The sequence below is a fragment of the Pteropus vampyrus genome, unplaced genomic scaffold, assembly GCF_000151845.1.
Source record: "Pteropus vampyrus isolate Shadow unplaced genomic scaffold, Pvam_2.0 Scaffold940, whole genome shotgun sequence".
Lineage (NCBI taxonomy): Eukaryota > Metazoa > Chordata > Mammalia > Chiroptera > Pteropodidae > Pteropus > Pteropus vampyrus.
This window is the reverse complement of record NW_011889721.1, coordinates 28,417-100,505: the sequence shown is the minus strand read 5'-3', so window position 1 is coordinate 100,505 and position 72,089 is coordinate 28,417. Positions and strand designations below refer to the sequence as shown.

The following is a 72,089-nucleotide window of genomic DNA, read 5'->3' as shown; positions in this document are numbered from 1 at the left end:
ACTAAAGAAAAAAGAGAAAGGACACAAATAAACAAAATCAGAGAAGAAAGAGGGGAAATTATGACTGATATAGCAGAAATACAAAGGGTCATATAAGAATACTATAAAAAAGTATACAATACCAAATTTAATAACCTAGAAGAAATGAACTAGTACTTAGAAAAACATAACCTTCCTAGACTGAATCAAGAAGATATGGAAAATCTAAATAGACCGATCAGCAGCATGGAAATTGAAACAATCATCAAACACCTACCAAAAAGTAAAAGTCCAGGACCAGATGGCTTCTACCAATGAATTCTACCAAACATTCAAAGATCTAATACCCATTCTCCTCAAACTCTTCCAAGAAATCAAAGAGGAGGCAATACTTGCCAACTCATTTTATGAGGCCAATATTACTCTGATACCAAAACCTGGTAAGGATAACACAAAAAAAGAAAACTACAGACTAATATCTCTCATGAACACAGATGCAAAAATCCTAAATAAGATACTAGCTAACCGAATAAGCAACATATTAAAAAGATTATACACCACGATCAAGTGGGCTTCATCCCAGGAGTACAGGGGTGGTTCAACATACGCAAATAGATTAATGTGATACACTACATAAACAAATTATAAATAAGAATCATATGATTATATCAATAGATGCAGAAAAATCGTTTGACAAGATACAGCATTCATTTATGATCAAAACACTTAACAAAATCAGTATAGAAGGAAAATACCTTAACATAATAAAGGCCATCTATGACAAACCCTCAGCCAACATTATACTTAATGTTCTCTCTAAGATCAGGAACAAGGCAAGGCTGTCACCACTGTTATTCAATATAACATTGGAGAGCCTAGTCGTGCAATCAGGCAAGAAAAAGATATAAAAGACATCCCAGTAGTCAAACTGTCACTATTTGTATTTGACATGATTCTCCATATAAAAACCCCTAAATACTCCACAAGAACACTACTAGAAACAGTACACAAATACAGTAAAGTCTCTGGATACAAAATCAACATTCAAAAATTCATAGCATTTCTATACTCTAACAACAAAGTGTCAGAAAAAGAAGTTGAAAAAATAATTTTTTTTTTGCAATAGCAACAAAAAGAATAAAATACTTAGGAATAAATTTAATGAAACATATGAAGGACCTATATAATGAAAAGTACAAGACCCTATTAAAAGAAATCAAAGAAAATACAAAGAAATGGAAAGATATTCTGTGTTCTTGGATTGGAAGAATCAACATAGTTAAAATGACCATATTACCTAAGGCATTATACAGATTTAATGCAATCCCCATGAAAATCCCATCAGCAGTTTTTTAAAGAAATAGAACAAAAAATCAACAGGTTTGTATGGAAGCACAAAACACCCAAATTGCCAAAGCTATTCTGAGAAAAAAGAACAAGGCTGGAAGCATCACTCTGCCTGACTTCAAATTATACTACAAAGCGACAGTAATCAAAACGGCATGGTATATGCAGGAAAACAGACACACAGACCTGTGGAACAGAATCGAGAGTCCAGAAGCAAACACATATTTATATGGGCAAACGATTTTCAACAAAAAAGCCAAAAACATACAGTGGAGAAAGGAAAGACTCTTCAATAAATGGTGCTGGGAAAACCGGAAAGCCACCTGCAAAAGAATGAAACTAGACTGTTGTCTATAATCACACACCAAAATTAACTCAAGATGGATTAAGGACCTGAATATAAGCTCTGAAACAATAAATGCCTAGAAGAAAACATAGGAATGAAACTCAAGGACCTTGGACTTAAAGAGGATTTTACGAATTTGACCTCAAAGGCAAGGAAAGTAAAAGCAAAAATAAATAAATGGGAATACATCAAACTAAAAAGCTTCTGCTCAGCAAAAGAAATCATCAACAAGGTAAAGAGACAACCATCTGAATGGGAAAATACATTTGCAAGCAATGCCTCCAATAAGGGCCTAATATCCAAAATATACAAAGAACTCATAACTCAATAACAACAACAAAAAAATGATCTAATCAAAAATGGTCAGGAATGTGAACAAATACTTCTCCATAGAGGACATACAAATGGCCAACAAATGTATGAAAAGATACTCAACATCGCTAGCTGTTAGGGAAATGCAAATCAAAACCACAATGAAATACCATCTTGCACCTGTTAGAATGGCTGTAATCAACAGGACAAGCAATAACAAATGTTGGAGAGGATGTGGAGATATAGGAACCCTCATACACTGCCGGTGGGACTGCAAATTGATACAGCCACTATGGAAAGTGGTATGGAGGTTCCCAAAAAAACTAAGAATTGATCTACCATATAATCCAGGAATCCTTCTACTGAGTATTTATCCCAAAGACTTGAAAACTCATATCTATAAAGATATTTGCATACCAATGTTCATAGCAGCATTATTCACAGTAGGCATAATATGGAAGCAACTGAAGTGCCCTACAATAGATGATTGGCTAAAGAAGCTGTGGTATATATATACAATGAAACATTACTCAGTCATAAGAAATGATGAAATACTGCCATTTGCAACAACATGGATGGACTTTGAGATAATCATGCTAAGCAAAATAAGCGAGATAGAAAAAGTTGAAAAACACATGATATCACTTATATGTGGGATATAAATCTAAAAGCAACAAATGAGCAGGACAAACAGAGACTCATGGACATGGACTATAGACTAGTGGTTACCAGAGGACTATTAGTGGTTACTAGTGAGGTAGGGGAGGAGGAGGGATGTAGACGGGGTAAAAAGGGTCAAATATATGGGGGGAGGGGGAGAAGGAAGTGGGTAAAGAGGATCAAATATATGGTAGCTGAAGGAAACTGAATTTTGGGTGGTGAACACACAATAGAATATACAAATGTCAAATGATAATGTACACCTGAAAATTATATGATTGTATTAACCAGTGTTACCCCAATAAACTTAATTAAAAAAAAAAGAAAACTAGACCCCTACATATACTGCCTACAAGAAACTCACTTCAAAGACACACACAGACTAAAAGGAACGAAATGGAAAAAGACACACACAGACTAAAAGGAACGGAGTGGAAAAAGAAATTGCCTTGATGGACCTAGAGAGTATTGTGCTGAATGAAGTAAGTCAGATAGAGAAAGACAAATACTGCATGATTTCACGTACAAGTGGAAATTAAAGAAGAAAATAAACAATAATAACAACAAAAATGGAAACAAACTCATAGGTATAGAAAATATTTTGAGGGCTACTAGATAGGAGAGGGGGTTGGGGGAATGGTGAAAAAGGGCAAAAGGATTAAGAAGTACAAATGGATAGATACAAAATAGTCATGGAGATATAAAGTGTAACATAAGGAAAATAGTTAACAATATTATAATAAATATGTAAGGAGGAAGAGGAGTACTAGATCTTAGTGGGGTGATCATTTTGTGAGTTATCTAGATCTCTAAACAAAACTATTATTGTATGCCAACTATAATTGAAAAAAACTCATTGAATTGTACAATGTAAATATGAGCAACTGACTATTATATTTTAATAAAGCTGTAAAAATAAGTCACTAAATCTCTTTGAGCCCAAATTTGGTAATTAAAAAAATGAAGCTATCCTGAAATCATAAAATTTATAGAAGAAAACAGTGGAGTTAGCTCCTTGACATCTGTCTTGGCAATAATTTTTTGGATTTGACATCAAAAACAAAGACAATAAAAACAAAAACAGTCAAGTGGGACTACATCAAACTAAAAATACTTTGTACAGCAAAGAAAACTATCACCACAATGAAAGAGCAACCTCTAATTTGGAGAAAATATTTGCAAATCATGTATCTGATAAGAGGTTAGCATCTAAAACATATAAAACACTCATACAACTTAATAAAAAAACAACCCAAATGATCAGATTAAAAAATGGGTGGAGGACCTGAATAAACATTTCTCCAAAGAAGGTATACAGATGGCCAATAGGCACATGAAAAGATGCTCAACATCACTAATCATCAGCGAAATACAAATCAAAACCACAACGAGATATATCACCTCACACCTGTTAGAATGGCTATTATCAAAAAGACAAGGGATAACAAGTGCTGGCACAGATGTGGAGAAAAAGAACCTTGGGCACTGTTGTTGGGAATTTGAATTGGAGCAGCTCCTATGAAAAACAGTATGGAGCTTCCTCAAAAGATTAAAAATAGAACCATATGATCCATCAATGCTACTTTTGGGTATTCTTCAAGAAGGACATAAAATTACAATCTTGAGGAGATGTCTGCATCCCCATGTTCATTGCAGCATTATTTACATTAGCCAAGATACAAAAACAATGTATAAGTCCATGGATATATGAATGTATAAAAGTGGTATACACATACAGTGGAATATTATTTATCCATAAAAGAAGGAACTTCTGCCCTTTGTGACAACATGGTTGGACCTTCAGGGCATCACACTAAGTGAAATGAGTCAGACAGAAAAAGACAAATACAGCATGATCTCACTTATATGTGGAATTAAAAAAAAAACACAAATACATGGACACAGAGAATTGGTGAAGGTGAGAAAAAATTCCTAGCCCTGTTTGCTTCATGGCTCTGCTGTAAGGATGAGGTGGGAAACCACAATCATGAGTGGGCAGTAATTCCTAGTGAGCTTGAACTAGTAGGAAAGCCTGATGTTCCAGACCCTGGGTCATTCCTGCCTCCTGTCACTTTCATTATTTCTTTCCTTTCTTTCTGCTATGAAAATAACCATTACAATAACAGCAGTAACAATGATAAAAAGCTAGCATTTGTTGACAATTTGCTCTGTATTCATCTTTAATTTTTTTTCATTCAAGTAACTATTAAACCTTACACCATCCATGTAGGGTAGGTAACTAGTTATCCCCAATTTATAGACTAGCAAACTGTGGCAAGGAGAGGAGAAATAATTTCATGAATGTTAGAGAGATAGTCAGTGAGTCAGTGGCAGAGCTAGACTTCAAATCCACATAGCCCAGCTCCTCTGTGTAAGCTCTCAACACCCTACCATTGATCATGAAAACCTGACTGCCCACTTCCCTTACGCCTTCCTGCGTTGTCCCCTCTCACTGATCCTTGGCAAAGTGCTTCTGTGCTGCTTTCAGGATTGAGGGCTCTGGATGCCCTTCAACCACCCCCCACAATCTCTGAATGACCCTCCATCACCCCCAAGCCTCTGTACCATCACAACTCTCCAAGTGGCCGGTGAAGCTCTCTCTAGATGCAGAACTGAGTCCTGGAGCGCAGAGACAGGCTTCGGCATTGACACATGGAGGGTTTGGAGGGCACCAGTGAATACAGGCTGCTGAGGAAGAAGCAGTGGAGATGGAAACCGAGGTCAGAAGGCCTGAGTAATGGATGAAGCCATGGCCAACTGTGAGTTCAAGACTAGAGGAGGGAAAGGAAGGGAGGATGGCTGCTACTGCAAGAGGAAAAAACAAAAAACTCTAGGCATTTAGGGAGGTAAAAACAACTTATCTTATCTCCAGAAGACAATCTCTGAGCTTCCATTGCAGAATAAGCTTCCTTTCCTCCCAATTTGTGAGGGACCCAGACCGCAGCATGCACTCCCTAGCTTATATTACTAATGTGGCTCTGTCTGGGTTGACTAACCTCTGTTGTTCCAGGCTGTAGCAACCAATGGCAACAGCAGCAGCACTGACAGTCCTGGGGCAGAAAAAACAGAGAGATGACAAAGAAAAGAGAGTCAGCCTCCAATTTCAACCTCTGTAAGCGTGACCATTGCTTCCTGTGGAGGCTGTTCTTGTCCTGCAGCCACAGCCTTCTAGCAACTTCTTGTGCTTTACTTAGAATTGAGGACTAAGTCTCTCCCACATCTCATCTTCCAGGACTCCCTGAGGAATTAGTCACTAACAGACACAGTCCTCAGAGAACCTTAGGTGCTACAGGTAAGGGGACAGAATATTCTCACAGCAGATGATGGAGCATGTCTTAGAAACCTCAACCTCTCCCAATGGAGGGGATAAATCTTAATGGAGAAAGTCCTCGGATTGGCGTGCCTTTGCCTAGATCCAGGTTCTTTGGTCTTTGGCAATAACAGAAATATGCTTTGAGAATTTCTCTTCCAGGATCATTTCTTTTGTTTAATGTACATTTTCAGGGCATACAAGAAGGCCGTGGGTATTGGAGTCAGACATTCCAAAGTTTGAGCTCTGGCTCACAATGATATCAGCAGGGATCGGAGCCCTGAAATTGAGAGAGGGGAGTTGATGACCAGTGAGGAGTGAGAACTAAGGCACCTACAGGTGGAGCCACTATCTCCTGGTCAAGTGTCCTCTCCAGGTACAGCACCCACGGCTTCTATGGCTCCTCCGAAATGATCGCCTGGCCCTCTTAGAGTGCACTGAGGACACAGCCTTTCCCCTTTATCTGCCAATTCAATCCTGAATGGGCTTTGTAGTATGAAAACCATTCCATGTACAAAAGAATGAAATCTACCCTAGGCAATAAATAGACTACCTATTAGAGTCTGTCTTCCCATTTATGTGAGCCAACGAACCCTATAAAAACCTTTTCAGGTCTGTGTGTCTCTGTAGAATTTCCCCCAAATGAACCTGGCATTGAAATAACCATGTCCCACAATTCAGCTGATAAGAAATGAAATAGAAATGGCTATTTTCATAAAAATCAGAAAACAAAGTACAAGTAATGAGGATAATAAATAAGGAATATCTAAGCATTGAAGGAAATAAAGACTAATCATAATTCAGCTAAACTTGCTAATACTGGTTTTAGCTAATTCACTGTTATTGTCTTTTAAATCATTCTAGGATGCAAACACAAGGACAATGTATTTCTTAGAATAATATAGTTTTCAGATAGTTTGGTTATTTACTCTTCTCAAAACAATAACAAGAACAACAACATAATTTTATGTATCAATTTGGCTAGGCCATAGTACTCAGACATTGGTCAAACTCTAGTCTAGATGTTACTGTGAAGGTATGTATATATTTTTAAAGATGAGATTAACATTTGAATCAGTAGACTTTGAATAAAGCACATTACCTTCCATAATTTGGATGGTAATGTTGAAGCTTAAGACCTTAAAAGAAAGAAGACTGACTGGCTCTGAGGAAGAGGGAATTCTGCTTCCAGAATGCCTTTGGACTTCTGATGCAACATCAAGTCTTCCTTGGGTTTCCATCCTATTGGCCTATTCTGTGGATTTTAAACTTTCCAACCTGCACTTTTTCATGAGCCCATTTCTTTTGATCTCTCTGTCTCTATCTCTGTCTCTCTCTTTGTTGATTCTGCTTCTCTGGAAAACCTGGACTAATGCAAGTGGCAAAATGAGAAATTGTTAAGTCCTCAAGTGTGTCCTAGGGATAGGTTTCCTGACTTTCTCCTTTGAGATGTAATATAAGTGAGCTAGTATCCTCAAAATTTCTTCCTTTTGTACCTTATAGAGATAGTAGGAAAACAAGCCAGATATGAAGCAAGAACATAAAATATTTTCGAATTAACTAGAGAGTGCCCGGATAGCGTTAGTTGTCTATCACCATCATTATGATTCTACCTACCTGGCAGCAATCTTAGATATCTGTTTCTCATAGTGCAGAAATCAGCAAGCCAAGCCATGTAGGATGTCTGATGTTGGTCTGTGTGTGTTAAAAACACATCCTATTTTAAGTGTGCCCTAGAGAAACTGACTTAATAAATCTCTGGTCTGGACCCTTCCCCCAATCTCAATCTTCCTCATAATTAATTTCTCAGAGACTCCAGTTCTTCTTTTTACACTTGACTTTAGCCAAAAGGCTGAGAAACAATCCAGTTCTTCTTTTTAAGGATTAAAATAACATTACAAGTATTTGTACTGAAAGCTTCTTTGAGAGTGATTTTTAAATGTTTTTGATGTACAAAGATGTGATACTATGTATTAAAAGATGTCCCCAACATGAAGAATCATTCTACTGGCCTTTTTGCCCTTATGAGATCTTTGGTCAATGGAGTTATCTATTTTTTGTTTAAGTGTGTCTCTAGGGCACACTTAAAATAGGATGTGTTTTTATTGAGGTATAATTGACCTACAACATTATATAGCTTCGGATGTGCAACATTATGATTCAATAATTGTATAAATTGTGAAATGATCATCACAATAAATCTAGGTAACATTTGTCACCATACATAGTTACAATATTTTTTTTATGATGGGAAGTTTTAAGATCGACTCTGTTAGCAACTTTCAAATATGCAATACAGTATTATCAACTTATAGTCATCATTCTGTACATTTAATTTTATTACTTATTTATTTACAACTGGGAGTGGGGAATGTGTATGTTTTGACTCCCTTCAACTATTTCACACCCCTCACCCCACACACATCTTGGTTATGGCGATCACCAATCTGTTATCTGTATCAATGAGCTTTTTTTCTTTTTTTTTAGATTTCACATATAAGTGAGATCATGTAGTATTTCACCTATAAGTGAGATCATATGCTCTTAAGGTCCATTGGTATTATAACAAATAGCAAGATTTCATTCTTTTATGTGGCTGAACAATATTCTTATTCAGGAATGGACACTAGATGGATTCCACATCTTGGCTATTATAAATAATACTGCAATTAACATTGGATACATGTATCTTTTTGATTTAGTGTTTTCTTCAGATAAATAGCCAGAAGCTGAACTTCTGTATCACATGGTAAATTTATTTTTAATTTTTTCAGGACTTTAAAACTTATTTTTAAATTGCTATTTTGCAATAAATATCGGCTTGTCTCACAGGAAGTTGCAAAAACAATACCAAGAGGTCTTGTGTACCTCTCACTCAGTTTCCTGCAAAAGTAACATTTTTATGAAATGATAGTCAAATATTTAAACCAAGAAATTGTTACTTGGACAATGTGAGTGTTTAGTTCTGTGACATTTTATCACATGTGTAGAGTCCTGTAAGTGTCATTTCAATCAAGATCCATAAATATTTAATTGCCACAAACCTCTCCCTTATGCTATCCCAACATTCCTAAATCCGATTAGGTCTAAAATGAAGATATTTTTGGGGAAACATGGCGGAATGAGAGATGTCCTCAGATCTCTCTCCTTGAAACAACAGTAAGCCGAACATCTAAAACTGAACAAAAAAAACACCCAAACTGCACACCAGCGCATCTCAGCTTCGATTTGAGCATAAGAACTACCACAGGTCAGAACCCTGGGTATCGGGCGGTGGACTGGGAGAAATAAAGAAGGTGCCTCTTGCAGCCTCTGAAGCTCCTTGCAGGAGAATGGGGAGGGGTGAAGGTGCAGCGACTTCCCTCATCAGCGTGGCCTAGAAGTGCAGGGTCTTCCACGCAGCTAGCAGCACGGCCCAGTCATTAGGGTGGAAAGGAGAGAAGTGGGACAGGGCAACAGAGAAACAACAGTTGATTTTTACTGGCCGCTGTTGCTAAACTGAGGCTGAGCTGTAGTCCCTAACCTCCAACCCAGAGGGTCCCTCCCTCCATACCCTCCAAGATGGAACACCGCGGAGCCCCAAGGGAATCTGAGCAAAAGCTGTTGAGACTGAAGTTACCTCTCACAGCCTCTGGCAGAAAGAAGTGGAGGGGAGAAGGTGCGGCAACTTCCCTGAACAGCCCTGCCTGGAAGAGCCAGGCCTTCTACACAGGCAACAGCAGGGCTAAGTCATCAGGGCAGAAAGCAGAGAAGCAGGATGGGACCTCAGGGAAACAACACTTGATTTTTACCAGCCCTGGTTGCGAAATCGAGGCGGAGCCGCAGCACCCAACTCACCACCCAGAGGGCCTCCGACTGATCACCCAGGAGTCCCAGGGGAATCTGAGCAAATGCTACCAAAACTGTTGCTAACACTAACAGGAACTGAAACTGAGAGTAGCAAGAGTGATTAAATATCTACGAGAAAATAAAAAAGACATTATTTACACTTTATATAATGCAGAGATCCAAGAGGCGTAGATGCCACCTACTGGAAACCAAAAGAATTATGCCTTCTTTGCAGCAGGCTAAAAAGAGACTTTTATATAATAACTGCCCAGGTAGAGAAATAGTCCATTAAACACCATGAACAACCAAGGTTTCAAGGCATCTCAGAAAGAAAGAGAAAAATCTCCAGAAAATAAGCTTACAGACATAGTAATACGTGACTTAAATGACAGAGACTTCAGGATAGTACTTCTGAAAAAACTCAATGAGATCCAAAACGAATCATGTCAACAATTTCAGAAATTAAGAAAACAACTAGATGAGCAGAGCAAGGAGATTGAAACCCTCAAAAAGATGAAAAACACACTGCAAGAGTTAAAAAATGAAATAGCAAGTTTGGGAAATAGAATTGACCAAATGGAGGAAAGGATCAGTGATATCAAAGACAAAAATCTAGAAATAAATCAGAAGGAAGAAGAGAGAAACCTAAGAATGAAAAATAATGAGAGAGAAATACAAGAACTAGCTGCTACCATCAGGAGAGGAAACATAAGAATAATAGGCATTACCAAAGGTGAGGAAAAGGAGCAGGACTAAAAAGCATGTTCAGACAAATAGTGGATGAGCATTTCCCAAATCTAAGGAATGAGCTGGAGCTTGGAATTCAAGAAGTCAAGAGAACACCCAATTATCTCAACCCCAAAAGGCCTTCATCAAAACACATTGTATTAAAGTTATCAAAAATCAATGACAAAGACAGAATTCTCAAGGCAGCCAGGGAAAAGAAGATGGTAACCTATAAAGGAAAACCCATTAGATTATCATCGGACTTCTCAGCGCAGACCGTACAAGCCAGAAAAGAATAGAATCAATTATTTAAACTATTAAGTGAAAGGAACTACCAGCCTAGAACACTGTATCCAGCTAAGCTCTACTTTAAATATAAAGAAGAAATTAAGACCTTTCCAGACATACAAAAATTGAGGGAATTTTCCACTATGAGGCCTTGCACTACAGGAAATACTGAAAGGGGTCAGCTCACCTAAAACAAAATAACATAACAAAATAAAATAAATAATTAAGAATAAACTGAATATCAGGCAAATAGAAGCAGAGGAGTGCAACCCTTAGTAAGAACAGGGCATTAGAAGCTTAAATAATAAGAGAAATGCTATAGCAAGACAGTAATGAACGTTCAGCATACACAGGGACAAAATGAGACAACGATGACTGAAAAGGAAAGGATTCAAAGATCCAAATTCGCAAAGGGGAAAGGAGATACAGAAGCATAATGGTAACAACACACCAAAGATTCAGAACTGAAGTATATAATATAAAATAAGAAGACCTGAGCAAAACCCACAAAAGCCAACCAAAATAAAGAAAACAGAAACATAAGGACAAGGAAGCAATGGAAACATTGAGCTACCAGAAAGCATAAATTAAAATGGCTATAAGAAGACCTCATATTTCAATAATCATCCTAAATGTAAATGTACTGAACTCACCAATAAAAAGGCACAGAGTTGCAGATTGGATCAAAAAACAAAACCCAAGCATATGCTGCCTCCAGGAGACACATCTCAGCTCTAAAGACAAATATAGACTCAAAGTGAAAGGGTGAGAAACGATATTTCAAGCAAATGGCATTCAGAGAAAAGTGGGAGTAGCGGTACTAATATCAGACGAAATAGACTTCAAAATAAAAAAGGTAAAGAAAGATACTGAGGAACACTTCATAATGATAAAGGGAATCATGAACCAAGAAGATATAACACTTCTTAATATCTATGCTCCCAATCAGGGAGCCCCGAAATGCATAAAGCAATTACAAACAGAACTAAAGGGAGAAACAGACCAAAACATCATCATAGTAGGGGACCTAAATAACCCACTGTCAGATATGGACAGATCATCCAAACAGAAAAGCAATAAGGAAATAACAGTTTTAAGTGACACTTTAGTCCAACTGGACATAATTGACATTTACAGAGCCCTCCATCCCCAAACAGCTGCTTATACATTCTTTTCTAGTGCACGTGGAACATTCTCAAGAATCGACCACATACTGGGACACGGAGATAGCCTCAAAAAATACAAGAGGATTGAAATCATACTAACCATATTCTCTGATCATAAATCTTTGAATCTAAAGATGAACTGTAGAAAGAAATCAAGAAGAACCACAGATATATGGAGATTAAACAACATGCTACTGAAGAATAACTGGGCCAGAGAAGAAATAAAAAGAGAGATCAAGAGATACATAGAAACAAATGATAATGATAGTACAACATATCAAAAGTTTTGGGACACGGCAAAAGTGGTCATAAGAGGAAAGTTCATATCATTACAGGCCTATCTTCGAAAACATGAACGAGCCCAAATAAATAACCTAATGCTTCATCTTAAAAACCTAAAAAGGGAAGAAAAAATGAGGCCTAAAGTCAGCAGATGGAAAGAAATCATCAAAATTAGAGGAGAAATAAATCAAATTGAAAACAAAACAAAACAACAATAGAAAATCAATACAATGAAGAGCTGGTTCTTTGAAAGATTAATAAAATTGACAAACCTCTGGCTAGACTCACTAAAGGAAAAAGAGAAAGGACGCCAATAAACAAAATCAGGAATGAAAGAGGGGAAATTACGACTGATATCGCAGCAATACAAAGGATCATGCAAGAATACTATGAAAAAGTATATACTAACAAATTTAATAATCTAGAAGAAATGGACCAGTACTTAGAAAAATACAATCTTCTTGGACTGAATCAAGATCTGGAAAATCTAAATAGACCGATCAGCAGTATGGAAATTGAAAAAATCTTCACAAACCTACCAAAAAGTAAGAGTCCAGGACCAGATGGCTTCACCAGTGAATTCTACCAAACATTCAAAGAAGACTTAATACCTATTTTCATCAAACTCTTCCAAAAAATTGAAGAGAAGTCAATACTTCCCGACTCATTTTATGAGGCTAATATTACTCTGATACCAAAACCTGGTAAGGATAACACACACACACACACACACACACACACACACACACACACACACACACACACATACAAACTACAGACCAATATCTCTCATGAACACAGATGCAAAAATCCTAAATAAGATACTAGCGAACCATATGCGGCAACATATTAAAAGATTATACACCACTATCAAGTAGGCTTCATCCCAGGGGCACAGGGATGGTTCAACATGTGCATATCGATTAATGTGATACAACACAAAAACAAATTATAAATAAGAATCATATGATCATATCAATAGAATCATATGATCATATTAATAGATGCAGAAAAGATACAATAGACAAGATACAGTATCCATTTATGATCAAAACACTGAACAAAATTGGTATAGAAGGAAAGAACCTTAATATAATAAAGTCATCTATGACAAGCCCTCAACCAACATTATACTTAATGGTGAAAAACTAAAAACCTTCCCTCTAAGATCAGGAACAAGGCAAGACTGTCCACTATTGGCAGTCTTATTCAATATAACATTAGAGGTCCTAGTGAGTGCAATCAAGTGAGAGAAAAATATAAAAGGCATTCAAATAGGAAACGAAGAAGTCAAACTGTCACTATTTGTGGATGACATGATTCTCTGTATAGAAAACCCTAAAGACGCCACAAGAACACTACTAGAAACAATAAGCAAACACAGTAAAGTCTCTGGATACAAAATCAAGGGTCACGAATCCATAGTGTTCCTATACTCTAATAATGACATGTCAGAAAAAGAAGTGAAAAAAATAATTCCTTTTGTAATTGCAACAAAAAGAATAAAATACCTAGAAATAAATTTAACGAAACATGTGAAAGACCTATATAATGAAAACTACAAGACCCTATTGAAAGAGTTTGAGGTAAATACAACGAAATGTTAAGATATTCCGTGTTCTTGGATTGGAAGAATCAATATCGTTAAATGACCTTATTATCTAAAGCATTATATAGATTTAATGCAATCCCTATGAAAATCTCATTGGCATTTTTTAAAGAAATAGAACAAAAAATCATCAGATTTGTATGGAAGCACAAAGGACCCCAAATTGCCAAAGCCATCCTGAGGAAAAAAACAAGGCTGGAGGCATCACTCTACCCAACTTCAAATCGTACTACAAAGTGACAGTAATAAAAATGGCATGGTATATACAGGAAAACAGACACACAGACCAGTGGAACAGAATCGAGTGTCCAGAAGTAAACCCATATTTATATGGGTAAATAAATTTTGATAAAAGAGTCAAAACATACAGTGGAGAAAGGAAAGCCCTTACAATAAATGGTGCTTGGAAAACTGGAAAGCCACCTGCAAAAGAAAGAAACTAGACTGTTGTCTATCACCACACACCAAAATCAACTCAAAGTGGATTAAGGACCTGAATATAAGCTCTGAAACAATAAATCACATAGACAAAAACATAGAAACTAAACTCATGGTCCTTGGACTTAAAGAGGATTTTATGAATTTGACCTCAAAGGCAAGAGAAGTAAAAGCAAAAATAAATAAATGGGACCACATCAAACTAAAAATCTTCTGCTCAGCAAAAGAAATCGTCAACAAAGTAAAGAGACAATCATCCACATGGGAAAATATATTTGCAAGTAATGCTTCCAATAAGGGCCTAATATCCAAAATATACAAAGAACTCATCTGATTCAATAACAATAAAAAAACAAAGGATCCAGTCAAAAAGTGGGCAGAGGACCTGAACAGACACTTCTCCCTAGAGGACATACAAATGGCCAACAAATATATGAAAAGATACTCAACATTGCTAGCTGTTAGGGGAATGCAAATCAAAACCACAATGAGATACCATCTCACACCTGTTAGAATGGCTATAATCAACAGGACAAGCAATAACAAATGTTGTAGAGGATGTAGAGAAATATGAACCCTCATACACTGCTGGTAAGACTGCAAATTGGTACAGTCACTATGGGAAGCAGTATAGAGGCTTCTCGAAAAACTAAGAGTTGATCTATCATATGATCCAGCAATCCATCTACTGGGTATTTACCCCAAAGACTTGAAAATCCATATTCGAAAAGATATTTGCACAATGATGTTCATAGCAGTATTATTCACAGTGGCCAGGATGTGGAAGCAACCGGAGTGTTCTATGATAGATGATTGGCTGAAGAAGCTGTGGTACATATACAATGGAATATTACTCAGCCACAAGAAGAGATGAAATACTTGCGAAAACATGGATGGACCTCAAGATAATCATGCTAAGCAAAAAAGCCAGATTGAAAAAGTTGAAAACCACATGATATCACTTATATGTGGGATATAAACCTAAAAGCAACAAATGAACAGGACAAACAGAGACTCAGGGACACGAACAATGGACTAGTGGTTACCAGAGTGTAGTGGGTGGGGGAGGAAGGAAGAGGTAGATAGAGTTAAGGGGGTCAGATATAGGGAGTTTGGGGGAAAGTCAAGTGGGTAAAGGGGATCAAACACTTGGTAGCTGGAGGAAACTGTTCTTTGGGTGGTAATCACACAATAGAATATTTAGATGTCAAATTATAATGTACACCTGAAAATTATATTTGTATTAACCAACATTATTCCAATAAACTTAATAAAAAAATAAAAAAGAAAAGGAAGGTATTATTATTTTTCAACAATACTCAAAACAGTGTTAGATTCATTATTGATAAAAGAAAATATTTCTGATGTATTTTAAAAGATAAGGAGGCCTTGTAAGGGATAGATACCTTGTTACTGTTGGGTTGAGTTGGAAGTTCTCCCTTACAATCAGGCCTCTGCTTGCACCACCATTTCTTGGGATTATAAGGAGGCCTTGTAACTGCTCCCTGCATGGCAGCAAGTGACATGGCTGAGAGGGGCTCTACTAATGGGTGTGATGAAAGTTACAGCTTCTTCTCTGCTACAACCCTATTAGAGTGGGCGGGAGTGCTTCATCATAGCTGGGTTAGGGTAGAGCTCTGGGCTTCTCACCTGACCTTCGTTGATGAATGTAACGATGAATGTAACGATGTGGTGTTTGGTTGAAATAGGGAAGTTACTTTTGAAATATTTTGTTTTGCTAAGCCTGTCCTTTTCTGGTCTTTGTCTAGGGAGAACATATGCAACCCAGCTTCCTCTTCCAAACTGGAATCTGATTATTAATGGACTGGTCTAGGTCAGGGCTGCCCCTAGGGTAAGAATCAATAACTATGTTGGCAGGGACAACAGATACTGAGGATGCCAGTAGCCAAAGAGTGGCATATTATGCACTGGGTTCAGGATGACTTGCACACCCTGTTCACTGCACAGTTTTGGACCACATGGACAAGAGTACCTTGAAACAACAGTATCACTTGATGATGCTATATGTCTATGCTCACATTAATAGTAAACTGGGTAAATGTTCCCATAACAATTGTAATAAAAATAAAATTGAGAGTGGTATCACCATAAACTTTTACTTTTATTTTGGTCCAGTTTTTCAATTATTTATTCCGTGAATTTTGCTTTAGTCTTGCCTATGATATTATCCTTCATTTTCTACTGTTTTAGTAATTTTGGTAGATTTTAGTATAACTGGAATTTGTTCAGTAAACAATATTTCTCAAATGAATAGACCGTTGTCCTGAGAACATTTATTGGAGAGAATATTGTGACTTCCCTGACTTCACATGCCATCTTTCACACATTGATTTGAAATGCCATTTCTATTAAACATTATATTGCTATATATGATGTATTCTTTATTTTGTTTCATTGGTTCATTTCTTTATTCCTGAAACAATACCATATTTTAAAAAATGCCACAGTTTTGTTTCTATCGATGTTTTGAGATAAATCTCTATATTTTATGTCAAATAAATGCAAACTGGACTTAGATAAGGAGAGACTTTTAATTAGAAAGACTGTAACAGTAGGAAGAATGCTGTGATCTCAGAAATCTGTGAGCATCTCAAAACTATACAGAAAAAGATATATCTTTTATAAGGTAAAGGAGTAAGCCAGCAGAAATGGACAGAAACTGTGGAGAGGAAGTAAGGCAAATAAGGGAAAATGATCGGAGAATTGTGACAGTAAATGAGTTTCCCTGTGGTCAGCCAGTTCCCAGATTCTGATTCCAGAGAATCTGATGAGCAGGGTATGTTTCGCTTTTTTGCGCTTGCTCAAGCTTGCGTGTAAGCAGAGTTCAGGGACTTTTAGGAAAGAGAAAAGCCTGATTCAAGTTTGGTCAAGACAAAGCAGAGGGTAAGAATGGGCAATGTGAACACTTGATCACTTATTATTCTTTACAGTTGTGCCATCTGTTTTTTAACATATTTTTTCTATATGAACCTGACAGTTTAGTAAGTTTCATAAAAATGTTTTAGAACTTTGTGATTGCATTGACTGCGTAGATTAATTTGCAGTTAGGAGCTTCCTTATAACATTAAGATTTTCCCACCCCATCAATATAATTCTCTATGTAGGTTATGATTTCTTTCTGGTACACTTTATAGTATTGTCCTTGAGAAATTTATGCATTTCTGGTAGAAATGTTTCTAGATATTGTTTGTTTTATTTTAAATATTCAAATGTACTTCTTATTGTATTTTAAAATTAGTTTCTCCTTTGGTAAAAACTATTTCATTTTGATTTAAATTTTTTTAAATAAGAAATTTGGTTTTACTTTTTTAATCGAGATGATAATATTGGTTAGTATAATCATATAAGTTTCAGGTGTACAACATTACAATTCAATATACGTATACCCTATAGTGTGCTCATCATCAAAATTCTAGTTTACATTTATCACCATATACTTTATTCCCTTTACCCATTTTGTCTTTCCCCATCCCTTAACCTCTGTCAACCACCAATCTGTTGTCTGTATCCATGAATTTGTCTTTGTTCAAAAACCACTGCATTTTGAATGTTGATCTTTCTATAGCCATGCCATTAACCTCTCAGTATTTTCCAATGAACTCTCTGAAGTTTTCTTGGTAGACAATGATGCTATCTGCAACATACTGACTGTTTTGTTTCTTTCTTTCAAGTATTTGTACTTCTTTTTTCTTTTTCATTGAGTTTGGTTGATCTTGGAGGTGGAGTAAAGAATTGTGAGCCAATTCGGGTATCAATGTTGCCCTATAGTAAGTCCTGCTTTGTAAACGAAGGTAAAGGCTCAAATGGTTACCGAATGAGAATCTGAAATTTAACAAAAGATACCAGATATTCTGCAGAAGGAATTTCAAGAAGTGTTGTGGGCAGAGCACAAGTTAAGAATTAAAGTTGGAATATATCATGCCTTAGACTTTGCTTTTCAGTAATTGTATTTTTTTTTTTAATCAAATTTTGCAGTCAGGTATATTATGTATAATTTATATTAAATAAAATTCACCCTTTTTAATTGTATATTTTGATGAGTTTTGAAAAGTGAATATAATCATGATCACGATAAAGCTGTAAAGAATATTCATCACCTTTAAAAATTCCCTTACCACCTTGTAGTCAATTTCCTCTTCCCACCTCTAGTCCTTGGGAACTATTGATTGTTACTATGGTTTTACTTTTTCTAAGAATATATCATAAATGGAAATACAGCATATACAACCTTCGAGTCTGGGATTCTTTAGCTTAGTTTAATGTTTTTGAGATTTAGCTACAATATTGCATTATAGCTATATCTATACCTATATCTTAATTTGTTTCTTTTCATTAATTCGTAGTATTCTGTAATTTATTTGCTTTTCCATTCTCCCAATGATGGGTATTGGGGTTGTTTCTAGCTTTTGGATATTGTAATTAAAATTTCTATGAATATCTTTTCCCCATTTTTATCAAAGATTTTATTTTATTATTAGTTTCAAGTATATAGTAAATTGGTTAGACATTTATATAGTTTATGAAATGACCCCCCTGATCACTCTATTTTCCCTCTGGCTCTACACATAGCCATTACATTACTACTGACGGCATTCCCTATGGCGTGCTTGCCATCCCTGTGACCATCTATCAACTATTAATTTGTATTTCTTTAACAATTCACCCCTTTTTCCCAGTCCCCCAATCTCCCTCCTCTCTGGCCACCACCAGATTGTCCTCTATATTTTTGAGTCTGTTTTTGATTAGTTCATTCTTTTTGTTTCTTAGATTCTGCGAGATCATATGGTATTTATCTTTCTCTGTCTGATGTATTTCACTCAGCATAGTAACCTCTAGGTCCATCTGTGTCGATGCAAATGGTAGGATTTCATTTTTTTCATGGCTGAGTAATATTCCATTGTATTTATGAACCATAACTTCTTTATCCGATCATCTGTTGGCGGGCATTTAGGTCGCTTCCATATCTTGGCTATTGTGAATATTGCTGCCATGAACATAGGGGTTCATAGATCTTTATGCATTGTTTTGGTTTTCTTTGGATTAATACCCAGAAGTGCAATCGCCAGGTCAAACACTCTAACAATAAGCTTTCTGCTTCTGTACCCACTTCCACGTGCACAACCTACCTGTGGGTTGACAGTTAGTAAAAAGAAGAAAAATAGACTTGTGTATTCAAACAGGATGAAGAATAGGGTTTTAGGGCTTAAAAATTCTGTACCTCTACATTTCGGGGCTGCTTAATTTGGGGTCTGCTTGCCCCTGGCAGAGCCAGCTGGCTGAATATAGTGTGTTTCCTATAACTCACTGATTTCTGGTGGTCCGTGTATCTATCGGGGGCTGGCAGCTACAACAGCTATACCAGTAACTGTATTCTTGCCTTTACTCGAATAGAGCACATTATTAAAATAATTTTTAAAATTTATTTTTGATAACAAGTAAAACACGAATATATTCTTGTAAAAATATAATACAAACACAAGATATCTTATTGATCCTTAACTTTCTATAACCTCCCTTTAAATAGGTATTCTCTACCATCACAAAATTATAATTTGCTCTGATAGACAAAGAATCTATATTTTCATTTTGAAAGTTAAATAAAAATATATGCTTGTAAACATTCAAATGTTAATAAATATATACTTTTAGAATTATATACTAAATTATATACTATTATATACTAAAAACACCCAAGAATTTAACTTCACTTTCTGTTGGAGATGTTTCCGGGTTAACATAGAATTAATTCAGTCTTTGTTTCTGTGAGCCAGCATTCCTTAAAATTGAAATAACTTTTCACTTAGGCACTTCTAATTGATCATTCATTTGAGTGTTTTGTGCTTTTTCTCTGTTAAAGTTCTGCAGGGAACGTATTGCGCTCAGTCTTCTTCCTAGCTATCTACTTTAGAGGATTTTAAGAGCAGAAAGGACCTCCTCTTGCCTGGTGGATAAAAAGCACCTTAGCTAGCATTCCGTCCCTTGCCGCTGAGTCCCGGAAGTTGGTATCCACGGAGCCTGGAAACCGGAAGTTTATGACTTGAGAAGCGTGGGAACCAGCCATCGGCTTCCTGTACCAGAAAATTGGAGACAGTGGACCCACAGAGGAAATTGCAGTATCCGACGTCCAGGAATCTAAGTTCAAGATTCAGGAATCCAAAGCTTGGGCGTTGGGGATTCTGAGAACTTTGGAAATATACGTTCCATGTGCGGTAGTTGTGAGAAACTGGAAGAAAGAGTTTGGAAAGGAACTGGAGGAAATGGGGGAGACTGTTGGGGCCCCAAGAGGTGGTGTGGGCCAGAGTGGTAGTCTGTGGTTGAAGAGTCCTGATGAGAGAATGTGAATGATGGTGGGAAGAAGGCGGGGTCCTGTAAGAAGTAGTTGGGTCTAATCTGGAGCGTCACCGGAGAGAGTTCGGGGAGCTAATGAGAGGGCTTAGAAATAGGAAACTAAGACATACCGTTTGAAGTAATTAGTCTAAGGTGAAATAAACAGCAAATAGCGGAGCCAGTATTTAAACTCAAGTCAGTACAAACTGAATTTCCCAGCACTGAAATACCATAAGAGTGTGGTAGATAGTGAATTTGGGACCACTGCTTGGGGCTTTGTTCGGCAGAATTTTGCCGGGGAGGGCCCTGTTTTCAGGATCTTCGCATGTTGAGAAAAGTTCTGTATACCGTCTGTCTCAGGAAGCAGCTGGACATTTTCTAGCAGTGAAGACATAATATTGGGGGTGACTGGTTGTTCTTTGCTCCTCCTCCTTACCCTGATCCAAAGGATATTGTATGCCTTATGGAGAACTAATGGTTTCCGGGGAGTGAGATTCCAGGCAGAGTAACTGGCGTGGAAAATACAAACGCCCCAAGAAAAAAATTGTGAATTGTCCCCATAATCCAGAGGAGAAGCCCCACCTAGATATAAACACTTTAAAGTGAGAAGTGGATAGTTATCCACATATATGAGTTTCTTCCTTTTTCCTTTATAGCAACTTAGAATTTTATTTTTATTTTTTCAAATCACAGAAATACGAACATGCTTTTTAAATAACTTAATGTATATATACAGCAAAATATGAAAAATTTCCCCAACTCCTTTGCAGACTCCTCCCACACACACAGGCACATGTGGATGTGCATTTTTCTTTCTCTTTGACAAAGGTACTCAAGATTTACACTTTGTACACATTAATTTTTCTGAAAATCTACATAAATTTGTTTATATCAAAATCTTGTATCAAACTATGTGTAAGATTCTGTGACTAGTATTTTTAAATGAAAATATTTCTTTTTTCTATCTTCACAGTTCTCTACATTTTTCTATTATAGTTGAACTCTAATCTGTTTAACTGACCCCTATTAGTAAATATTTTAGTTTTGAGAGAAGTATTACAAATATGAAGTATATGCATAGCTGATTATTTGATGGACATATGGATGCAAAACAGTTTAGAGGAAGGTAAAGACCCTATACCTGCTGATGAAATCCTTGAGCTGTTATCTGGATATACAAAAGTAAGGCCCATGGTCAAATACAGAACTCAAGGTTTCAGTACCTAGGAGTTGAATTCTTCCTGGGTAGAGAGAGGGAGTGTCTATGTATAGTCATAGGTTACTTTTAACTGCTCCACCCAGAGAGCGTCATGGCCCCTGCACTGAGGTGAGAACTGTGGCTCTCTACATTAATACATATAAGGCTGGTTTCTCAGAGCTGCCTGTGTTTCCTTGTAAGTTTTAGCATTATCATTTTTTCAGTATTTCTTTTTGATCTTCATGTCAAAATAAAAAGGAGTAGTTACTGAGAAAACTTGAACTATTCTTCCAAGCACCTAGAAGACATCTTTTCTTCTTTACTCTATTTTTGTTAAGTACATAAGTACTATGTGCTTATGTTGTAATTTTCAGTCACTCACCACAAATGAAAGATTGTGGCAAATTTCTTCTGTAACTCTGTCTCAATCACAGTTCCCTCAGCAGAAATCTTATCTGTAATGAATAGGATGTGTATTCTCCTTATAAGCTCCAGGCACTCAACTAATCTTTCACTCATGCAGATATAATGTAAAGAACCTTCTTATAAATATCTTCCTATGAATATGAGAGTGTTTCTCTAAGGCAGATTAAAGGAAGTGGGATTGCTGAGCCCTAACCTGTGTGCATCTTAATTTTTCATAGCTAGTAACTCATGCTGAGTAAAGTGTCTATATCAAGTTAACTTAGTACCTAAGGGGAATATCCATTTCACCCTGGTCTAACCAATACTTGATGTTATCCAACCCTGTAGGTTTTTCCAGTCTAATGCCTGAAATATTAGCTTCTTGTATTAATTTCAATTTCCTTGATTGCTCTATTTATTAGCATTTTGTTTTTCTTTTTCTGTTTATTACTTATAATTTTAAATATTTTTTCCTTTACCATCAAATTTTAGAATTTCTTTGTACAATGAAGATATTAATCTTTTATTAACATTGCAAATATTTTATCTTCTCAAGTTTCTTTTAATTTTTTTTGTCACCTAGAGACTTATTTAAGTAGTAAATCTTGTCCATTTTTTTCTTTGCCTTTGGATTTTGATTAAAAAGATGCTATTAATAAAATTTTAAATTGTAACCTCTACTTTCTTTTGAAAATTCCCAAATGTTCATAATATTGTCCACTTTTTGTAGTAGAACAGGGGTTCTTAACTTTGGGGGTAACAGAAGAGAACATGAAGTTTCCAGTTGAAAGTTACTATTTCTTGACATTCAAAATTATTTTATATTAGTTTCAGCTATATAGATAGTGTCAACTGTAACTGAAATTTTTTTAAAAAGGGTAAAAAAGGTGAAGGGGAATAAGAGGTTCAAATTTCCAGTTATAAAGTAAATAGGTCATGGGAATGTAATGTACAGCATAAGGAATACAGTCAATAATACTGTAATAATGTTGTATGGTGACAGACGGTTACTAGACCTATCATGGGGATCACTTCTTTAGGTATATAAATGTTGAATAACTAAAGTGCATACCTGAAACTAATATAATATTGTAAGCTACATTTTAATAAAAATGTTTTAAAAGAAAAAGGTTACTTTTTTTACATCTTACATGTTGCTATAGAAATTTTACTATTTCTAATATTGTAAAGGGAGATACTTATTTCTAGCATTTGTAAGGGAGTTTAGAACAGCCTTTCTCGAGCTCAGCATAACTGACATTTGGGACATGTAAAATTTTTTGGTTGGGCTGTCCGTGCTTTGAATATTGCAGAATCCCTTGCTTTCCTTCACTACTTTCCAGTAGGTACCGCTCCAGCTGTGAAACCAAAGATGTCTCCAGAAATTGTCTGCAAAATGTTTCCTGGGGCAAAATGTCCCCAGGTGAGAACTGCTGCTCTAAAGCCTTTAACATAGTAATCACAGTTATTTGAAATTCAGTGTCTGTTAATTTACCCCTAAGTCTGGTTTTGTTGATTTTTTCATGGGTTGTTTTTTCTTGCTTTTGTTTGTGTTTTATATTTTTTTATTGAATGCGGGACAATGTGTGTAGTAAAGTAGACACTTAAGTATATATTATTTATTACTGGCAATAGACACACCTATTCTGAAAAGATAATTTTGAGGAGGCTCGAGACTATCCAGTTGGAGTCACCCTGGCTTTCACTTTATTCTAGTGTTACCTTGTTATTTTGTGTTTGCGGTGGGGTCGTTTTGACAGAGGTTTTTTTCTTTTTCTTTTTTTAAAATCATTTCTCTACCTTCAGCTGTAGACCTCTGTGTGACTGCACCTCAGAGAGGATCTTTCTGAATTCTTGACACTCCTTCAGAGACTATACTCTCATGATTGATTTTGCACTTGGCCTTTAGCCATTCATTTAAAAATGTAGGTGAATTTCTCTTTACTATTTGTATGGCATTTAGCAGAGCATGAAAAGATTACTTCTTTTCATCCTCTGCTATAGGTGATTCAGTGTTCCTGATGATCTCTCCTTGGATGAGCCTGTCTTTCCTTAGATTTTAGGCTACTGTCACCTCAGCTCTCTTATGGGTTCAAGAAAATTAATGCTATTTTAGTTAATATGGATTTTTCTTACTGTTAGGTTGAGAGGGATACTCGTTTGAATTTTTTATTTCCTAAGAAGAAATACAAATCTCTATTTCCTAATATTTAATTTACTTTTATTTTTAATTTTTGATTTAAATCTATCACCATATAGTCATGTAAATTCATAGTTGCATAAAATATCTATTAATAAAATATTTCCTACAGAGTAGAAGCATTTGATCTGGACATCTAGGAATTTTATTATGGTATTACTTTAATGAATTAATAATTAATTGATGTATATGTTTATTTTCCTGACTCATCATTTTACCCTCTTTAAATATAGAATTTGGAAGAATGATATAATAAACACTCATATACGCTCCATCTGGGTTCAACAGTAATCTGCATGTTACCACATTAAAAGCTTTCTCAATTTATATACACACATATTCATTTTCTTGCTAAAACATTTGATAGTCATTGGGTGACATCATGACACTTCAATAGTTCTTCAGCAAATATTGAAGCATTTAAAGTATTTCCTACATAACCACAATACTATTATTATATCCAAGAAAATTAAAAAAAATTCATATTAACTTTTAATGCCTAATACATATTCAGATTATACCAGTGGCCTCCAAAATGTCATTTATAACCACATATCTGAACTCGAGTCCCACCTAAATTGACACCAAATTTCATTTTATATCATTTTTTTCTCTTTTAAACTAGTCACTTTTAAAAATGATAATTTTTAGATAAATGATAGCTTTAGAAGAGTCCAGACCAATTAGTTTGTGGAATGCCCCATACTTTAAGTGGCCATACAGGATATTGAAAAAAAACTCCATGATTTTCTCACTCTATCATACCTTCTACATTTATTGGCTGATACTTTAGGTATCACTATTGAATCATGGAATTTTAAAATTTAATATGTTGTAATCATTTAAATAATTTTCCTTGATTTTAAAATTGGTACAGATTTGGTCAGTAGGAGCCCACAGGGAATTTCTTTTAAGTGTAACTGCTCCGGATTTAGATCTTCCTAAATCACATGCTGATGATGAAATAATATGTTTTGTGTAAATACATGCTGCAAAATGTGCAGTAGCAATGTACACCTTTTTCCACAGATCACATTATAAAATGTAAGGATGAGATATTCTATTCATAATGTTCAGACTTTACTCTAACTAAAAAACAAGTTATTTTTTTCATGTAAGCTCTGAAATCAGGAATTAGATTTGTTATGATTTGAATACAGCACATGTGAGTAAGAAAAACATATTTTTTGAGTTAATAAATTAGTAAGTCTTTATAAATGAAGAGTGAAGAAATTGAGACATGAAGGTAGGGAGACCAACTGTCTTGGTTGCTTGTAACCAAGGTGTTTCCTCAGATGTAGGACTTTCAATCCTAAAATGAGGAATGTCTTGGGCAACTAGGATTAGTTGTGTAGATATTTGAATATTATTTTTCTCTCATTATATTTTAAGAAAGTCATTTGTGTTTTCCTTATTAAATATCTGCAACTTGAGGAACATCTTTGTAGAAGAAGCAGTTGAAGTAGAGGGTTTAACCCAAGGCAATTGAGTAATTGGCTGTAGTTTTTCGAATGTGGTGGGAGTGAGCTGAGCATACCTTACTTCATATCAAGAATATGAACCATATTCTTCATCAGCTGAATGTCAGACTTTTCCTGCATACTTTCTCCCACTATGGTGCCCTGAAGAGTTACTTGTAACAAACACAAAGAAATATTTTTTATACTCTTTTCCAAAAAGATGACAACTCAGAATTTTCCACATTTTCCAGGAGAAAAGATCATGTGGTTTAGCTGTTCATTATAATTTTTCCTGAGAGGAAGGTGTAAAAATAATACTGTGTTAAAAAGTTCAAGATTTGTACACTTAAAACAGAAAATATTGTCAAAAGAAGTCAAAGAACCTAAAGAAATAGAAAACAACTCATGTTCATGAATCAGAAATCTTATTATAGTTAAGATGGTAATCCTTCTGAAATTGATCTACAGATTCAACACAACCCCTATCAATATCTCAGCTAAATATTTCTTAGAAATTGATAAGCACATCTTAAAATTTATATGGATATTCGAGGGGCACGGAATAGCTGAAATAATCTTGAAAAAATAAGAACAAATTTGTAGAGTCAATTCCCCAATTTGAAACTTGCTACAAAGCTATAATAATTAATATAGATGAATGGAAAAAGTCAAGAGTTCAGAAGTAAATCTTTATACTTACATGAATTAATTTTGACAAGGATGTCAAGATAATTCATTGGAGAAAATAATTTTTTAATAAATGATGATGGGAGAACTGGATATCCACATGGAAGAGAATGGGTACCTTACTTCATATTAAAAACCTCACACCATTTAAAAAATTTAAATAAATCATATACCTAAACTAAAGAACTAAAACTTAAAAGTCTTGAAAGAAAACATATGTGTAAATCTCTGTGACCTTGGGTTAGGCAAATCTTTTTAAAATATGACTCCCAAAGCAAAAGTGAACAAAAAATAGATAAATTGGACTTTATCAAAATTAACAACTTTTGTGCATTAATGGACACTATGAAGAGAGTAAAAGTCAAAGCACAGAATGGAAGAAAATAATTGCAAATCATATATCTGTCAAGGGAATATTAATGAAACATTATATATCTTGTTATCAGACATATATAGCATCCTTACAACTTACAACTTACAACTTACTATGAAAGACAAATGACTCAATAAAAATTGGCAAAAGATTTGACTATTTTCCAAAAAAATATATGCAGATGGATAATAACCACATGAAAAGATCATCATCATTAGACATTAAGGAAATGCAAATCAAAACCAGAATGAAGAACTGCTTCACACACCCTAAAATATAAGAAAGACAAACAATAACAAGTTTTGTAAGGATGAGTTGGAAACTGGAACCCTCATATATTTTTGTCCTGCTCCTAAGGGCAATGGGAAACCATTTGGAGGATCGTTATGCAAGTGGTACATGATCACATTTTTGTTTTGAGAATATTATTCTGAATTTTATGTGGAAAACTATTGGAGAAGAGAGAAGAGCAAGTGAAGGAGATCAGTTATGAAGATGTTGCAGTCTAGCCAAGGGAATGTCAGCTAAAATTAGGGAGAAGATGATAGAGATGGTGTCAATAAGACAGATTTGTGAGCTGAAGAGGAAATTGTAGCATGATTTAGCAATGGATTGGTTTGGGGGTAAAACAGGATAGGGACAGGATAACATCAAAGATGTTTCAGGTCCCTGATATTCCAGGTGCAAGGAGATAGATGGAGATGCCACTCAAAGAGATGAGAAATCTTGAAGAGGATTAAGTTGGTAAAAAAAAAAAAACAACAAAAACGATAAGTTCAGTTATGGCCATGTTGGGCTGCTTCTGAGATATGTAAGTAGTAGTGTCATGTAGGCACTGAGAAATAGTGGTCTGGGGCTGACAGATAATTCAGGGTTGGAAAAGAATGTTGGGCCATTATTTCTTTCTGCCGTCTCTCTAGATAAGATTGTCTATTTTTTTTTGTAATTACCAATTTGCACTTCTACGAGAGTGTAAATGAGAATAGAAATGTTTCCAGAACCAAACAAGTACAGTAGTTGAAGTATAAAGGAGAGGAAGAAAGCTCAGCTAGAGAGATAGCCTTATATAGAGAGGTAGAGGGTGTTGAGAAATAGAAGCCAGGGACACAAGAAGAGTATTTCAAAAAGGGGGAAGTAACCGCAGCATTCAAACTGCTAAGATGACGAAAAAATATTTGTCAGTGGAAGTCATTGGAGGCTTAAGAGAGAGGTCTTTTGGCGGAATAATGGAGTGAAAATCCAGTTTTGAGTATGTAAAGGAAGACATGGAGGAATCAAATCTTTGACAATTTTTAATAAGAGAGACTTAGCATGTTGCAATTAAAGTAGAATGTATGCTGTTGAGAACCAGAAACTGAATATACTGAAGAGAGATTATAAGAACAATAATATAAATTTATCGAGAAGTCAGGAGGGCTGAGAATAAGTGTAGGTGGAAGGATTAGCCTCAAAAAGTGGGAAGCACATTTGGTCTGTGACAACAAGATGGAATGAGGAGGGAATAAAACATGGCAAATGCTTGGTACTTTGAGAGCACAAAGTGGACCTTGTTTAATCCTGCTGACTTGATTTGCTGTGGAAGAAGCTGGTAGGAATGTCTGCTGGGAAGAGGAGTTAGAAAGATAAGATCTTTGAAGAGTAGAGGGCTTGGGAAGTAGCACTTGTAGAGGGTGAATAATCAGGTGAATGAGAGAAATGCAGAAGACTCGCCAGGCAGGGTGGTGGGCAAATTGAAGCTTGGGGAAAGTTACAGAGGCTGAAGTCATCGCACGATTTACATAAATCCCATGAGTCTCACTTTCTTCATCTGGAAAAAAGAATGTAATACCTCCAAGTGCTGATGTGAAGAGCATGTGAACAAAAAATATGAAAAAGGTTTGTAAACATGAACATACAAATGTTTGCTAGGATCACACTGCCATGATCTCTCCTTTGATCTCTGAAATCACCCTCCCTGATATCCATGTGGGTATGTGCTGATAATACCAGGAATGACTGCAGAATTTCAAGGAAAGTCTCCAACCCAACCTAAGACTTATTTCACTGAAGTATTATGATTATATAGACTATGTATTAATTGTTCTTTGTATAGAGGAGTAGCATTGGAAAACTTGGAAGAAAGGATGATGCTGTGACTCTAAGCAGTTTGAACATCACTGCCTCAGATCATTAGTTCCTGCTTGTTGAGCTTGCTACTGAGGAAGAGTTTTGTATCTTCTCACCAAGTAAAATTAAAAACCACATGCACCATGTCACAAAAAGTGGTGTTTTACATGTGTGAGGAATGAGATGATAGTCATGTGCAAGTGTCAAGGTGAGTGCTGGAACATAGTGAGTGAAAGTAGAGGAAGATGTCCAGTCACAACAGGAAACGTCTTTGAGTGAGTCTAGCATTAAACTAAGTGTAGGTTATCTTATGGCATCCCCTACTATTGACCCAGGTTGTCCAGTGTGATGGGCATGAGAGTTCAATAAGATTAGTTAAAGAAGTGCCCTGGGAGCAATGTGTGATCTTACCACACTGTGTTTAGGGGCATCTGACATGGCCTTGCTGGAGAGGGTGTATTTCTCAGACTCAGCTTTGGTTTTCTTGACTCCTTTCAACCATTTCCTGTATTGTTCACAGACCTGCAGAGGTAAAGCATGCTCTGAGTCAGCTCCATGAGAGGAGGGAAGATGGAAAGAGTTCTGGGTGGGAGTCGGACAGTGGTACCTGCTGGCTGAGGAGGCAGTACACCAGAAAGTTGAAGACACCCTGTAGGCTTTTGATGATGGTGAAGAGGTAGGCCATGGCATGGGCAGCTGGACTCACTTGCAGGATCCCCAGACACCACGTACAGCCCAAGATGAAGAGCTGAGCTGTCGCTTTGAATGTCAGCATTCTGAGTAGGAGGAGAAGGGAGACCCATGGTGTACCCAGAGCAACAGAATCAAGGCCATTTTCATCTCTGCCCATGGATGCCTCTGACTGAGTTATGATCAACTTTAGTCTTTGCTCTCAATTATTCTCTTGAAATAAATGCTATTTGTGTCCAGATTGGCATTTGACTTGGACTGAGGATGGTAGCGACACTTCAAAACATGGGTTTTAAATAGATTGCAATGTTTCATAAATATTCCCAATTTCATTCAACTGATATTTCTGAGTATGTTCTGTATGCCTGACTCTGTGCTGGATCCTGGGCATTGAAAATAATGAAGACAAGATTTCTGTTTCATAGACCTTACAGTGCAGTGGAAAGACTAAATCAAATGGTCATTTATACTATTTGTAAAGTGTGAGGTACTTCTTCCTGGGTGCCATACAGTACTGTTCCATCTTCTCTCCATGAAGTGATCCAGGGCATGCTTTGCCCAAAATAGAGGCTATTCATTGTGTGCAAAGTTGAGGAAATCAAAGGTTATCCCTAGCCTCTTAGAAGATGTGATATGTGGATAAGGAACATGATTTCACCAGGTGGAAGAGTGGAGAGGGTAGAGGGAAGAGCATTCATGAAGCTGTGGGCATGAAAGTACATGCAGGGTTCCAGGAACAGTTATATAATATCCTAAGTAACCCCTGTTTATCAGAACATAGTCAGTTCTCTCATAGCTGAGGTAGTTTTATGCTGGAGTATGAATGGATGAAATGTTTTTGTCTTGTGTGTCAGCAGCAAATCCCAATTATCTGAGCTAGTTTCCAAGGAAGGTGGCTGCATCTCTTTCCTCCAATCCCTCAGCATCCCTGTGAAAGAACACTAGGAGCTAGGAACCATGTGGCTTTGCTCATGGACCATGCTTTGTAGGGAGGGGTGAGGCCCTCTGATCCATCTCACCTTGTGTTCTGGAGGGTGGACACATCGCTGCTGAGTGAGGAGAGCTTGACTTTCAGAATCCAGAAGGTCATCAGAAAGAAAGCCAAATTAATCTGTAAAATCCCCACAAGGCATATTGAATACATTCCATATCTGTAAACATTCCTCCTAGCTCATCCAACCCCTAAGTCGGCAAGTAAGAAGCTTTTTTTATTACACAGCAGTCATAGAAAACCAGACCAAACATCAAGGAACCCAGGCACATTCTTGTCCTGTAACCAGGGTGACCAACTCATCCCAGTTTGCATGGGAATTCCCAAGTTTTAGCACGGAAAGTCTGACATCTCAGGAAACGACTCTGTCCTGGTTTAAACTGACATCATGCCTACTTGGGGACCCTCAGTCTTGGGCAAGTAGAATGACAGCTCTCCTGCCCTGTATCCCTCCTTATACACTTGCTCTTTTTTTGGCCCTCAGCTGGGCAGGAAGGATGGCTGATGTCATCCATTACTCACAGAGAAGATGGTGCAGATGGGGCCAAGGAAGGTCCATATAAATCTTTTGTGTGTGTGGAGCCAGCATCTAAGAGAGAGATGGACAGTGATCAAAGACTATTTTTGCTTTTATGGATAAAAAGATCGATAAATAAATATATACCTCACCTCCGATAGTTTCCTCCTTCCTCCTTTATTATTAATGTTATTGCTTTTTTTGGTAAGAACATTTAATCTGAGATCTACCCTCTTAGTCAGTTATAAGTATACAATACAGTATTGTCAGTTTTAAGCATATGCTCTATAGATTTTTCAAACTTAATTATCTTTCATAATTGAAACTTTGTACATGCTCTTGATGGTGGTGATATTTTCACGGGTGTATACTTATTTCCAAACTCATAAGGTTTTATACATTAAATGTGTACAGCTTTTTACATGTCAGTCTCACCTTAATAACTTGTTTTTTAAACATTTAAATTCTGTTTAAAACTGGCTTTTAAGTCTTGGCCTTTGGAAATGCTGGCAGAAATATCAATTAAAAAATATTGATAATTTCTGGTTTAGTGGACAAATATTTTCTCGCTTCTGTATCAGGATCTGTGCTTGGCTCCCAGGTGCAATTAAGATAGACTGGTCTCAGTCCTCAGCGTGATTCCAGCTAGGTGGGAAGGTTAACAATTAGATAATAGAAGTGAATAAGATGATGAGTTTGATCATCAAGTATTTGGAGCTATGAGAACTTATACCCGAATCCATAGTCTAGTCTGAGGTACAGGAGATTCAGATAGTTGAGAAGGGGTCCCTGAGGGAACTCACTGTGTTTATGCTGAGATATGACCAATGAGTAGGTGTCGAGAAGGTGAACAATTTGGGACATGCGAGGAGAGTGTAAAAAGATGTTCACCGTAACCTGACATAGTGTTAAGGCAGGGCTCATATGCATTACATAATTTATTCCTCATGACAACACGGACTCAGATGAACACAGGTCGAGCATCTGAGGCTTAAGGAGACAGAGTCAGTAACTTAAGGCCACATGGGTAGAAATGACGGAATTGGAACTTGATCCCAAGTGAGGGGAATTGTGAGTGAGGAGAGAGGTGTGAGGACCATGGAGAGAGTTAGATGGATGCACCAAAAGAGAAAGCTACTAAGGCAGTGTTGGTAAACTGCAGCCTGTGGGCCAAGAGGGCTCACCACCTGGTTTTGTAAATGTATTTTTCTGGAAACAGTTACACTCATTACCTTATATTTTGTCTTTGGCAGCTTTTGTGCTGCAAAGACAGAGGTGAGTAGTTGCAACAGACTATGTGGCCCACAAAGCTGAAAAGATTTATTCTTCAGCCCTTTACAGAAGAAGTTGCTCACTTTTATGCTAAGCTACCTAGGAAGGCCAGCTGGCCAGGCCTCATCTGATGCAGGTGAACATTAATTTTATCAGTCTAGGAGTATGTTGTTACTGTCAGACTGACTATCTTCATTTGATCCCAGTTCTGCCACCAACCAGCTCTGTGATCTTGGCCATGTTAATAGTCTCTGTGTCTCAATTTTCTCTGTAAAACTCACATAATACTAATTCTTACTTCAGAGGGTTGTTCAGAGTATGATTTGAGCTGACACATGAAAAATATTTAGAACAATAACTGAATATTAGAAGTGATTTATAAATCTTAGTTTTGGTAATAACAATTATTTCATTATCTAAATTATCCTCTATTTCTTCTAGAATTAAGAGAAGTTGGTTACACAAATCAATGTCATCTCTTCATTTCAATTTTGCTTTCTAGAAGATTTAACGCAGTCCCCTTAGTGGGGGGAGATTAGGAGAAAGATGGAGAATATAGTCAATAATATTGTGATAAATTTGCATACTGACAGATGATTACTAAATTAGGGTGATCACATTGTAAGGTATAGTTAATAGTATTGTGATAAATTTGCATGGTGACCATGATTACTAGAATTAGAGTAATCACATTTTAAGGGATAAAAATGTCGAATCACTACATATTGTGTACTTGAAACTAATATAATCAATATAATATTATATACCAACTACATTGAAATAAATAAATAAAAACAAAAACCAGTCTCTTAATTAAGACAATCAATACGATATTAATATACATTTGCTAATAGATAAGATACAATTATTATACCAATAGTCAATATAATATATTATTAATATTTAAAATAATAAAATATAAAAGAAAAAATTGTCACTTCAATTATTTCAACTATATATTAATTAATAATCATTAATATATTAGTGTATTGTTAATATACACAATATTATATCAATATAATGACATTTAAAACAATGTAAAATCTCTAGGACTTAAAAACAGCTAGCTATATCAATGAACACAATCTTCCACCACGAAGACATCTTTGGATTGAGTTTTTCTCTGTTTATCATATTCTCATGATATTAAAGGCTACATTGGTCCTCTGCTGGCTATTGTCATATGGAGAAGATGAAGACAGTGAGATGTTGCATATTCTGGGTGGGTGTGCCATAAAAGTGAGGCCTGGATGCTGCAGAAATGGCCACGATCACAGCCGGTACTCCGTAGCCCACAGGGAACATGAACTTCTTCATGAACGTGCTCACGCTGGAGTAGTTGACCACAGTCAGGTTGCGGACAGTGAGGAAGAGGTTCAGGCCCTCCAGCAGCATCCAGGTGAAGGAGACCAGGTAGAGGTAGTGTAAAGCACCCACGATGATGGCGCCCAGCACCTGTGGGAGGAGTAAGAGTCACCAGGTGGGATTGTCAGGTGAAGTGTGGTCCCAGGACTTCTACTACACCTTGTTGTTGGAAGAACTCTGATGCGTAGGAATAAGTTGTTAGAAGAGGGTTGGTCATCTAGTTATGTCAGTCAGTGTGAAAATAGCTACTCACATCCTCAAACCTTCCCAGAACCCAAGGCCAGTTTTTAAAGATGTCCAATGCAGCATATATCCATGAACTTAGCATACTCTATGCGGGATAGAGGTCCTCTGGGTCAGTGTCAGTACCTTGATCTCTGTTCTGTCGATGGCCATGAGGAAGAGCAGGTGGGCCAGGAAGAGGCAGAGAGAGAGCTGCAGGTGGAGTGAAGCGCTAGTGATCTAGATGGCTTTGCACAGCAAGAAGGTGAGGGCTGCCAGGAAGAGGCACAGCAGAGAGAGGCTCAGCCCCAGATAGGTGATCACAGCCAGGGCAGGATCCTCCTCCTGAAACCCAGCAAAGAGAAGATCACTATCACATTATTGTACTCTGGGGTAAAATTGTGATTTTCAAAGTGCACAGACTAGAAAGGCAAAGCAAAAACAATTGTGTCGAGTATAGGCAAAATGGAAAAATTGGAACTCTCACACACTCTGGGTGAGAATGCAAAAAGTAACATCTATTCTGGAATGGAGTTTGGTGTTTCTTAAACAGTTAAACATACACTTATTATATAACCCAGCAATTCCATTTCTGGGTATTTACCTAAGAGAAATGAAAATAAATGTTCACAAAATGAATGTTTAAAAATGTTCATAACAGCTTTATTCATAATAGCCCAGACTGGACACAATACACATGTTCATTGAAATGGAGAACAGATAAACAAATTGTGATTTAGTCATACATCGTGATTATCTGGAGCATTAAAAAGAATGAACTATGGTTACACAGAACATAACATGGGAGAATCTCATAGACATTATGTTGAGCAAAAGAAACCAGACATGATAGAGAGAATGACTCTACTGAATGATTCTAAGTCAGAAGTAAAGTATGGTGATAAAAATCAGATCCATTGTCCTAGGGGTGAGGATGAGAGCATTGACTGCAACTGTCTTGAGAGCCTTTCTGGAGTTATTAAAGGGTCTATGTCTTAACTGGGGTTGTGGTTGCAGATTGGTTTATTATTGTCAAACTCATGTACTGTATATTTATAACCTAATTTTTCTTGCAAATATGTTGCACTCCAATAAAGTTGATTAACAAAATGAATTACTTGAGGATCTGAGGTCTAGAAGAGAGATAGGGCTCCTATGAACTTCTTATTCTACTCAATGGTACCCGTGTAATAGGGCAGCCCTCCTTCAAAACACCAAGCCATTGAACCATATTAGTTGGATTTCAATCCTGAAATCTGTGCATCACTAAACTTACTAGGTTTATAGGTTATTTTCCTAAAAGTGATACTCCATTTTTGCACCATTTCTTACCCACGCAATTGCCTGAGGTCACCTTCATGAGTATTTGCACCAGCTCAGCTGAAAAAATATTTCTGGGCTGGGAAAAATAAGATGGTCCACAGAAGAACATACATTTATCTGTCTCTCCTGTTCCCCTCCCATTTCCCCCATTCCAAATCCTAGTATTTTTCAAGTTTGAAAGGAAACCTTTGGCTGAAAAAAGTCAGTTATTTTGGTATTGAAGATGATGGCCCAAAGTTGGTGCATATGTGTATGCACACACACACACACACACACACACACACACACACACATCCCTCTTGGAAATAATACAAATGCCACAAGTAATGAGAATTAAAAACAATTTAAATTTTCAGTGAAACTAGAGAATAATTGGAAGAGATGCTAAAATCACAGAAAATGGACTAGAGGTGCACAGAGGAGGAAACCTAAATAAACTTTTTCATGATTGTTATAGTGGGAAAGATTAGGGCAGGTGTTTCCTTATACCAGTTGGTTAAGAGTTTTAGAGGATTTGAAGCTAAGCATGTAATTTCACAAATACACCACATTTATAGGAAGAAATTTGACTCTGTGGAGGAAAACACAGATTTTCGCACATGAAATGACATTTTATTTTGCTTGGATAAAATTTTAAAACTCACATAAAATCTCTGTGATACGCTATAATATATCCATGACCATGTTTTTACAGACATATCTTAGAAATAACTCCTCCAGGAAAAACCATCTGCTTTCTTTTTTTCTTTTTTCAAATTTTTAATTAAGTTTATTGGGGTAACACTGGTTAATACAATTATATAATTTTCAGGTGTACATTATCATTTGACATCTTTATATTCTATTGTGTGTTCACAACCCAAAGTCCAGTTTCCTTCAGCATCCACATATTTGATCCCCTTTACCCATTTCACCTTCCCTCTACCCCCTATAATTGACCCCCTTTACCCAGTCTACCTCTTCCCTCTTCCCCCATCCCGCTAGTAACCACTAGTCTACAGTCCTTTGGTAACCACTAGCCTATGGTCCATGTCCATGAGTCTCTGTTTGTTTGTCCTGATCATTTGTTGCTTTTAAAAAAACCATCTGTTTTAAAGGCAAGTAATCAAAAGAACAAGCACATTATTTATACAAAATATTACAAGAAAAATGGGAAAAAGAAAAAAATGGTAAGTAAGGAAGACTCACCAAATAACTGTTTCCATAGAGCAAATTAAAGTTGTGACATTATTTACCATGAACAAAAATATGTAAGGAAGCACTTGCCTTTATAAGCAAGAAATAAAAGAGGTACAAGACCTCAGAGAAGAGAGGTATTGTGAAATTGTATATTAGAAAAGCTCAGTAAATAAATGGAAGAGAAAAATACCTATGGTAATGAAGGCAAAACTTAAGGAGGTTATATGAAGAATGGACCCTGATGGAAACATTTTAAGGGACATAGAAAATGGGAATAGAAAAAAAAATGAGCAAAATTAACACTAAAAAAGAGGTAACGAAGAATCAGAGGAAAAAGAAATATGGGAGTTAGGCAAAGGAGAGCCACAATACGTGTAATTGGTGTCTTCAACGAAGGAAACCAAATTAATGAAGAGAACAAATATTGAAAAATAGATTTCAAGAAATAATTTCAAAAACAAAGAAAAGTTGAATTTATACACTTAAAAGAAATACCTTGCATTAATACAATGGAATATTACTCAGACATAAGAAAAGGTGTGGTGCTGTTATTGTGACAACGTGCATGTATTTTGAGATTATCATGCAAAGTGAAATAAGTCAGAAAGAAAAAGTTGAGAACCATATAATTGCACTTATATGTGGGATATAAAACTGAAAGCAACAAATGAACAAAACAAACAACAGAGATTCATGGACATTGACAACAGTATAGTGGTTACCAGAAGGAAGGGGTAGCGGGAGGTGGATAAGGGTAAAGGCAGTCAAATATATGGTGACAGAAAGAAATTTAACTTTTGGCGGTGAATGCACAATGCAATATACATAGGATATATTATTGAACTGTACACTTGAAACCTATATAATTTTATTAAACAATGCCACCCTAATAAATTTATTAAAAAAATGTGAAATTGCAGAACTGAAAATAAAATGATTTCATCTTGAATGAAAAAAGAAAAAGAAATACCTTGCGTGGGCGGATGGGGGCAATAGCCAGAAATGATAGTACAGTTGCCAAACTTTAAAATTCAAGGAATCCATTGACCAGCTACAGAAATGTGTTGAAATATGGCGATATTTGTCAAAATTACAGCTATAGATTTGACCCATCAATGTTATTGCAATAATGTAGAAGCAAAATATTGAAAATAAAATTTTCATCATTAGAGGCTTGTTAAAATATAGAACATCCATAGAATGGAAAGCTATATTGATGTAAAAATAAATGAGAAAGTTCTTTACGTATTGATATAGAATATCTCAATTATTATTTTTATTTTTTAAATTTATTTTATTTTTTAAATTTTAATTAGTTTCAAGTATACTGTACATTGGTTAGACATCTATATGGTTAGTAAAATGATCTCTCCCAATTGCTCCCTCCCTCTCCTGACCCTCCCCTGACCTACCCACTGTATTAATGCTAACTGCATTTCCTATGCCGAGCTCCCCATCCCTGTGACCATCTATCAACCACTAATTTGTACTTCTTTAACCCTTCACCCCATTCTCCCAACCCCCCAAACCCCCCTCCACTCTGTCTGTCACCAAATTGTCCACTGTATTTGCGAGTCTATTTTTGATTGTTTTTTTCTTTTTATTCCTTAAATTCTGCATATAAGTGAAGTCATATAGTGTTTATCTTTCTCTGTCTGACTTAAATACCTTCTAGGTTCATCAAAGCAATATCTTTTTCCATTTCCTTCCTTTTCATATGTAGGGTCTTGTTTTCTTATCCTTTCAGCCACTCTATCTTTTGGTTGGAGCACTTAATTCTTTTCCATTTAAGGTACTTATTGATAGGAATGTAGTTGTTACCATTCTTTATTCTTATTTTTGATACATGTTTTTTCTTCTTAAAGAAATCCCTCCAAAGTTTCCTGTAATTCTGGCTTCATGGTGATAAATTCTTTTAGCTTATTTTTGTCTGGGAAGCTCTTTATCTGTTCATTAACTTTAAATAATAGCTTTGCTGGATAAATTATTCTTGGTTATATATCCTGGGTCGTCATCCTTTGTAATATTTTTTTGCCAAGCTCACTGTCTTGCATAGTTTCTTTTGTGAAATCAGCTGCCAGTCATATGGGTGTTCCCTTAAATGTAATTATTATTTTTTTCTCTTGCTGCTTTTAATATTCTTTCTTTGTATTTAACCTTTGGCATTTTAATTATGACATGTCTTGATGTGGGCCTCTTTGGGTCCCTGGATTTTGGAATCCTCTGAGCTTCCTGGGGTGTTATGTCCATTTCCTTCACCAGGTTAGGGAAGTTTTCCATCATTATTTCTTCAAACAGCTGTTTAACCTCTTGATTTTCTTCACTTACACCAATCAGATGAATATATGGAGCCTTAATAGTGTCCCATATCCTCCTTAAGTCATCTTTATAGCCTTTGGCCTCTTTTTCCTTGCCATTCTGTTTGAGTGTCTTGATTGGCTGTCCTGTCCTCTAGCTAGGGCATGTGATCCTCTTCTTTATTCATTTTGTTTATTCCTTTGTTTATTCTATTTTATATACTTCTCATCTCAGATAATGTGTTCCTCATTTCAGACTAGTTCCCTTTTATAATTTCTACTTCCATTTTTATGTTTTTTATCTCTATGTTGTAGTTCTCACTGAATTTATCTACACTTCCCAAAAGTTCGTTGAACATCTTTATAACCAGTGTTTTGAACTCTGCACCTGTTAGATTACTTGACTCTATTACATTTGGATCTTGTTCTGTTCTATCATATAGTTTCTGCTTCTTCGTCTTCCCATTTTGGCTGCATTTCCGTGTCTATTTCTATGTACAAAGCAAAGCTCCTAAGTCTCTCAGTCTTATTAGTGTGGATTTGTGAAGTAGGTGTTCAGTGGCACAGTCCTGAGAGGGGTTCAGCTGTAGGCCAAATTTAGATTCAGCAAACAATCCACAGATGTTGTACTTATAGTTGCCTCAAAAGGCCACACCAGAAACCGAGGTTAGCTGCCTCCACCAGTGTGAGTCTCAGCAAGGAGCACTTGACTCACTGAGGATACAACTGGATGTGGCTTGGGTGGGGCTGCGAGTTGTGGGAGGTGGGGTTTCCTATATAAAGAATCATGTCATCTGCACAAAGTGACAATTTGACTTCTTCATTCCCAATTTGGATGCCTTTTATTTTTTCTCTTGTATGATTGCTCTGGCTAGGACTTCTAGTACTATGTTGAATAACAGTGGTGAGAGTGGCATCCTTGTCTTGCTCCTAATCGTAGAAGAAAAGCTTTCAATTTTTCATTGATAAGTATGATTATTAGCTGAAGGTTTTTTATATATGGGCTTTATTATGTTGAGGTGCTTTCTTAAAATAACCTTATTACCCAAAGCAATATACAGATTTAATGTAATCCCCATCAAAATCCCAATGGCAATTTTTAAAGAAATGGAACAAAAAAAATCAGATTTTTATGAAACTCCAAGAGACCCCCAAGTAGCCAAACTAATCTTGAGAAAAAGAACAAAGCTGGAGGTATCACACTCCCTGAATTCAAATTATACTACAAAGCAACAATAATCAAAACAGCATAGTATTGTCAGAAAAACAGACACACAGACCAATGGAACAGAATTGAGAGCCCACATATATATGGGCAAATATTTTTGATAAAGAAGCCAAAAAACATACAATGGACGAAAGAGAGCCACTCCAATAAATGGTGCCGGGTAAATTGGAAAGCCACATGCAAAAGAAACTAGGCTGCCATTTGTCATCATATACAAAAATTAACTCAAAATGGATAAAAGACTTAAATATAAGACCTGAAACAATAAAATACATAGAAGAAAACATAGGTACTGAACTTATGGACCTTGGTCTTAGAGAAGATTTTATGAATTTGACCCCAAAGGCAAGAGAAGTAAAAGCAAAAATAAATAATTGGACTATATCAAATTAAAAAGCTTATGCACAGCAAAAGAAACCAACGATAAAACAAAAAAGCCATCAACTGAATGGGAGAAGATATTTTTAAACTACATCTCCAATAAGGGGCTAATATCCAAAATATATAAAGAACTCATACAACTCAACAACAACAAAAATAAACAATCCAATTAAAAAAATGGGCAGAAGGCCTGAACAGATATATCTCCCAAGAAGACATTCAAACAGCCAACAGACACATGAAAGGATGATCAAATTTACCAGCTATTAAGGAAATGCAAATCAAAATCACAATGAGATACCACCTCACACCTGTTAGAATGGATATTATCAACAAGACAAGTAATAACAAGTGTTGGAGAGGTTGTAGGGAAATAGCAACCTTCATACACTGCTGGTAGCAATGTAAATTGGTGCAGCCACTATGGAAAACAGTAGAGACAGTCCTCAAAAAATAAAAATAGAGTTACTATATAACCCATGAATCTTTCTTCTGGGTATCTAACCACAAAAATTTGAAAACACTTATTTTAATAATATATGGGCTCCTATGTTCTTGCAGCATTATTCATGGTGGCTAAGACATGGAAATAACTGAAGTGCCCTTCGATAGGTGATTGGATAAAGAAGATGTGGTATATATACACAACGGACTATTACTCAGCCATAAGAAGACATGAAATAGTGCCATTTGCGAAAACATGGGTGGACCTCGAGATAATTATGCTAAGCGAAATAAGCCAGACAGAAAAAGTTGAAAACCACATGATATCGTTTATATGTAGTACATAAACTTAAAAGCAACAAACGAACAAGAGAAAGAAATAGAGACTCATGGACATGGAGTATAGACTAGTGGTTACCAGAGGGGATGGGCGAGAGGGGAGGGTGAAGGCAGATGTGGTAAAAGGGGTCAATTATGTAGTGACAGAAAGAAATCTAACCTGATTGGTGAACACACAATGGGCTACTCAGCCATAAGAAAAGATTAAATAGTGTCATTTGCAACAACATGAGTGAATCATAAGAATATCGAGTTAAGTGAAATAAGTTAGGCAGGAAAAGTTGAGAACAATATGATTTATTTTTACATGTGGGATATAAAGAGGAAAGCAACGAACAAATAAACAAGATAAACCAACAAACAAAAAGTCATAGACACAAACGGTATGGTGGTTACCAGAGGGAAAGGCAGGAGTGGGGGAGAGGTGGAAGAGGGTAAATGGGGTCAAATACATAGTGACAGAAGGAGACTTGACTTTGGGTGGTGAACACACAACGCCCTATACAGATGATGTATAAAAGAATTGTACACTTGAAACCTATGTAATCTTATTAACCAATGCCACCCCAATACATTTAATAAAATTAAAAAATAGAGACAACAACAACAAAAACTTAGCCGATCTCTTCAAGAATAGGTATTATAATTTCTGACTTATATATGAGGAAACCAAAACCAGAGATTAAAAAAAATATTGGCCAAAATCAAGGCCAAGCATTGGGGCCAAAGTGTGATCACAGCTCTGATTACTGTAACAATTGAGCTCTTTCAAGTTATTATTTATGCACATTTCTTGAATGCTTTCCATGAAGCAGGCACTGGGGTACAGTGATGAAAGATATTGTGCACCCATGAAGTGGGTGGTTTCTGCATCGTGACTATTCCTTTTCACATTTTTTGATTTATGTTGCATTTGTCTACAGGTCTGTCTGTCCACTGGAGAAAAAGCTCCAGGCAACAGAGTCTATTCTTCACAGTTCTTTTTAAAGTCCTTGACATACAGTTCAGAGCAATAGTAGACAATCAAGTCATACCTATGATGAAATTATTGTCTAAATACCACTAAAAGAGATTTGCAGAGTTTTAAGATTAAAATATATTCATAAAGAAATCTCAACATGGATTAAGAAGAAGATTAGGGATAAGAAAAGCAATTGGCGCACTATAGGAACCATCCTGCAGCATGTTTTTCTATTAAAACAGAACTTGGAAAGCATTCTAATTATCAAGAGCTTTCTTCTTTCTTTCTTTTAGCTCTATTCATAATCACCCCAAACTGGAAGCAATCAAATGCCCTTCAATGGGTGAATTGTTAAAGAAAGGATGGTATGACCATACAATGAAATATTACATAGCAGTAAAAATGAATGAACCATTGATACTCAAAACAACATGGATAAACTTCAAAACCATTACACTGAGTGAGAGACACTTGACTCAAACACATTGTATTATTCCATTTTATTATATGATATTCTCAAAATACAATACTATAGGTAAAAGAAAACAGTTTAAGGATTGCTAGGGGTGGAGGTAAGAGTGACTGCAAAGAGACAGAAGGAGGGATAATGGAACTAATTGTTCTGGACCCTGATTATGGTGGTGGTAACCCAAGTGTGGACGTGCATTAAAATTCATAAAACTGCCCACCAAAAGGAAAAAATAAGTCATGAAAAGGCTCTAAAGCTTATAATTATATGGCTATATCATATGTTAAACTATTCTCCATTGACAAATGTCATTTGTTTCCAATCTTTAACTTGCATATTATGTCCCAATAAAGAAGCTTCTAAATGTACCCTAATGTGGAGTAAATCTGAACAAGAAAAGGAAATGGGAGGAAAGGGTCCTAAGAGACCCAAAGGTGCTCTTTCTTGGGCTCTGAGATCTAGTAACAACAATTCCAAAGCAGTCCTCATTGTTGACAGGATGGACTGGGCATAAGAGTGAAGACAGATGGAGGGAACATGTGAATGGGAAACTACTTACCTTGACAAGTGTTCTCCTTCTCACTTTTGAATTTGGTGCCGCCTGAAAGGAGCTCGCACCCAGAGGTGCACTCACAGTGGTGACTTCCCTCCACATTGTGACAATCTGCAACGCTTCCACAAGACACATATAAAGGCGGGCCACACTCGTTGATATCTGGAACACAATTGGGAACTGCTAGGAATGGCCAAAATTCTGGTTGAGATTGGTAGCAACCAGATTTAAATGATTTTACCCCTCGTGTTTTCTTTCTAAACAAAATAATGTGTTTACAGGAAAAAACTGGAAAAGGAGAAAATGCAAAGAACACATAAATATGCAACCACTGAGACTAAAGCAATTTTTAACAAGGGGAGAATAGTATAATAAACCCACATGTAGCTATTACTGAGCTCCACCAATTATGAAAACAGCATCATTACTTTTTCTTCTGTTCTCCAGCTCTCATGGAATCAGATTATGGCTTTGGTTTATGCAAATTCTACCAGGGTTTTAAGATATTTTGTGACTACTTTTCTATATCAAAATAATAAATAAATATTAATGCCTATAGAATATTTCACATTTTATTCAACTCAGGACCAACTGGACAGAACTCAGAATGCTGTAGTTTAAGATGTAGGTCCAGGTTCTCCCACTTCCTAGTTGTGTGACTAAACAAGTCACCTCTCAGGGCTCACATTTCCTCATTTATAATATGGCACCAGCATTGACTTTCTCAAGAGGTGCTTCTTAGGAGACCATGTTTGAGAGTTTTCTGAACTTCAAATTAATCCTATTTGAATTCCAACTGTATTACTGGCTGTAATAGCATGAGCAAGCTACCTCCCAAAGTCTCAGTTTCTTTATTTATAAATAGAGGATAATAACAGTATCCACTCATTTGGTTATTATGTAGTTTAAATTAATTTTAATATCAGAAATTGTGTTTTTTACAAAAAAAATTTAAAGCACACAGGAATTTGATAAGTTGATATTATTACTATCCCTGATATATAGATAAGAAAGTTGAGATACTGGGAGGCGAAACAATTTGCTTGGGCTCATATAGCTGGTCAGTAATACAGCTGGAATTCAGACACTTCAGCTCCAAATCTCGAGCTCTTAACACTATGCTCTTTGGCCATCAGAACTGATCACCCTGTTTCTTGGCTCTTCTCTCCTACCCTTGGCAAAGAACTTTAGTGCTGATTCAAGGGCTGGGAACTCTAGATGCTCCCCACATCCAATGACCCCTCTGCCCTCCCTCAGCCTCTTCCCTATACAAACTTCCGAGGTGTTGTTAAAGATGGTCTGTCCAGACAGAGAAGTGAATCCAGAATCACAGCGGCAAAAAGTGGCATTGGTACACTGGGCATTCCGTGGGCACTGAGCACAGGGAACTGTGGGAAATGGACGTCTGGGTTTGAACTCCCTTATAAAATGCCAGCTGCCAGTTGGAAACAATGGGATGGAGGAAGGAGAGGGAAGAAATGCCTGTCTTCACACAAGGAAGAACCCTCAGTAATAAACTCTATGTCTGGAGAAGAAGCAGCATCAATTTCTCAAAGCCCAAGAGGACCATCCCTCCAAATAAGTCCTTGTTAGTATGAAGTTCCTTTCCTCAGCTTCAGGTGATTGATGGGGTTTGTTTGAACACACTCACCTCCAGTCTTCTGAGCAATAGCTCCCAATGATATTAGCAGGACCCAGAACTCTAGAACAGAGAGAGGAGGTGAATATGGCTGAGAAATGAGATCCAAAGCACCCACAGGAATGGCTTCTACCACCTGGTGAAATGCAGTCTCTTCAATAGCCCCATGGCTTCTAACAGCATCCCAGTGTTCCCTTGTCCCTTAGACAGGCTCCTAGACTTTCCCACAGGACCCTGGGGACAAAGAATTTTTCTTTAATCTTCCATAAGCCTCCCAAGATATTGATAGTAGTAGGCTTTTAGTATAAGGATCAAAATCTACACAGATGGAAAATGACAGGCACACCTATTAGATTATCTATTCCCATCCATTTTACATGATACATCTTATGAGGAAACTCCTTGGATCTGGCTGTCTTTATTCAGATACAAATATTAGTTTTTTATTATTCAGGATCTTTCTTTTTTTGAAGTGGCTTAAATCAATTTTCACTTGCAGGCTGCCCTGAGATTATACCATTGTTATTGGAGTTGTAAACAAGTAAATTTGAATTCTAGCTCTGCCACTCACTGGCTCTGTCACTTTTTGCAAATTGATCTTTATTTTTAAAAATTTTTACTGTTTAGTAGAAAATTTCTACTAAATTTCATACTAAAAAGTAGAAAAATAGTCAACTGAATCCTCATGAATCAATCATCCTGCTGTCATAATCATAAATTTATGGCCATTTTTTATTTCATCTGTACCTCTACTCATTCTCATGCTCCCACTGGATTATTTGGAGACATATTAAAGGATTCATTATTTCTCAGGACATAGTCTAAGAATAAACATATTTATAGGTAATAATAAAAAATTTATAGATACTACATTAAGAAATCTCAAAATAAAACCTCAATTTTCTGGTTTCAAGTTCAAGCCACTTTCTTCTTTGAAAGGTTAATAGAAATCAACAAATGCCTTTTTCGTTATTATGCTTCTGAAGAATAGTGCAAGAGCAATCTATGAATCAATCAGAGAACATAGACATTTCTCCAAAAGGATAAAGACTACTAAAATGGTTTAAATGAAAGATCCTCTCAATTATACCTACCTGGATAAAATGCAAAATATCTGTTCCTCATTGTGCAGAAACATGAAGTATGAGCACTGGGGAATTTTTGTCTTGAGCTGTGAAGTAATATTTCCTGTTGATGCAAATAACATGTGACCAAGAAGAACTGACTTAGAAAAGAACTGGCCTGGATGCTTCCTTCCCCTTCCCCTTTCCCTGCCCAATTTAAACTTATCAGATTTCTCTGTTCTATTTTGTATCCTTTGGTTAGCATTACTACTGTTTGGACTGCCAGCCTCCTTGCTGATGTTTCTTAATTCTTGATGATGAAAGACTGATGCTGACTCTATTTAGAGGATCTTTTTAAAATAGTAAATATGCCAGGCCTAGGGCAATGATATAGCCCAGTACTGGTTGAGCAAAAGCAAAAGTAAGACTACCGCCAAGCTAATATTCAGAGTAACTTCTATACCCTGGGGCTTGAGTTATATATGTTATTCTTTTTTATTCTTGCTCTTCCCTATTGCTTTTACTCTAGTGATTCCAATAAAACAGGAATGTGTTGAGATAGAAAGGTGAGAAAATTTACAGTTACTAATTTTATCATATCAGACACATCCCTTAAGATTTTTGTAAGATGGAAATAGTTATTCTCACTAGTGTGTTGGGAAAATTCGATGAGATAAAACAGGCAAAATACTTGACACATTATATGGTCTACTAGAACTACCTAAAAATAATATCCTTTATATATTTCTTTAAGAAAGCAATTAATCATGGAAATTTAGTTATTTCCATTATTTCACCAACATTATATTACTTCATATAAATTTTTGCTTTTAAATTTCTTAAGTTTCTTAAAATTGTTCAATTGTCTCTATATCGTAATCCCAAGATAAATAGAGCTAGTATGGATAGTCTACTTAATAACCTAAAACCTTTATATCTTATTTTTATTTTTTTATTATTATTTTTTTGCTGAAATCACTGGATATGTTTATTTATTTATTTACCTTTATTATTTTTTATTTTTTTAAAAAATATTTTATTTATTTTTCCCCCTTCTCATTCCCCGCTCCCCTCTGATAACTACTAGCCCATTGTCCATGTCCATGAGTCTCTGTTTGTATGTCCTTGTTTGTTTGTTGCTTTTAGGTTTATATTCCACATATAAGTGATATCATGTAGTTTTCAACTTTTTGTCTGGCTTATTTCACTTAGCATGATTATCTCAAGGTCTATCCATGTTTTTGCAAATGGCAGCATTTCATCTCTTCTTATGGCTGAGTAATATCCCATTGTATATATGTACCACAGCATCTTTCACCAATTGTCTATTGTAGGACACTTCGGTTGCTTCCATGTCCCAGCCAATGTGAATAATGCTGCTATGAACATCGGTGTGCAAATATCTTTTTGGATATGGGTTATCAAGTCTTTGGGGTAAATACTTGGTAGAGGAATTACTGGATCATGTGGTAGATCAATTCTTAGTTTTTTGAGGAACCTCCATACTGTTTTCCATAGTGGCTGTACCAATTTGCAGTCCCACCAGCAGTATATGAGGATTCCTTTTTCTCTGCATCCTTTCCAACATTTGTTATTACTTGTCCTGTTGATGATAGCCATTCTAAGAGATGTGTGATGGTATTTCACTGTGGTTTTGATTTGCATTTCCCTAATAGCTAGCGATGTTGAGCATCTTTTCATATATTTGTTGGCCATTTGTATGTCTTCTAGGGAGAAGTGTCTGTTCAGGTCCTCTGCTCATTTTTTGATTGGAACGTTTGTGTTTTTTTTGTTATTATTGAGTCGTATCTATTCTTTGTATATTTTGGATATTAGGCCCTTATTGGAGGCGTTGCTTGCAAATATATCTTCCCATTCAGATGGCTGTCTCTTTACTTTGTTGATGGTTTCTTTTGCTGAGCAGAAGCTTTTTAGTTTTATGTATTTAGTTTTGCTTTTATTTCTCTTGCCTTTGAGGTCAAATTCATAAAATCCTCTTAAAGCCCAAGGTCCTTGATTTAGTTCCTATGCTTTCTTCTATGCATTTTATTGTTTCAGGTATTATATTCAGGACCTTAATCCATTTTGAGTTAATTTTGGTGTGTTGTGACAGACAACAGTCTAATTTCATTCTTTTGCAGGTGGCCTTACAATTTTCCTAGCACCATTTGTTGAAGAACTCTCCTTTCCCCCACTGTATGTTTTTGGCTTTTTTTGTAGAAAATTACTTTCCCATATAAATATGGGTTTACTTCTGGACTCTCGATTCTGTTCCATGAGTCCGTGTATCTGTTTTGCTGCCAATACCATACTGTTTTGATTACTGTCGCTTTGTAGTATAATTTGAAGTCGGGCAGAGTGATGCCTCCAGTTTCATTCTTTTTTCTCAGGATGGCTTTGGCAATTTTGGGTGTTTTGTGCTTTCATACAAATCTCACGATTTTTTGTTCTATTTCTTTAAAAAATGCCAATGGGATTTTGATGGGGATTGCATTAAATCTATATAATGCTTTAGGTAATAAGATCATTTTAACTATGTTGATTCTTCTAATTCAAGAACATGGAATATCTTTCCATTTTTTATATCTTTTTTGATTTTGTTTAATAGGGTCTTGTAGTTTTCATTATATAAGTCCTTCGCATGTTTCGTTAAATTTATTCCTAGGAATTTATTCTTTTTGTTGCAATTGCAAAAGGAATTATTTTTTCCACTTCTTTTTCTGACACTTCGTTATTAGAGTATAGGAACGCTATAGATTTTTGAATGTTGATTTTGTATCCAGAAACTTTACTGTATTTGCTTATTGTTTCTAGTAGTGTTCTTGTGGAGTCTTTAGGGTTTTCTATACAGAGAATTGTGTCATCCACAAAGAGTGACAGTTCGACTTCTTCGTTTCCTATTTGGATGCCTCTTATATCTTTCTCTTGCCTGATTGCACTCGCTAGGACCTCCAATGTTATACTGAGTAGCAGTGGCGATAGTGGCGATAGTGGACAGCCTTGCTTTGTTCCTGATCTTAGAGGGAAGGATTTTAGTTTTTTTATCATTAAGTAAAATGTTGGCTGAGGGCTTGTCATAGATGGTCTTTAAGATACTTTCCTTCTATACTGATTTTGTTAAGTGTTTTGATCATAAATGGATGATGAAAAAGCCTTGTCAAAGGCTTTTTCTGCATCTATTGATGTGACCTTATGATTTTTATTTTTTAATTTGTTTATATGGTGTATCACATTAATTGATTTGCATATGTTGAACCATCCCTGTGCTTGTGGGATGAAGCTCACTTGATAGTGGTGTATAGTTTGTTTAGTAAGTTGGATCGCTAGTATCTTATTTAGAATTTTTGCATCTATGTTCATGAGAGATATTTGTCTGTAGTTTTCTTTCTTTGTGTTATCTTTACCAGGTTTTGGTATCAGAGAAATATTGGCCTCATAAAAAGAGTTGGGAAGTATTGCCTCCTACTCAATTTTTTGCAAGAGTTTGAGGAGAATAGGTATTAAATCTTTGAATGTTTGGTACAATTCACTGGTGAAGCCATCTGGTCCTGGACTTTTACTTTTTGGTAGGTTTTTGATGATTGTTTCAATTTCCATACTGCTGATTTAGGTTTTCAAGTTCTTCTTGGATGATTGTATTTTTATAAGTACAGGTCCATTTCTTCTAGGTTATTAAACTTGGTGTTATATATTTTTCATAGTATTCTTGTATGATCCTTTGTATTTCTGTGATGTCAGTTGTAATTTTTCCTCTTTCATCCCTGATATTGTTTATTTGTGTCCTTTCTCTTTCTTCTTTAGTGAGTCTAGACAGAGGTTTGTCAATTTTATTAACCTTCTAAAAGAACCAACTCTTTGTTGTATTCATCTTTTCTATTTTTTTTTGTTTTCAATTTCATTTATTTCTGCTCTAATTTTGATGATTTCTTTCCTTCTGCTGACTCTAGGCTTGGTTTGTTCTTCCTTCTCTAGTTTCTTAAGATGAAGCATTAGATTGTTTGTTTGGGCTCGGTCTTGTTTTTGGAGATAGGCCTGTAATGATATAAACTCTCCTCTTATGACCGTTTTTGCCGTGTCTCTAAAGTTCTGATATTTTGTATTATCATTATCATTCATTTCCATGTATCTCTTGATCACTCTTTTTCCTTCTGTCCTGACCCAGTTAGTCTTCAGTAGCAGGTTGTTTAATCTTCATGTATTTGTGGTTCTTCCTGATTTCTTTTTGCAGTTGATATCTAGGTTCAAAGCATTATGATGAGAGAATATGGTTGGTATGATTTCAACCCTCTTATATTTGTTGAGGCTATTTCTTTGTCCCAGTATGTGGTCGATTCTTGAGAAAGTTTCCATGTGCAGTAGAGAAGAATGTATAAGCAGCTGTTTTGGGATGGAAGGCTCTATAAATGTCAATTATGTCCAGGTGGTCGAATGTGTTATTTAAGGATGTTATTTCCTTATTGCTTTTCTGTTTGGATGATCTGTCCATATCTTACAGTGGGATATTTAGGTCCCCTACAACAATAGTGTCTTGATCAGTTTCTTCCTTTAGTTCTGTTAGTAATTGCTTTACATATTTCGGGGCTCCCCGATTGGGAGCATAGTTATTAAGAAGTATTATATCTTCTTGGTTCATGATTCCCTTTGTCATTATGAAGTGTCCCTCAGTGTCTTTCTTTACCTTTTTTATTTTGAAGTCTCTTTTGTCTGATATTAGTACCACTACTCCTGCTTTTCTCTGAATGCCATTTGCTTGAAATATCATTTTTCCCCCTTTCACTTTGAGTCTATATTTGTCTTTGGAGCTGATATGTGTCTCCTGGAGGCAGCATGTGGCTAGGTTTTGTTTTTTGATCCAATCTGCAACTCTGTGCCTTTTTATTGGTGAGTTCAGTCCATTTACATTTAGGGTGATTATTGAAACATGAGATCTTCTTATAGCCATTTTATATTTTGCCTTCTGGTAGCTCGGTGTTTCCATTGCTTCCTTGTCCTTATGTTTCTTTTTTCTTTTTTTTGGTTGGCTTTTGTGAGTTTTGCATCTGGTTCTTCTTGTTTTATGTTATATACTTCAGTTCTGAATCTTTGGTGTGTGGTTACCATTATGAATATGAAAAGGATAGTTATATATATATATATAGTTGTCCATTTTCTTCTGCGTGTGCCTTATCTCCATTCCCCTTTGCAAATATGTATCTTTGAGTCCTCCCCCTTTCAGTCATTGTTATCTCAATTTGTCCCTATGTATACTCAATGTTCATTACTGTCTTGCTATAGCAATTCTATTCTTACTATTTAAGCTTATAATGCCCTATTCTTAGTAAGGATTGTACTTTTCTGCTTCTATTTGTCTGATAGTCACTTTACTCCTAATTATGTATTTTTTTGTTGTTGTTATTTTGTTTTAGATGAGCTGACCCCTTTCAGTATTTCTTGTAGTGCAGGCCTCATAGTGGAGAATTCCTTCAATTTTTGTATGTCTGGAAAGGTCTTAATTTCTTCTTTACATCTAAAGGAGTACTTAGCTGGATACATTATTCTACATTGGTAGTTTCTTTCACTTAATAGCTTAAATATTTGATTCCATTCCTTTCTGGCTTGTAAGGTCTGTGCTGAGAAGTCTGATAATAATCTAATGGGTTTTCCTTTATAAGTTATCATTTTCTTCTCCCTGGCTGCCCTGAGTATTCTGTCTTTGTCGTTGATTTTTGATAACTTTAATACAACGTGTCTTGGTGAAAGCTTATCTTTGGGTTGAAATAATTGGGTGTTCTGTTGACTTCTTGAATTCCAAGCTCCAGCTCATTCCTTAGATTTGGATATTCTCGTCCATTATTTGTCTGAAAATGCTTTCTAGTCTCTGCTCTTCTTCCTCGCATTTGATAATGCCCATTATTCTTATGTTTTCTCTTCTGATGCTATCAGCTAGTTCTTGTATTTCTCTTTCATTATTTTTCATTCTTCAGTTTCTCTCTTATTCCTTCTGATTTATTTCTAGGTTTCTGTCTTCGATATCTCTGATCCTTTCCTCCATTTGTTTGACTCTGTTTCCCAAGCTTGCTATTTCATTTTTCAACTCTTGCAGTGTGTTTTTTATTTTATCTCCAGAAGGTCTATTCAGTTCTTTTTGAGGGTTTCAATCTTCTTGCTCTGCTCATATAGTTGTTTTTTTCAATTCCTAAAATTATCGATTTGGAACTCTTTTTGGAACTCATTGAGGTTTTTCAGCATTACCATCCTGAATTCTCTGTCATTTAAGTCGCATATTTCTATGTCTATGAGCCTATTTTTGGGAGGTTTTTCTCTTTCTTTCTGAGATGCCTTGTCACCTTGGTTGTTCATGGTGTTTAATGGACTATTTCTCTGCTTGGACATTAATGGGAATGTATTCTGCTTTTTTTTTCTCCCCAGAAAGATGGTTTATTATGTAAAGGTCTCTCTTCAGCCTGTTGCAAGGAAGGCATTTTTGTTTTGGTTTCCAGTAGGTGGCATCTAAGCCTCTTGGATCCCTGCTTTACATAAAGTCTTAATAATGTTTTTTTTTTTTTAAATAGATATTCAATCATACTCCCTACCTTCAGTCTCAGTCTCCATCAGTGTTAGTGACAGTTTTAGTAGCATTTGTTCAGATTCTCCTGGGACTTGGCGGTGTTCAGTCTTGTAGGATATGGAGTGTGGAGCCCTCTGGGTTGGGGGATGGGGACTGCGACTTGGCTTTGTGTTTTGCAACCATGGCTGGTAATAATTAACTGTTTCTCTGCCATCCCCACTTCTCTGCTTTCTTCTATGATGCCTGGGCACTGCCATGGGCTGCCTGGAGCTCACAGCTCTCCTAAGCAGGGTTGTTCAGGGAACTTACCACACCTTCTCCCCTACCCCTTCTCCTGCAAGCATTTCCAGCTGTGAGAGGCCGATTCTTTGTTTCTCGCAGTCTATTGCTGGACTCCCAGGGTTCCGAGCTGGAGTAGCTCTTATGCACAGATCCCATGCTCAGACATGCTGGTATGGGATATGCTGGTGTTTTTTTTATTGAGTTTTAGATGTTCACCTTATTGTTGTTTCAAGGGGGGAGATCTGGGGACATCTCTCACTCTGCCATATTTCTGATGTTACTCCGAAAGTAAATCTTTAAAGTCCTCATGTCAGGTCACGCCAAGAAGGTGAGTCCCTTGAATTATTCTGGCTTGCCACTTGTTCCCCTCCTCCAGGTGTCCCTAAAGGCCACCGCCTGGTCCCAGCCTCGGGAGGGCTGTAGCTGGTTGCAAACCAGCGCAAGACCCTGGCAGCTGCCCGCATTTACTTTCTTGATACTTCTTCCTGGAGAGTTCTTACCCCCTTCTCCACCTCAAGTCTTGGTACAATTATAAGCTTGTAGGCGCAGGCTTCACTAATCTCCAAGTGAAAAAGTTGACCACATTTGGATTCTTTCACCAAATTTTGGTGCCACCTCAGGTAATTGCATTAATTTATTTTTACGTCTCTTTTCCTGTTTAGACTGTGAGCTCCTTAAAAGAAGGAACAATTTCTTATACTTTCCTTCATCACCAGGACATAGTGCCTATAATATAGTAATTGCTACATAAACATTTGCAAAATTCCTGAAAACTAAAATGGTTAAGTGATGTTAAACAAATTTTGCCTATAATGAAGGAGAGAGGAGAAGCAGGGAAAAAGTAAAAATGATGTTGAGAGGTGGTGCTTCCATGATTTAGAGCCTATACTAGGAATTGCAGATTGGAGAAAGAAGGTATTTGGATATTCAGGCTCTCCCTTCCAAATCAAGTACTGGACAATGATTATGGGGGTACAGACATAATAATCAGAGAACCTACATAGAGATGACCTCTTCCTAGGATAAAAAAAGTGTAATGAAATAAGAGATGATCATGGAATGCCAAAACTGATTTTCAAGACCAAAATTGGGGTAAATTTGCATTTTGTTTTTCTCTCCTTACCTCAGAGAACCAAGTCTCTTAAAGGGAAGAGAGATAGAAGAACATTTCATTAATGAGACTCATGGGAATTCAGCCCGTAAAGCCAAAGAAACTGTAAATACTTCTGCTATACCCATGAAAATCTACTCTCCTAATCACAGATGTCTTCCAGAGCCTTCATGAGTGGGACCATATCCTTTCTCTCCTTGGGGGCATAATTTCTACCTTCATCAATCATCCATGGAAGAAATTGGACCAGTGATCTCAGACTGCTCTCTGATTACATCTGAATGGGCCATTGCATCTTTATAAGGATGGAGAGAATGTGGTGCAGGATGAAGGACCCATTTTATTGGTAGTTACTTTGGGGGCATTAAAGAGATAATAAGTTAAGGAGATTTTAATGCCAAGTCCTGCCAATTTAAAGGTCCAGATTCTGGAGGGAAATTTTAGAGACATAAAACATTTTTCCTCTTATCTGTATATATATTTTTTTTGATTCTTAATCAAAGATTTGGTCCTCCATCCCTCGCTCATATTTTTCTTTATTTTCCTGTTTGTCTTTACTTTTCCATTGTTGGGAGTATGTGTTTCTCCTCATTCAATTATTTGTACCTTCAGTCATTCATCAAACTTTTGTCACAACTATTGTATTGGAGGCACTAAATTTTATTATGGGACTAAAGAAATGAGTAAGATATTGTTTATTTTCTGAAGGCACTCACTGTGTAAACACCAGAGCTGTTAAAAAAAAAAAAAACAACCAATATCCTGAGGTGAAGTCGAAATCTGGTGAAGAGGACCCAGAGAATTTGCCTTATCAATGGGAGGTTAGTGAAAACTTCACAGATAAGCTCATAATTACACTGAGTCTTGAAGGAGATATCTGCAGTTCTTTCAGGCTGACAAGGAGTATGAGCACTCTGGGATGAGACAGCAGAGAAGGAAATGTGGGGTTAAACTATAAGGTAAGTGTGTTTATGAAATTACAAATATTTCTTAATATCTGACGAACAATCCTCTGCAGAGGATGGAAAGTGAAACATGAGCTTAGCCAGGTAGGCAACAGTCAGATTAACAAAGACTCTTATATTTTGGTTACAAAATTGAAATTCAACTCTGAAATTATTGGGAGTAAGTGCAGGTTTTATGCACCCCTTAGGATGCAACTTTATCGACTATAGTGTCAACTATCATGCTTCTACACATTTTCTTTTGCCTTTAGTTTTGCAAACCCTACCCATTTCCAAAATGACACAGTTTAGCACCTTTTCCTCTACCACCTTCATCAAAGTTGTTTCATATATTTATTATACAGTTAGATTGTTTTTCACATTCTGCATTCATTAGGGATTCTCTCAACTGCCTAAATAATTTCTTCTATTTGCATACATTTTTTTCCCCACTCTCAATGCTGTAAAGCTGAATGTGTTTTGACAAATGCCTAATGTCATGTAGCCACATTTACAATATCATGCAGAATAATTTCACTGCACTAAAAATATTCCTTGTATTTCATCTATTCAAGTGTCCTTCTCCATGGCTACCACACATGTTTTTATTGTCTATATATTTGCCTTTTCTAGAATGACATATAATTGGCATATATACTATGTAGACTTTTTAGACTGGTTTAACATAAGTTAGATATAAGCTTTTGAGATTTATCCATGTTTTTCTGTGGCTTGATAATTTATTTTTATCTCTGAATAATAATCCATTTTATAGATGTAACACAGTTTCCTACCCACTTCTAGTCACCTATTTAAGGATATTTTGGTTGCTTCCAGTGTTTGGAGATTATGAATAAAGCTGATAGAAATATTTGCATGTGGGTTTTTTTTTTTTTTGGTTAATATAAGTTTTCAGTTCAGATGAGTAAACATCTATGAGTGCAATTACTGAATTTTATGGTAAGTATGTCTTTAACTTTGTATGAAATTGCCAAACTGTCTTCTAATATGGCTATGTCATTTTGCATTCCCACTGGCAATGAATGAGAGTTTGCGTCGCTGCACATTCTCACCTGCAATTTGTAGCATCAGGTTATTTTTGATTAGTAATTTTAAAAGATGTGTAGAGTTATCTCACTGTGGTTTTATTTTGGAATTCCCTAATGATGTGTTATGATGATCATCTTTCCTTATATTTATTCTCTATTTATATATATTTTTGTAAGATATCTGTTTAGCTCTTTTGACCATTTTTAATAAAATTGTTTGTTTCTTATTGTCGCATTTTAAAAGTTTTTCATATATCTTGATATGAGTTCTTTATCATATAAGTGTTTTGCAAATACTGTCTGCCAGTCTGTGACTTGTCTTTCGACTCTCTCAATAGTATCTTTCACAAAGCAGAATTTTTAAATTACATAAACTCCAACTTATCAATTTTTTATAATGAATTATATTTTTGGTTTTGAATCTAAAAACATATCTCTGAACTCAAAGCCACCTCATTTTTCTACTATGTTTTTTCCTAGAAGTTTTATAGTTTGCAGTTTATATTTAGGTCTACGATCCACTTAATTTAATTTTTTTGAAAGATGTAATGTCTGTGTCTAGGTTCATTTTGATTTTTGTATATGAATACCCACTTGCCTCAGCACTATTTTTTTTAAAACACTATCATTTCTCTATTGTATTGCCTTTTGTCCTTTGTAATGATCAGTTTACTACATGTTTGTGTGTCTATTTTGCACTCTCTTTTCTGTTCCATTGAACCACATGTCTATTCTTTTATCAGTACAATGTTGTCTTGATTACTGTAGCTTTATAATGAGTCTTAAATTTGGGCAAGGTGACTCCTTCAACTTTGTTCTTTCAGTATGCCTCCTCTAGATCTTTTGACCTTCCATATAAACTTTATTTATTTATTTTTAATTAAATTTATTGAGGTGACATTGGTTAACAAAACTGTATAGGTTTTGATTGTACAATTCAATAATTCATCATCTGTATATTGTATTGTGTGTTTACCACCCAAAGTCAAATCTCTTTCCATATATTTCACCCCCTTTATCTTTATCTACCTCCCTACTATGTAAACTTTAGAATCAGTTTGTCAATATCTAAAAAAAAAAAAAATATATATATATATATATATTTTCTGAGGTTTTCATTGGGATTGCATTAAATATATAGATCAAGTTTGAAAGAGTTGACATCTTAACAATATCGAGTCTCCTTATCAACATGGAATATCATTTCTCATTTATTTAGCTCGTTTTGATTTCTTTCCTCAGAGTTTTGAAGTTTTCTGCATGTAGATACTGTGTGTATTTTGTTAGATTTCTACTTATGTATCTATTTTGGGGAGGGCACTATTTTAAATGAGAAAATTTTTTTTCTGCATTTCTTATCCTAACTGGTTATTGTCAGCATATAGGAAGCAACTGATTTTAGTACATTTTACCTGTAACCTGAAATCTTGCTATACTTGTTTCCAGGAGTTATTTGGTTGGATCTTTAAGATTCTCTATATAGATATTCTTATCACCTAGGAACAAAGACAACTTTGCTTCTTCCTTCTGAATCTGTTCATTTTATTTCCTTTTTTGGGGTCTTATTGCACAATAAGACAATGTCAATTAGGAATGGTGAGAGAAGACACCCTTGTCTTGTTCCCAATTTTAGGAATAAAATTCTAGTTTCTTCCGGTTAAATATGATGTTAGGTGTTGTACATTTGTAGATGTACTTTATCAAGTTGAAGAGGTTTCCTCCTATTTCTACTTTGCTAAAAGTTATTATGTATTGTTTGGTTTTCTTAAGTGCTTTTTCCTGCCCAATTTATAAGATTGCATAAATTTTCTTCTTTAGCTTATGATGTGGTGGATTACACTAATTTGATCTTGGAATGTTGAAAAAGCTTTGCATTTCTGGAATAATTCCCATATGGTAATGCTGTATAATTTTCCATCGCTGAATTCAATTTATCAATATTTTGTTGAAGACTTTACATTTACATTCATGAGAACTATTATTCTCTAGTTATCCTTTCTTTTAATTTCTATCTGATTTTGCTCAGAGTGAGTTAAAAACTGTTTCCTCTGCCTGCATTTTCTGAAAGAGATTGTCAAGAATTGGTACCATCTCTTCCTTAAATACTTGGAAGAAATTAGTTATATCTTTAATTTTTTATTGTGGTAAAATATATTTAATATAAAATTTATTATTGTAACAATTTTTATGTGTACAATTCACTGACATATGTGCTAAAGGCACCAAATCTGAACAAAATATATAAGAATTAATGAAGTAATTTTTTTAAAACACAAATCACATCATTTCTCTTAATTTCTTGATCACTGCTTGAGGATAAATTTGTGATGTTCTTGTGTCTGTTCCAGAAGTTTCATCAGTTACATGGAACAAAGAAATCAAACTTGTGTCTCAGAATTTATTCTTCTGGGACTCTCAGAAGAGGCAGAGCTACAGCCACTGGTCTTTTGTCTGTTCCTGTCCATGTATCTAGTCATCTTCATTGAGAACTCTCTCATTATCTTGGCTATTACGGACTCCCACCTCTACATTCCCATGTACTTATTTCTCTCCAACTTGTCCTTTTCTGATATCTGTTTCACCTCCACCATCATCCCAAAGATGCTCTTGAATATCCAGACACAGAGCAAAATCATAACCTATGAAGGTTGCATCACCCAGATGTATTTCTACATGCTTTTTGGAGGATTAGACAATTTCCTCTTGACAGAGATGGCCTATGACCGCTTTGTGGCAATCTGTTACCCACTGCACTACATGGTCGTCATGAACTCCAAGCTCTGTGGCATCCTTGGATGCTTATCAAATTATAAGAAAGATAGAACAATGAAGGTGTATTGCTGCTCCTGTCAGAGGAAAGCAGCTGCCTCTTGGATGATCTGCTTTAGGAAGAAAATAATTTGCCATATCACAGACTGTATATCAAGTGTGAAGATTTATGCTAACTATTCCAGAAAAAGATTACATGTGGAACTGGAATCAACATCTAATTAACTATAATAATTCACATTTCTCCAAGATTTAATTATCTTTAGCACATTTGAAAACATAAGTGGAGATAAAAATAAAAATTACAATCTGCGATTCTTCAATTATTCTGTCACTAACGTATGCGATTCCCTTAGATTTGTATTATTGCTTTTCTTTTAATGTTTTGATAAGCAGGACCACTCTTAGGACATATCTCTTGTCAGTTACTACCATAATAGCCCTCACTTACAGATCAGAAAAGTAATGTGGATATTCTATCAATTGCCAACTTTGTCTTTTCTAAATATGTATCTCAAAAATGAATGAATGAAAGAATGAAAGAAAGAGAGGACAGAAGGGAGGATGAACAGAAGGGAGAAATAAAGAAATGATGGAGGTAAAAGATAAAGAAAGAAATAGAAATAATGAAAGACAGCAAGAAATAAAAGAAAGAAAGAAAAGTGCTTATTTCTAACATTTACCAGTTTCCAGGGTAAAAATACTCTATGGCCATTGTTAAGCAACCAATGTGATGCAAAGAAGGAGTAGGACAGAGATATACACAACTGGTCCACACGAAACATTGTGAGCCAGCTCCTCAAACAACTGCTTTTGAGTAAGGTTAGGAGGAAAATTAGAAAATGAATCTATGCAGTTCAGTATATGTCCCAATTATTTGATTGTTCCCTGATCTGAGAATTTAAAATCTCTAGCTTGTCATTTTCTTTCTGTAACCTCTCCAGTGCAATTAAAATCACCTAGCACACTCCATGTTTCTTGAATTCTGATTCCTAACAACATCATTAATCATTATGCCAAAATGTCACTTCAATAAGCAGTTCTTCCTGAGTAACTGTAGCTGGTAGATTATGAAACAGTTTTTCCACTGTTAGCTATGGACTACTAGCATATCGTGCAAACGTCACCATGCTCTTAAACCTATCAAGCTGAAATGTCAATTCTCAGATGTTTATCTTGGAAAGCATATTTTTTTCAATCCATTCTCATCTTAAATTATTTACCTACCTAGGTTATTTTCTTAAAGCAGAAATGTCTTCAAACGATTTTGAGCAGAATTTTGTAAATATGTGCTCACAAAATTATTGCATGGCTGCTGAAATACCTTTCAATGACAGGGAATGACCCTCAGAAGAACATTGTAAAACGGACTGGCTAAGAAAGTTGATTTTTCTTCTATCATCATAAAAGTGGTGATATTAAGAGGACTTCATTGAAATTGTTGACTCCATGAAAACACTACATTTTTTGAAATCCAAGTAGTAGGAGACACTTGTGTGCTGCTAGATCTGCATTTGTTAAATAACGGATACGCACCTAGCTTTTTAGCACCCATGAAGATATCGCCATAGAAATTTGATTCCATTTTTTTTTTTCTAAACAACTCAACACCTCTCCAACCATGCTTGGTAGCAGCATGAATAAAATATGGAATCTACCTCACTTTTGTCTTCTGAATCCCCCATGTGTACATTTGAACAATATCCCAATAGTTACATCTGAAACTTTAGGTTCCTGTGAGACTGAGGACCTACTTCTCCAACTACTATCCTTTGCAGTACAGGAACACAAACCAGAAGGAGAGAGGAATTGGATGCTGCCAATTCACCATATCCCCACACCCTGATAACACGTAGACTAGATGGCGGATGCCAAACTTCCTTTATACTTTGTGTGCATTTTAAGAGAGGGTGATTGTATCTCTTTCAAAATTTTCTAAGACTTTTCTCCATTTCCTTTCTAATAAAAGATGACTTGCAACTTACAAAGTGAATAAAAGATAAGAGACTTTTAAAGTTCTTTTATATATTCTTATACCTCTTTTTATTGTGGTAAAATATACAAAACATAAAATGTCCATTTTAACCATCTTTAAGTATACATGCAATGGCATTCAGTATATTCACAATGTTGTGCAACCATAACCACCAGACATTTTCATTACCCATTCTCTGTCTATTAAGCAACAACTCCTAATTTTCTCTTGTCTCAGGCTCTGATATCTTCTTTTTCTTCATTTGCCTATTGCCATCATTCTATTTCCATTTCATCATTTCTCTATGATACCAGCAATAGTATGTTCTTCACATTATTCTAAGATGACCTTTCCACAGGGTGAGACTGATTCTGGATGTCATCTTCCATAAACTCTACACTGACTCTCCACTAACTTTAGAATTAATCAACAGTCTTATAATCAAAATGTAAGACTCTATGTTATCTGGCAGTGCCTCCATAGCTGGGGTCATGTTTCAGTTTTCATCCTCTGCCTTTCGTTGTTTGTCATATACTAGTAGCTATTTTTCATTTCCTGTGTACACTTTAAAATTTCATTAGAATGCTAGTTCCTCTTCTGTAGCATTTTCTTGGTATGTGGTTTTTTCCCCCGTTCTGTGCCTGGAATAGCTTCACTTCTCCTTCAAGTTTCAGTACCATTATACGCTTTTCTTGTGAAGCCTTCCTTGACTTTCCCAGGAAGTCAACTTTTGTTGAGTCAATTTCAGCAGGATTACAGTGCCATCTCACAATATGGCATTTAATTATTTACATGACTTTCTCCAAGTTCAGACTCTGAGCTCCTTCAGGGAAGGAACAAATTCTTACTATTTTCTTTATCCTCAGAATATATTTTAGTGACTACCATACAGTAACAGCTTAATAAATATTTGTAGAAGACTGCAAAACCAGATGGCTGATACTTCCTACATGGTGCGAAAATGAGAAGCAGTGAAACAAGGGGAAATACTCAGGTAAGGAGGCCCCGTGACTGAGGCCAATCCCAGTGGAAAAAAGAAGATATTTTGGTGTATCCAGAATCTTCCTCCAGAATCAAGGCTAGAGCAGTTATTATATGGCTCCTGCCTTATAGCAACTACATCTAGAGACTGATGACCTTCTACTGGGAGGAATGAGTCTAAAGAGATGAGAAACCCAAAGACATCTCCCAGGACTAAATCAGGCACAAGTTTGTATTCTGTTTCTTTCCCCTAGTTCCTGGGAATTAAATCTCCCAGGGAATGCTGAGACAAAAGAAAACTTCATCAATGAGGCTCATAGGAATTCAGCTCCTAAAGCCACAGAAGCTCTTAAATGCTTGTGCTAAATCCTCTCAGGTCTACTTTACTAATCTCAGATTGTGAGAAAGCATATTGTGTCTTCCAGAGGTCTCACGAGTGGTTCCATCTCCCTGCCTTTTTGGGGGAAACTTCATTCATCACACAGGGAAGAAACTTCATGAGTGAACTCAGACTCTTCCATGTTAATATCTGGGTGACCCACAGCATCTTCATAGGTACTGGGGAATGTGGTAATGGTGCAGAGGACTCTTTATTGGTAGAAACTTTATGTGACACAAAAAGATAACAAGTAAAGAAAAATTTGGGATACAAAATTCTGGCAAGTTAAAATCCCAAATTGTGGAGTTTGATGCTAGATGTGTTAGACTACCTTTTTGCTCCCATCTGTCTTCTCTGGTGTTGGCTGTCAATCATGAGGCCTTCCTCTCTCAACAGAAGGTTCCGTTGTTTCACTATTTCTCTTTTCTTCCTATTGTTATAGGTGTCTCTTTTTAATGTCACTCAACCATTTGTTCTTTTAGTCATTCACAAATATTTATTGAGAAATTACTGTATGGTAGTCACTTACTTATATTCTGCAAATAAGGAAATTAATAAAATGTTACTTATTCTCTCAAGGTGCATATGGTCTGAACAGGGAGAGAAACATAGGTAAAAATAAGTAAATACAATATCCTGACATGGTACTCCAATTTGGAGGAAGTGAATCCTAAAATAGTAGATTGTTCCTAGGAAGATTATGAAGACTTTACAGTCACATTTATAAATGTACAGAGCTTTGAAGTGAGTGTAGTTATTCCGGGTGGGGAAAGTATGAGAGTACTCCAGGAAGGACAGCAGTAAATGTGGGGATTAAACAAACTCTATGCTGTGTTTGAGAAATGAAAAATGGTTCTTCATGTCTGGCCAACCATGTGAGTTCAGGGATGAAAAATGAAATTTGGGCCTGGCCCAGAACGAGGTGCCAAATAACAGAGAATCTTACATTCTAGCTACAGAATTGGCACACAATTCTGAAAACAGTGATGAGTCAGTGTAGAATTTATATCAGGTGATGTCTATGATCAGACTTTCCCTATAGGATGTCTTCTGGGTTAATGCGAGGAAGACATTGCTGCTATAAAAGCCATAAAGAGACAATGAGGGCTGAAAATAGAAGAGTGGAAGGAGAAATGGAAGGTGGTAGATGAATCTATGAGGATTTGAAACAGTTATCCAAAATTTCATTAGACATAGATAGGCATTTTATATTGCTTATTTTGTTTAATTCTTCAGTAACTATGTAATTGATATCATCCAGATTTAGTGGATAAAGAATGTGAGACTTAGAAGAGTCATGCAATGAAGTCTGGAGTCAGGCTCAGAGATCACTGTTTAGAAGGCTTTTGCAATTCACTAATAATTTTATTTTTAATAAACTATTTTTGAACAGTTTTATATTTATAAGAAAGTTATAAAAAATTACAGTCAGTTCCTATAAACCTGTACCACCTTCCCCTATTGTTAATATCTGTTATTCAGAATGCATTACACTTGGTCATCATTTCTCTTGGGCTTCTCTTGGTTATAAAAGTTTCTTTGGCTTTTATCGTTTTGAAGAACTTGATAGTTTTGAGGATCACTGGTCAAATATTTTGAAAAGTTTTCTTCGATTAAAATTTGTCTGGTGGTTTTATCATGAATTGGCTGGAGTTACAAATTATTTTTTTAGGGAGGAGATCACAGAGGTTGCCATTTTTATCACTTCATATCAAGGATGTATACTGTTATCAATGACTTCATGCTAACCTTGACCATATGACCGAGATACTGTTTGTCAGGTTTTTCCACTATAAAGTTATTGTTTTTCTCTCCTTTTCATACTTTACTTTTGGTAAGGAAGTTACTATGTGTTGCCCACACTTCGCTAATGGTAAGTTATTCTGAACATCTATGAGAATGGAATATCTATATAAATGATTGGAATTCTTTTGCATGGGAGATTTGTCTTTTCTCACTCTACCTATCTGTCTGTCTGTCTGTCTGTCTATCTATCTATCTATCTATCTATCTATCTATCTATCTATCTATCTATCTATCTATCTATCTTATCACCTATCTATCTACCTATTCATTTCATTATTTATACTAGTGCAAGTTTTAAAAATTTGTTAAGGAGTTTCTGAAATTAGCTCTCAAACATGATTAGATTTAAGGATGTGAATGGCCCTATTTTCAACAGTAAAGAGAGCACTGATAATCCACAGCATAAACTGATAACAGAGATTCACAAAATGTCACCATTGGATACTCTTAATCAGTGAATTACAAGAAGAGAAGATCTAGGTGATTGCATATATGATACTTTCAAACATTTTTGGCAAACTAATGACTAAAATGAGATTGAGTGATTGCTCCTAATGTCACTGGAAAGAGTGGGAATAGAAAAGAATTAGCTCAGATATTTGGATTCTCATATTAGGTGCCACACGAATGCTTTAAAAACCTGTATATGTGCCCCGAAGGAGACACATATGTATCTGCAAAGCTGAGATTGCTGAATACCTCTCATCCTGTGACTGGCTGAATTATAATGCAAGTTGAATGCCTAACCATAGAGGGTGTCTATAGTTAAAGTGAGAGTATCAAATGGGAAGGAATGGGATCCTGAATGTTACAATGGAATCATGTGTGAAGGTCTTGAGGAATCTAGTGACATTAAGCCTGTAATTCTACTGTCTTCTTTGTTATTGGAAGCCGTCTCCTCACCCCCAGTGGTAGTGACCTCCACATCCAGAATGTTATTTCCTCTCCATCTCAATGTGAGAGGATTAATCCTATTTTGCCTGAGGATAGTTAGTTTCCTTTAGGAAAGTAATGGCCTTCCCTGAAGTAGTTGCCGTGCAAGACAATGCTGAGTTTACTCAGGAACCCCATTGTCCTTCTTTGTTTCTAGATTTATAAGTAGATGCAAGCACTAGCAGGCCCCTAAAGGTAAGGTAAAAAGTGTCATGTATGAGGTGTGCTGTGCTACAAAAGAACTACTTGAGTTATCTAATTTATACAGACAGAAATCCAGGGAACATGTGTGGAAATGAATATATTAAGAGTGTGAGATAATGGTGGCAGGAACATGAAGTTGGCTCAGGCTGAATTCATTGATATGAGCTCACTAAACAGAGATTCTGAAGCTTAGGAACTTAGATATCTAATAGTTTGTTTGATTGATTGAAACATGGACCAGTGACCGATGGCGAATGAGTTGGAAATGCCATATCTGCCTGGTTTAATGTAGAAGAAGGAATCTGAAGGCTTAGGGAGATCGGAATGTTAGCATGGACTTGTCATTTAAGACCTACTTACCCACATGAAAAGAGTATAGAAGATACGCCTTTTGCCATGACTGCGATAAATAAATTTTTGAGAGGAGTCCCAATATCTGTGATTGTTCTTTTCTGTAAACCTTACAGGGGAAATTTCAGCCACTGAATTAGGAAACCTAAATACAATGAAAGTGTTTGGATCCTGGGGTGGCAGTAGGGGCCAAGTGATGGTGTTCCACCACCAAAGACAAAATGGGAGTGGTTACTGTAATGAATAATGGAGTCAAAGCTACCATTGGAATAGTCTGACTTGTTCACATGTATAGTGTTGGCTAGCTATCATGATGTTTGTAGAAGTAAAATAAATAGAAAGCCTACTCAATTCTTATTTGATCTCCATGAGCAAAAAAGTTCTAGGTCAAGGAAACAAAAGTGTAATTTGAATCAAAAACAGAGTCACAGCCCCTCAATCAATTTCTATAACCAGTTAACAGACCCCAAACTTCTTGAATGAATGGGAGCAGTTCCTCTTGAAGAAGGACCGTGGTATACTGCCAAATATTTATCCTGTTAATCTTTTTCCTAGCTTTCCCCAATGGGATATACCTTCAGTCTTTTACCAAGGTAACTGCATTGGGAAAAAGGAAATAATCAGAACTTTCAGGGATTACTGGAGACTGGCTTTGAACTGACACTAATTCTAAGAGACCCAAAATGTTACGATGGCCCTCCAGTCAGAGTAGAGGCTGATGGAGGTTAGGTGGTCAATGGAGTTTTAGCTCAGTTTCATCTCACAGTGATCCCAGTGGATCCCCAGACCCATCTTGTGGTATTGTGCCAGTTCCAGAATGCATAATTGGGATAAGTTTGCTAAGCAGCTGGCAGAATCTCCACACTGGTTTCCTGACCTGTGGAGTTGGGGTTTTTATGGTGGGAAAGGCCAAGTAGAAGTCACTAGAACTGCCTCTACCTAGGAAAATAGTAATTCAAGAACACTACCACATTCCTAGAGGGATTGAAGAGATTAGTATCATCATCAAGAATTTAAAGATGCAGAGGTGGTGATCCCCATCATGGCCCCACCCAACTCACTTGTTTGGCCTGTGCAGAAACCAGATAGATTTTGGAGAATGAGTGGATTATCATAGGCTTAACTAGTTGATGACTTCAACTGTAGATGCTGCAATCATAGCTGCTTATTGATAAGATATTTGTAATCCAGAGGGTGGGAAATAAATCTGCCAGAAATTCAGAGACCTTCTACCTCAGTGAGATTTCTATGGGTCCATGTTGTGAGGCATATTGAATTTGATTTCTAACATTTTCCTGAAGATTTTTGCATATGTGCTCATGTGAGATATTGTTTTTTTAGTCTTCCTTTCTTTTAATGTCTTTGTCTGGTTTGCTATTGGGCTAATGCTCAATGAGTTAAAAAGTGTTACTTCTATTTCTATTTTCTGGCAGATTGTAGAGCATCAATATCGATTCTTCCTTAAACATTTCATAGAATTTACTAGCTTTTCATTAATAATGTTTTTAAAAGACTTTAATATATGAAAATATTTCTTATCATTCATTATAAGACTGAAAGAAAATAATTAGAAACCTTGTGTTCAAATCTTTAATTTTCTACATGTATTTTCATTTTTTCTTGCTGTGTATTTATAAATAAATCTTGATGGTGTGAGAATATAAGTCTTTTATGTCATAAAGGTTGGATATTACTATTTTTTTTTCTGGGCATTATGGGGGCTATACATAGAAACTGTAATGTTTCCATTGATTCCTCATTTCTCCCTCTCTCAATTCTATGCAATCTTTTATCTCTTCTCTATGACTACCTTCATAGGAATATCTGAATTATAAAATTTAATTTTCAAGGGAGAAGAAAGATGATTCACTCATATTAGAGTATGTCTTATAAAGGCCGATCCTTATGCCTTATTTGCAAGAGTGCACGATACTACTATCATTGCATTGGATGTGTGTATACAAAAGACATAGGAGGAGTTATCAGTAAAGGGGACAGAGGTTGAGCATATATACTGAACTGAAATTGTATTCCAAAACAAAATGCATAATTTAGGCGAAATGAAAAATTGAACAATAGAGAGTATAGTTTATGGACTGATGACACATATTTTTATATACATTATACATAATATATACAACTATATAAATATAACATAAGATATGATTTTCTATGATATGATGTATTACAATGTAATATAATATACATATACATATACATGTAAGAGCAGCAACTCAAATACAGGATTCCATGTGTTAGTAGCTTTCAATAAAAGCAAAATGTTCTAACCTCTCTTTCTTTCTCTGATCTTACCTACAACCTTGATCCAGGTTTTTTTTTTCTTCAATTAATTATTTTTTTATTTTTTATTATGTGACATATATACATAAATTAAATTACTCAACACATAATTCCTATTTATCAATATCTGAGTCAGAAGGTAAACAAGAAATACACGAACCCACAAGAATGGAATAGTTGGCAAGGAATTGAAATTGTTTATTGATGATATACACTTGTCATTGATTCTTATTCTGAGTGCTAGGACCAGGAACATTTAATGAATTTATTTTATTTTTTATTTTTATTTTTTAAATTGAATGTATTGGGATGACATTGGTTAATAAAAATAGTTTTCAAGTGTACAATTCAATAATACATCATATGTATACTGCATTGTGTGTGCACAGCCCAAAGTTAAATTTCTTTCCATTACCATATATTTAACCCCCTTTGCCCTTATTTACTTCCCCCACACCCCCTTCAACCTTTTCTCTGGTAACCACTAAACTGTTGTTTGTGTCCATGAGTCTGTTTGACTTGTTCGTTTGTTGCTTTCAGTTTTATATCCCATATCTGAGTGGAGTCATATGGTTCTCTACTTTTTCTGACTTATTTCACTTAGCATAATCTCAGGATCCATCCATGTTGTTGCAAATGGCAGCATTTTGTCTTTTCTAATGGCTGAGTAATATTCCATTGTATATATGTACCACATCTTCTTTATCCAATCATCTATCATTAATAAATTTAAACAGAAACATACATTGACTTCTTAACAAATGATTTGACATAATATTTTTGTCTTTTATAAATTTTTAAATTTATGTTAGTAACACACACATAGCTAAAACAATTAAATAACCATAGAATCCTTATAATGATAAGATAATATTCTTAAGTCTCACATCCTCCTTACTTCCCAGACCATCTTCCTAGAGGCAACAACTTATAACTTTTATTTGCTTCTTCTGGTAGTTATTCCCATTTCTAAGTAATATGCTATTTGCCTACTTCTTGATCCATCAATTTTAGACATTATCTATCAACTTTATTATGTCAGATGAAGGTGCGGTTCTCTTACATACACACGCATACTCTTCTACTATTATCCCCTCCAATCATATCATAGCTTTTAAATTAAATTGATAATCTATGCATTATTTACTGGAAGGCTAAGAAGTATATTTTGATTACATTTACTTTCTTTTTAAATTAAATCTATTGGGGTGACATTGGTCAATAAAATTATATAAGTTTCACAAGTGTACGATTCAATAATACATCATATGTACATTGCATTGTGTGTTTTTCCATTCAAGTCACACTTCTTCCTTGCTATTCCTGATGATGCCAGCAATTCTATCTCAAGGTCATTAACTGGCTATTTTTCTGCCCTAAATACTCTTCCTAAAGATATAGGCTTGACTTGCATCCTCATTCTTTTAAGATTATCTGCTTAAAAGGCCCTAATCAGAGGTGACCATAAGAAAGAAGCCTTTCTCCTTCATACTATACTATCTGTACCTTGCATTATTTTACTAATGATAATAATGATCACATGAGATAGTTTATTGATTTATTGATATTCTATTGCCACCCCAACACACACATATGCTGTAATAGAACTTGTCAAAGACAAGTATATTTTAAAAAATTAACTTCACTTCTATATCAAGGAACTTCAATGATACTTCCCAAAAAATGATTGGTCAAAAATATTTGATGAATGAACAAAGAAAGTCTCAGAGAATTTGTAGTGGAAATTGCCTCAGACAAATGCTGTGGACAGAGGGCTATGGTGGCTAGTCAGCGATTGGGTAACGGGAATTGTAACTCCACACTAACTGCACACAGGCTTCATTTCTTTGATGTAGCTTTTTTCCCTGATTCAAACAGGCTTTACCTAATATAAGAGTATTATAACTCACTTTTTCTGCCCTGTCTTTCCACCTTTGTATGCCTACTCCCTTGGTTTTCTGATTTATTTTCCTGGATACCATCTGGAATAAAACCTGTCCTAGGAGAAATTATAGAGTTAACTGGATTAGTGTTAATATTAATCTCTTATGGAATGTTCAAAGTAAGCATATAAGTATAACTAAATTATGTAGGCAGGCCTAGACAACTAGAAAGCAAATGCATCATAAAGCTCTTTCTCCAACTAGAGGAACTGAACACAATGTCTTACTGCAGTGTTGAGCATTTCATTATAAATTATTGTCTCATGAGTCCACTACTGGTAGACCAACAAAACTTCCATACAAATGGAAATGAGGAGATTACAGTGGGGATTGTAACTGTGATTGTTGCAGTTTTATTCTAGTCTTATGATTGTAACCATTTAAAAAAATCTTTTTCCTTTCTGTCCTTACAATCTCATTCTCATATTTTAAGTACATAAAAATACCTTGTCAACTAAAGTCTAACTTGTAGGAAAACAGTTTGCTTGACTGTTTATCTAGAGAACTCTAGAAACAGACTTCAAAAGGAGCTAATAGTCTCCAGACCCTTTGGTGCCCAAAGACTGACTGCCAGGTACTCCCTAGATCTCCGCTTGACCAGCTGCTCCAGGTTGCTCATCAGAGCAGGCTGTGGAAGGAACATTCATCAGGCTGACTGGTACCCTTAAAGGAGCTCCCCACTTCCTCCTTGTTAATTCTTCTGTTTTACTTGCCTCCCATCCAGGCAGCCTGAGAAACAAGCCAAGGCCAGAAGACAAGATAGATGGCCTTGGCCACTCACTCCCTTTCAGGATACAGCCCTCTCCTGAGGCTTTGGAATTTCTCCCTTATCCTTTGCCAGGCCTTCTCCCTATAATAACCCCTGCCTGCAGTGAAGGGGCAGGACAGCTTTTGTGACAGAAGTCATCTGTCCTCTCAGGATGCCGGCTCTCGAATAAACCCGATTTCTTCCTACCAAACTCTCGTCTCCCAAGTTATTGGTTATGGGTAGCAAGCAGCTGAACCTGAGTTCGATAACAATAGCATCTAATATAAGGTGGGGCATTAGAGATTCCCTCATTTTTCAGCTAAAGAACTATCGATCTATACATAACATAGAAGTTCATTAACTAAATGTGTGCAAAATGACAAACAAGAATATTTCTATTAATTTCTTTGAACATTGCTTGTGGTTAAATTTGCATTGCTTATGTCTCTTCTCCAGCAGATTCATTGGCTCCATGGAATCAAAAAACCAAACACTTGTTTCAGAATTTATCCTCCTGGGACTCTCAGAAGAGATATTACTTCAACCTCTTCTCTTTGGGCTATTTTTGTCCATGTATCTGGTTACATTCATTGGGAATCTTTTTATTATCTTAGCCTATATCACTGACTCCCACCTCCACACACCCATGTACTTCTTCCTCTCCAATCTCTCTTTTGCAGACATCTGTTTCACCTCCACCACCATCCCAAAGATGCTGCTTAATATCCAGACACAGAGAAAAGTCATTACCTATGCAGGATGCATCACACAGATATACTTTTTTATGCTTTTTGCAGATTTGGATGACTTTCTCCTGACCGTGATGGCCTATGACCGGTTTGTTGCCATCTGTCACCCCCTGCACTATACAGTCATCATGAACCGCCGGCTCTGTGGCTTCCTGCTTATGGCATCCTGGATTATAACTGCCCTGCAGTCATTGACACAGAGCTTAATGGTTTTACGACTGTCTTTTCATGCAGAGTTGGAGATCCCTCACTTTTTCTGTGAACTTAATCAGCTGGTCCAACTTGCCTGTTCTGACACCTTCCTCAATAATGCAGTGATGTATTTTGCAACCGTAATTATAGGTGTTATTCCTCTTACTGTTATCCTCTTCTCTTACTCTAAGATAGTATCCTCCATTTTGAGAATTTCATCAGCTGGGGGCAAGTATAAAGCATTTTTCACTTGTGGGTCTCACCTCTTGGTTGTCTCCTTGTTCTATGGGACAGGCCTTGGAGTGTATCTTAGTTCCACTGCTATACAAAACTCCAGGGAAAGTGCCATAGCCTCAGTGATGTACACCGTGGTCACACCCATGCTGAACCCCTTCATCTACAGTCTTAAAAACAAGGACATAAAGCAAGCTCTCAAAAAGCTTTTCAGCTGAGAAACATTCTCTACGTAAGAGGTTTTCTTGTCTGAACATAGACATTTGTTCATAAGTAACAGTTTATGAGTGACAAAACTCTAGAAGGCCTAAATTATGATAATTTTATCAGTTCACAGAAAGATAACCTACAATTTAAGTTATTTAAAGATTTCATCTTATTGTCAATAATATTGTAATAACTATGTATGGTGCCAAGTGGGTACCAAACTTATTGAGGGGATCACATTGTAAATTATATAAATACATAATCACTATGCAATATACCTGAAAAAAAACCTGCTAAATTGAATGTCAAGTGTAATGGAAAAAAATTGTACATAAAAAGTTACAAAACAGATTGGTTACAAAGATTTTTCACTGTTGCTATT

At 36.0% G+C, this 72,089-nt stretch overlaps 2 protein-coding genes across 2 annotated transcripts; one reads left to right on the top strand and one right to left on the bottom strand.

Annotated features, from left to right (window-relative positions):
• Positions 1-20,272: 20,272 nt before the first annotated feature.
• Positions 20,273-44,663, bottom strand: LOC105309911 (adhesion G protein-coupled receptor E2-like). The gene is given in 10 exon segments (XM_023526472.1): positions 20,273-20,535; positions 23,579-23,687; positions 29,480-29,590; positions 29,676-29,844; positions 30,778-30,869; positions 31,272-31,338; positions 33,752-33,993; positions 34,273-34,470; positions 43,306-43,461; positions 44,571-44,663. Coding segments are annotated over 10 exon segments (1,500 nt in total).
• A 26,113-nt stretch (positions 44,664-70,776) lies between these two features.
• LOC105309910 (olfactory receptor 7A17-like) lies at positions 70,777-71,718 on the top strand. The gene has a single exon (XM_011386114.2). The coding sequence runs from the start codon at positions 70,798-70,800 to the stop codon at positions 71,716-71,718; it is 921 nt and encodes a 306-aa protein (XP_011384416.1). The 5' UTR covers positions 70,777-70,797.
• The last annotated feature ends 371 nt before the right edge of the window (positions 71,719-72,089 follow it).

Bases quoted from the DNA above. Each gene is read 5' to 3' on its own strand.
- LOC105309910 (XM_011386114.2), top strand. From the start codon at position 70,798: ATGGAATCAAAAAACCAAACACTTGTTTCAGAATTTATCCTCCTGGGA.